This window comes from Scyliorhinus canicula, chromosome 12 (genome assembly GCF_902713615.1).
Source record: "Scyliorhinus canicula chromosome 12, sScyCan1.1, whole genome shotgun sequence".
NCBI classification, from domain to species: Eukaryota; Metazoa; Chordata; class Chondrichthyes; order Carcharhiniformes; family Scyliorhinidae; genus Scyliorhinus; species Scyliorhinus canicula.
Genome location: NC_052157.1, coordinates 73207312 through 73279400, shown reverse-complemented (window position 1 = coordinate 73279400; position 72089 = coordinate 73207312). Strand labels below are relative to the sequence as shown.

The following is a 72089-nucleotide window of genomic DNA, read 5'->3' as shown; positions in this document are numbered from 1 at the left end:
TCCCTTGACGAAACCATGCTGACTCAATCCTATTTTATCATGCACTTCCAAGTACTCCGCAATCTCATCTTTAATAATGGTCTCTAAAATCTTGCTGTGGTGATCCACCACTGTATATATATATGTGTGTGTCTGTATTAGGGGATGTACAGCAGTACCTGCTATTACAGGTTTGCAGGTAAGTCCCTGCCGGCTAGCTCCACCCACAGGGAGCAGTATAAATATTCATGAGTTCTCCTGAGCTGCCATCCTACAGCTGCAGTCGAAGGAATAACATCTCACGGTGATAAAGCCTCTCTTGTACCGATTCGAGTCTTTGTGTGCAATTGTTAGCGCAACAATTTATTACCGTGAGATTTTCCACATCATGGACATCAGAATTAAACCCGACCGCTTGCAGATGGATCCGCAATCGCCAAACGCCAGAAAAGACTTTAACCACTGGCTGGCTTGCTTCGAGGCCTACATCACCTCAGCGGACCCTTCACCATCGGAAGCTCAGAAAATGTAACTCCTCTACTCAAGGTTGAGCTCCAGCGTGTTCCCGCTGATACAGGACGCGCCGAACTACGCCCACGCCATGGAACTTCTCAAAGAAAATTACGTCCAATCGACGAACACTCTGTTTGCGAGGCATGTACTCTCCACTCGCGTCCAGCAACCGGGTGAGTCAATTGAGGACTTCTGGCGGGCCCTTATCCCTCTAGTACGGGACTGAGAGTGCCAGGCCATCACGGCCACGGAACATTCCAATCTCCTCAGAGAGATGCCTTTGTGACGGGTATTGCATCGGACCCCATCCGGCAACGACTGCTGGAAGGGGCCGCGCTCGATCTAGCGGCGACAAAGACTTTAGCGCTCTCTATGATGGTCGCTTCCCGTAACGTACAATCCTACCCCGCCCGCCGCGCGGCCCACCCATCCTACCCCTCGTGGACCCCGCAACCGACCCCCCCGACTGGGGCCGCGCCTGCACTGCTCACCACACCGCGCACCCTGGGGGTCCCCGCTGCTACTTCTGCGGCCAGCAGAAGCACCCCCGCCAACGCTGCCCGGCCCGCGCCGCGACCTATGGCAAGAAAGGCCACTTTGCAGCAGTTTGTCAGGCCCGCGCAGTTGCCGCTATCACACTCGACCTCTCCCCCTTCCCTCAGCCGATCGCGCAATGGGCCCCACCGTCCGCTGCCCCCGGGGCCACGTGCGACCAGTGGGCGCCGCCATCTTTCGCTGCCCCCGCAATGTGCGCACCATGGGCACCGCCATCTTCCTCTGTGCGACACTTTTACTGGGCCTGGATTTCCAATGTAACCTCCAGAGCCTCACCTTCAAATTCGGCTGGCCCCTACCCCCACTCACTGTTTGCGGCCTCACAACCCTCAAGGTTGACCCTCCCTCCCTCTTTGCCAATCTGACTGCGGATTGCAAGCCCGTCGCCACCAGGAGCAGATGGTACAGCACCCAGGACAAGACCTTCATCAGGTCCGAAGTCCAGCGGCTGCTTCGGGAGGGTATCATTGAGGCCAGTAACAGCCCCTGGAGAGCCCAGGTGGTAGTGGTTAAAACTGGGGAGAAACACAGGATTCTCATGGACTACATGTACGCAGCTCGACGCGTACCCCCTCCCTCGCATATCTGATATGGCCAATCAGATTGCACAGTACCGGGTCTTCTCAACAGTAGACCTCAAATCCGCCTTCCACCAGCCCCCCATTCATAAATCGGACCGTCCCTACACTGCCCTTGAGGCGGACGGTCGACTCTATCAATTTCTTAGGGACCCTCCATGCCTTGCACGAGAGCCTTTGCCATCCGGGGGTCACTCGGTTGTACCACCTTGTCTCGGTATTTCAACGAGAAATGGACCGAATGGTTGACCGGTACGGGCTGTGGGCCACATTTCCGTACTTAGACAATGTCACCATCTGTGGCCATGACCAGCAGGACCATGATGCCAACCTTGCCAAATTTCTCCACACCGCATCTCTCCTCAACCTAACTTATAACAAGGAGAAGTGCGTATTCAGCACAGACTGCTTAGCCATCCTCGGCTACATAGTCCAAACGGACTACTGGGGCCCGATCCCGACTGCATGCACCCCCTCATGGAGCTTCCCCTCCCCCACTGCCCCAAGGCTCTCAAACAATGCCTAGGGTCTTTTCTTACTACGCCCAGTGGGTCCCACAATACGCGGACAAGGCCCGCCCACTGATCCAGTCCACGCAATTTCCCCTCACGGCCGAGGCACAACAGGCCTTCGCCCGTATTCGATCTGACATAGCCAAGGCCGGGATGCACGCAGTAGACGAGACACTGCCCTTTCAAGTAGAGAGCGACGCTTCAGATGTCGTCCTTGCCGCCACTCTAAACCAGGCAGGCAGACCCGTGGCATTCTTTTCCCGCACCCTTTATGCCTCAGAAATACGACATTCCTCTGTTGAAAAGGAGGCCCAAGCTATCGTTGATGCGGTGCGGCACTGGAGGCATTACCTGGCCAGCAGGAGGTTCACCCTCCTCACTGACCAACGGTCGGTAGCCTTCATGTTTAACAACACGCAGCAGGGCAAGATCAAAAACGGCAAATCTTGCGGTGGAGAATCGAGCTCTCCACCTATAATTATGAGATCTTGTATCGCCCCGGCAAACTCAACAAGGCCCCAGACGCCCACTCCCGAGGTACATGTGCCAGCGCACAAGTGAACCAGCTCCGTGCCTTGCACGAGAGCCTTTGCCATCCGGGGGTCACTCGGTTGTACCACCTAGTCAAAGCCCGCAATCTGCCCTACTCCGTCGAGGAAGTACGGACAGTCACCAGAGACTGCCAGGTCTGTGCGGAGTGCAAGCCGCACTTCTACCAGCCAGACCGCGCGCGCCTGGTGAAAGCGTCCCGCCCCTTTGAACACCTCAGCGTGGACTTCAAAGGGCCCCTTCCCTCCACCGACCGCAACACCTACATCCTTAGTGTGGTCGATAAATTCTCTAGGTTCCCCTTCGCCATCCCATGCCTGGATATGACGTCTGCCACCGTCATCAAGGTCCTCGATTCAATATTCGCTCTGTTCGGTTTCCCCGCCTATATCCACAGTGACAGGGGATCCTTGGTCATGAGTGATGAGCTGCGTCAGTTCCTGCTCAGCAGGGGTATTGCCTCCAGCAGGACGACCAGCTACAACCCCCGGGGAAACGGGCAGGTAGAGAGGGAGAACGGGACGGTATGGAGGGCCGTCCAGTTGGCCCTACGGTCCAGGAACCTCCCAGCCGCTCGCTGGCAGCAGGTCCTCCCTGACGCGCTCCATTCCATTCGGTCACTGCTGTGCACCGCTACTAACAACACATCCCATGAACGTGTTTTTACCTTCTATAGGAAGTCTACATCCAGGGTGTCACTCCCGACTTGGCTCGCAGCTCCAGGGCCGGTCCTACTGCGTAGGCATGTCAGACTCCACAAGGCGGACCCTCTGGTGGACAGGGTATGCCTGCTCCATGCAAACCCCCAGTACGCCTACGTGGAGTTCCCCGACGGCCTTTACAGGCAAAGAGAGAACTGCAGAGAGAGAGACAGAGAGAGGGCACAGCACAGGGTAAGAGAGGTAACAACACAAACAGAGAGAGAGAACATCACAGACACAGGGAGAGAGAGACAAAGAGACACAGAGAAAGAAATCAGCACAGGCAGAGAGAGAGAGGACAGCACAGACAGAGGGAGAGACAGAAAGAGACAGAGAGAGACAGACAAACACAGAGACACAGAGAGGGAGGGAACAGCACAGAGAGAGTGACAGAGAGAGAGAGGGAAAGCACAGACACAGGGAGAAGTAGAGAGAGAGGGAAGGAGGGAGAGAGAGAGAGACAGACAGACAGACAGAGGGGGAGATAGAGATAAAGATGGAATAGCACAGACAGAGAGAGGGAGAGGTACAGAGGAAAAGATAGAGAGAGAGGGAATAACACAGAGAGGGAGAGATAGAGAGGAATGAGAAAGTGAGTGAGACAGAGGGAGAGCGACCTAGGGAGAGCAGCAGAGGGAGAGAGACAGTGACAGAGAGACAGTGGCAGAGAAACACAGGGAAAGTGACAGAAGGAGAGAAAGGGGGAGAGAAAGAGGGAGATAAAAAGAGAGAGACAGACAGATAGAGAGAGAGAGGGAACAACACAGTTAGAGTGACAAAAGCACAGACCAAGAGAGACAGATGTGATGTTATGCATAAGAAATCTTGTATATAATATTGTATATGACCCCCGACCACCAGGTGGCAGTGTAAAACTACCATGTGACTCTGCCTCGGGAAGTTGGGAGTAAGTCGTGTTGGTGGATAGATGTATTTTACAGTAGTTCTTGTATGGTCAGATAGTGTTAATAGTTTGTTATACATTTATTCCTATTATCTTTACCACGCAGTTGTTTCATAATGTATTATTTTAACGAGTCAAGAACTAGATGTTCTGTAGTGCATCATTCATACAGGCCAGTCGACAGAACATGACCTGGTGCCAGGATTGATGATTGACTAAGAACAAGAAGATTCTGCAAAGGTCCGAACAATTAAAGATAACCGAAGAAGAAAGAAACGCATTTTTTCCACTAATCTCGCAAGCTACTCACAACTAGTACTTGACGCAGGGTAAAACATCGAAGCCCAGGATGGAAGGTACCAAGGCACCTCGACAGCTTCAGGTCACCGGTAATGTAGATGGGAATTGGAGGGTGTTTAAGCAGCAGTTCAAACTCTATGTTGCAGCCCTGTGTCTGCAGGTACAGCCCGGTGAGAGACATACCACGTTGCTGCTCACTGAAGCAGGCCCCCAAGCAACTGCAATTTTCAACATGTTTGTCTTCGAAAGCGAGGCGGAGAGTATGAACTTCAAGGAAGTTCTCAAGCCTTTTGATCAGCATTGCTCTCCTAAAAAAAATGAAACCTTCAAGCGCTATATATTTCGCACGTGCACTCTGAAAGCAGGTGAGGCATTTGATAAGTTTCTTACCGACTTGTGGCTGAAGGTACAGTTGTGTAATTTTAGTATCCACCAGTCGTCAATGATCCGCGATCAGTTCGTGTTCGGGATCTCTAACGATAAGGTGAGTGAGAGGCTTCTAAGACAAACAGAGCTTCTGCTCGATAATGCTATCCAAATATGTCACGCTAACGAGCTTGCTGTAAAGCAGGTCAGCACATTGAATCTCAGCCTTTTGCCATGAAGGTAGAAGAGGCGGCCGGCGCCATTAGTGTAGTGACGCACTCAAACTAAAAACGTGCTCCCAGTGCAGGCGGCCATTTTAAGCGGCCAACCTGATCCTCCATTTCATGCCCACGATGTGGCAAACAGTCCTTGCCACGACAATGCCCAGCGTTTGGAAACATATGTTCCAACTGTAACGGTAGAAATTATTTTTCGACAAAGTGCTTTTCCAGGAAAAAAGCGGAACAAACAAAAGTTATCAACACAGTTAATGAAATGTGCCTCAAAGACTCATTGCTTGTCGACATGATTTCTGGTGAAGACAAGGATAGTCAAGTCATGCCAAATGACAATGCTTTCTTGACAATTTGCAGCAACAGTGAATGAAATGCACATACTCCAAAAGACAAATGGACAATGCCATTAATGATTAATGACGCATTAATAACATTCAAACTCCACACAGGTATGAGAACTAACAATAAAACCGCAATAAGACTCCATCCATTGCAGCCAGATGGCACTGTCAGACTGGAAGATTCCAAAGGGAAAGGATGGTCTAAGTATGTGACAAACAGGTCCAAATTCGTATCTCATCATCACGGATAAAGGCGTAGTCTTGAAGAGAAACAGAAGAGCTGTGCTGAAAGATCAGCAACCTTTTATACTGGTACCGCAAGAAGAAGTGGTTAATAGTCCGAAGACAGCTGAAGAAGATGCAGTGCAGCATGTGGAGTCCCAAGAACAAGATACAGGAAGACAACAAGCAGCATCCACAACTACAAAGGAAAGTGAAGTAACGTCACAAGTTCAGCAGCCACTCAGAAGATCAACAAGGCTAAGACGTGAACCTGAGATACTGAATTTGTGACAGACTGCAAATAGTTCAAAGATGTAAATATTTATGCATATCAAATTGAATTGTAAATGATCTGATGAATGTAAATAACTACATTTCCAAAGGAAAGGGGATGTGATGATATGCATAAGCAGTCTTGTATATAATATTGTACATGACCTTTGATCACCAGGTGACAGTTCAAACCTATCATGTGACTCTAATACTCGGGGAGTTGGGAGTAAGTCGCGTTGGTGGATAAACATATTTTGCAGTAGCTTTAGTTTAGTTAGTTAGTGTTAGTAGTTTGTTATATATTTATTCCTGTTATCTTTACCATGCAGTTGTTTCATAATAAATTATTTTAACTAGTCAAGGACTATTGTTCTGCAGTGCATAATTTACACCGGCCAGTCTACAAATCATGACAACAGACAGAGAAAGTCAGAGAGAGACAGAGAGAACAGCACAGACAGAGGGAGAGACAGAAAACAGCATAGACAGAGAGAAACAGACAGAGAAACAGGGATGACAGACATAGAGATAGAGATATAGATAGATAGAGAGAGAACATCAGACAGTAAGAGACAGAGAAACAGAGAGCAGCACAGACAGCGACAGAGAGAAAACCGCACAGAGAGAGAGGGAACGGGACAGACATAGAGAGAGTGAGGGGACAGCACAGACAGAGAGAAGGAGCTAGAGAGAGAGACCGAGGGACAGATAGAGAGAACAACACAGACAGTGAGAATGGGAAAAGCTGATAGAGACAGAGAGAGAACAGCACAGACAGAGGGAGAGACAGAGGGAAAGATAGAGAAAAAGAGGGAACAGCACAGACAGAGAGAGGGAGAGATAGAAAGTGAACAGTGGAAAGCATAGAAAAATCACATCAAAATATTACCAATTCAGAAACTTTAAAACAGATTTCCATCATTCAAAATACTGATGATTGGACGATTCTTTTAACAATAAATAGAACCAATATAAAGATGAAATTGGATACCGGGGCAAGAGTTAATCTCATTAATCAGACAGACATAGCTAGATTAAAAATAAAACCAGTAATTGACGAGAATGATTGTCAACTGCCAGATTATAATGGCAACTTGACAACCACAAGGGGTACCTGCTATTTAACTGTCGAGGTCAAAGAGAAAAAGATTCCGATTAAATTTGGGATTGTTGAACCAATTAGATCATCATTACTTGGTGTTCAGTCATGTGAGATTCTCATGAAAGCATTTACAGCTCAGACAGGATTTCATCCAATTGCAATGTCCAGATTGAGGTGATTATTCAGAAATGTCCTCACGTTTGTCATGGTATGGGAACACTACCATCTGAATACAAAATCCAGTTGAAAGCATATGCCAAACCAGTAATTCATCCAACAAGGAGGGTAGCAGCTCCTTTGAGGGAACGTTTAAAAGTGGAACTTGAGCAAATGCAGTAGTTAGGGATAATCACCAAAGTAGAAGAACCCACTGATTGGGTCAGTTCCATGGTTTGTGTGAAGAAAGCCAACTGTGACCTGAGAATCTGTATCGATCCCAAGGATCTGAAGCAGAATATTAAGGGGGAACACCACCCCATTTCTAAAAGAGAGGAAATTACGGGTGAAATGTCAGGTGCCAAGGTTGTTTACCAAGCTAGATGCAATCAGGGGGTTTTAACAACTAAAGCTAGATGATGCAAGTAAGAAACTCTGCACGTTTAACACACCATAGGGGAGATACTGTTTCAATAGAATGCCTTTCGGGATTATTACAGCTTCCGAATTTTTTCATCGGACTATGGATCAGATGGTCGAAGGTATCACAGGTGGACAAGAGAACGTGGATGACATCATCATTTGGTCATCAAATGAAGAGGAACATAATACACAACTTCTGCTAGTCATGAAGCGAGTTGAAAAGTTTGGTCTCAAACTGAACAGAACCAATGGCCAATTTGGCATCTCCAGACTAACTTTCTTGGGTGATCAACTATCAGCTTGAGCAGTCCAGTCAGAGACTGAAAAGATTGCAGCCATTACCGGAATGTCATGTCCAAAAGACAAGAAGACAGTCCGAAGGATTTCTAGGTGTTGTCAATTTTTGGGGAAAATTTGTACCAAACTTGGCATCACGCACCACGGCACTAAGACAGCTTATCCGAAAGAATGTGACATTCAATTGGTCTGATGAACACAACAGAAAGTGGTCTTATCTGAAAAGAGCACTCACTACAGCACCTGTTGTTCTTCGATCCGAAAAGCAGTACGGTCTCAACACGTCATATGCGCAGTGCTTTTGGAACAGGTAAGTGAATTAGAATTAGAATTAGAACAGTACAGCACAGAACAGGCCCTTCGGCCCTCGATGTTGTGCCGAGCAATGATCACCCTACTCAAGCCCACGTATACCTATCCCAGTAACCCAACAACCCCCATTAACCTTATTTTTTAGGACACTAAGGGCAATTTAGCCTGGCCAATCCACCTAACCCGCACATCTTTGGACTGTGGGAGGAAACCGGAGCACCCGGAGGAAACCCACGCACACACGGGGAGGATGTGCAGAGATAGTGAAGGGCTATGGCAACCAGTTGCATATGCCTCGAGAGCGATGACACCAACCGAACACCACTATGTGCAAATTGAAAAGGTGTGTTTGGGTCTGCTCACAGGAATGGACAAATTCCATAACTACCTGTATGGGTTACTCATGTTCACAGTCAAAACTGCTCATCGTCCTCTTGTTTCAATTAGGAAAAAAGAATTGAAATGACATGTCTCCACGACTACAGAGAATGTCATGAAACTTAAAAGGTATGATTTTGAGTTAGTCTACACGCCAGGAAAGGAGATAGTTGTAGCTGATGCACCATCGCGTGTAACCGATGATCCAGGGATGACAGACATTGGACTGATCATTGAAGCTCAAGCAACCCTCATTGAAGAGAACCTACCTGTGTCTGATAGCAAGCTGAAATTAATCAAAGCAGAAACAAGTAAGGACGAAACAATCCAACGGGTGCTAAAATACATGCAGGACGGTGTTATATTACGTGATAATAATATCTCGTTACTCTTTTGCTTGTTTCAAGAATGGTCTGATGGTTAATGTTCAGTTAAACTATCAGTCTTCAAATTCAGCAAATACTATTTGTTGAATAACAAATTGAAATATCCATGAGTTAGTTCATTCTTCTACAACTATAACTGAAGATTAGGTAAATAAGAATAAGTATATATAATTTTTAACTACACTGGTTAACTAAGCTATATCTCTAACACTCTGCTCACTAGGCACTCCTGATACGAAGCAGCAGGGAATCTTCTCTGAGTGTAGCTTATATACATAGATCTGGTGCTGCCATCTAGTGGTTGTCAAGCCCTATAATACAAATGTTAATCTTTACATACCAGCAGGTATACAGATCACTACATCCCCCTTTTTAAACATATTTTCTGTGCTACAGAGAAAACTATATAACTAGATAAGTATAAACATGAGATGTATATTGTAGCTGGAGCAGACTACCCTCCTTCTGGATTCTTGATCTTGACAAGGTCTTCCTTTGTCAGTGGTTCTAATTGCGCTGTATGTTGGTCATAATACGATCTTTGTTTTGAACGTAGTAGTTCAATCTTCTTCAGAACAGGCAAATGGTGTGGATTCTGCAGTCTGATCGCTGGTAAGGTAGTTCTGAGATCCCTGTTCAATAACATTTCAGCCGGCGAGAGTCCTGAAGAGAGAGGGGTAGTTCTGTCTGACAATAAAACAAGATGGCTGTCTGACATTGAGTCATTTGCTTTACTTACCAACTGTTTGATAATGTGAACACCCTTCTCTACCTTGCCATTGGACTGTCATTTGCTCCATGATCCTGTGGAATATCTCAGATGCTGATATTATACCAAACGGCATACGGTTGAAGCAAATCTGCCAAAGAGCGAGTTGAAAGTACATAATAATCTGCTCGTCGAGTCGCATTTTCCAAATTCCCTGTGAAGCATCTAACTTGTGATTTCTTTGTGCTTTAGTATGGGTTAGTGTTCCCTTCGTATATTCTTATTGAGATCTTTAGGATCAATGCAGATCGAAGATCTCCAGACGGGTTTTTAACGCAAACCAATGAACTGTCCCAGTCAGTCGGTTGTGTGACTTGAGATATAATACCTTGTGTTTGAAGTTGGTCAAGTTCTAGTTTTAACCTTTCTCGCAAAGGAGCAGGGATTCTCCCAGGCGGATGAATAACTGGCTTGGCAACCTTCCTGAGTAAAATTTTATACTGGAACAGTAATGTGCCCATGCCGCTGAGTGCATCAAGGTAGGATTTAAGATTTGATGGATTTCTTCATCCAGACTTGGTGTAAATTGAGTTGTTGTGTATAGTCTTTGTACAAGCTGCAAGTCTTTGCATGCTTGTGCTCCTAAAAGTGAAGATTTATCATTGTTTACTATTTTGAATCTTAATAATTTTTAGATTTGTTTGTTAGAGACTTTCAAATGGCATGATCCCATTGGAGCGATCTGGTTGCCGCTATAGTCCTTCAGCTTGCAAGCAGCTGGGAGTATCTCAGGTTCCTCTTGAATCTTGCTGAGATCCAGTCTTGACAGTAGATTTGCTGAAGCTCCTGTGTCAAGTTTGAACCTAATAGGACAGTTGTTCACTTGAACGACAGAATTCCATTCATTGTTAGTGTTGGTTTTATTGACTTGATGAGGATTGCTTGGCGTTGCTTCAGGTTCCTCACATCTTTCTATGATTCCCACAAAAAATGTATTTTTGAGTGAAAAATTTTCATTGTCTGATGATAAATTCTCTTCGGTGTCTTTTTCTGTTGAGTCCACACTCCGAATGTTGAATTTCCTGTATTTCTGTTTATGAGTTTGAAATTGGAGTGAAGATCTACACTGTGATGCATAATGATTCAGTTTTCCACACTTAGAACATTGTTTACCATGAGCTGCACATTTCCTCTGTTGATGAGCAGTTCCACATCTATAACACGTCATGACGTCGACGTTCTAATGCATGAGACACTTCCGCGCATGCGCAGACCGGTTCTCTTCCGTCTCGCATTTTCCGATGAAGTGTGCATGTGTAGGGTTCGAGTGCGCGCGCGCAAGACGGTTGCCATCCGAAACTGCTTCCTCATCAATAGCGACACCATTTTTACACACTCAACCTCGTGGTGGATTTGCGTGCCTTTTTCATGGGTAAAATATTCATTGTAGTGATTCTTGCTCTGTTCATGTGCTAAGCACTTTTCTATGGCTAATTGTAACATTAGATCTTGCAGCCTTAAAGCCTTTCTCTTAAATTTTCATTATTTATGCCATATACAATTTGATCTCGGATTAATGAGTCATGCAGTGCTGCAAAGTTCCAAGATTGAGCTAGGAGTTTCAGATCTGTGACAAAGCTTGTAAATGATTCCCCTGTTTTCTGCAATCTTTTGTTGAATATGAAACGTTCAAATATTTCATTCATTTGTATTTTGCAGTGGTCAACCAATTTGCTTAGTATTACGCCGAATTTGGTTTTGCCCTGACCTTCAGAGTATTGAAATGAATTATATACTTCAATTGCATGTTGTCCTGCCATTGATAGAAGCAATGCGATTTTTCTAGCATCTGTTGTGGTAGTTAAATCAGTAGCTTCTGGACTTCCGGTGTGGGCCATGGAGAGAGTGGTCACATACAGGGCAGCTCCTGCTCAAAGTCACAGGTGGAATTTTGATGAAAAGATGTCAGTGAATGTCGGAGGAGTAGTTTCCCCCAGGAGTGGTATGTCTGCTGGTTACCAGACCCGGCAGAAAACACTGAAAGATTTGGCTGAAAAGTTGGAACAAACTTGTGCTGCAGCAGCAGCAACAGCCACTTTAAACATGCAGGCAGGGGAAGGGCTGATGCAAGCTGGAAGGCTTCAACTTGACTTGATGGCCTTTATTAAAACTGAATCCCAGCAGCAGGGGGAACAAATGCAGGAAGGTCGCATAAAGGTCATTGAAGAAGCGGTGTGACACCCCTGAAGAGTTCTTTGGAAGGTGTGGAGAAGTGTTTAGAGGTGCAGGGGTCACAGATTCGAGAGATTGAAGGAGTGATCTCGGACCACAGCGATCGTGTGGTGACTCTGGAGGCGGAGGTGGGGCTCCTAGGAGAGCTGTGTAAAACATTGGAGGCAAAGGTGGAGGAGGAGGAGAATGCCTCGAGAAGGCAGAACCTGCAAATAGTGGGTCTGCCTGAAGGAGTGGAAGGTGTGAGCGCCACGAGGTACGTGATGCGCGATCAATGAACACAGAAACAAAGGCGTAGTCATAATCGAAGGCTTTAATCTACAAGAAGTGTGCCCAGCATCATGAGTATAGAAAGAATGATGGCTGCTGGGATACACGGGTTCTTATACTCCGCCTCGTAGACGGAGCTACCTTCCTCTCAACCAATGAGAAAACAACACTTGGGCCAATGGGCAGCGAGCCTTCTACACCAATAGCAACTCACACTCCCAGGTACCGTAGTACCTCTAGTCATACTACCACAGTCCGTCTTGAAGATGCTGGCAGGGCTGATGGCAGAAGGGGCGCTAGATAAGGTGCCTGAAGTGGATCGAGCGCATCGGTCCCTGAGGCACAGTCCTAGAGCTGGGGAGCCGCCACGGGCGGTGATCGTGAGGCTCCACAAATTTGAAGAGAAAGAGAATATTTTGCGGTGGGCCAGGGAGAAGCGTACCTGCGACCAGAAGGGGAATAAGGTCCGAATTTATCAGGACATTGGAGCCATGTTGTCAAAGCGACGGGCAAGCTTCAACAAGGCCAAGGCGGTGCTGAACCGGCGGCAAATCAGGTTTGGGGTGCTCTACCCAGTGAAATTATGGATGACGTTCAGAGGCTGGGAGTATTATTTTGAGACCCCAGAAGCGACCGAAGACTTCATTAACGAGCATAAACTGGGGGAGAACTGAGTGAACAATGCTTGGGAACTGGGGTGCTGCCACTTTATAATGGTTGGGAGCATGTTTGAAGTGGAGGTAGGGATTGGGGAATGTTTATCTTTTTTTTGGGGGGGGGGGAGGGTTTGCTTGTTACTGTTGGGATTGTGAGGGGTGGAAGGTTTATGTGGGGATGGATGTTCGCGTACATCCCCCCTCTTGTTTTCTGGGACTATTTATGTTTAACATTTGTTTGTTTGCTTTTGGTGAAGGCTGACTGGAGTTCAGGAGAAGTCTTTGTTTGGGTGGGGGAGGGTAAGGTCAACAGGGAGTCTTTCTCCTTGAGCTGAGGAGTGAGGGGGGTGATGAGGAGGTCAGTGGTAAGTGCCTTTGGGCAGAGGCTGCTAGGCTAGCAGGTTATGCTGGTGAATGGAAGTGAGAAGGTGGGGGAGAAGGCTGAGGGGGGTGGCAAGTGGAGGGGGGGGGGAGGCTGTTGCGACATGGCAGGGGGTGAGAGTTGACATGGTTATGGGCAGAGCAAGGGGCCATCTGGGATGGGCTACGTACAGGGTGGAATTAAAGGGGTGGGAGTTAAGTGGGAAAGGTGACAGACGGTAGAGGGGGTTGGAGGCAGAAGCCTCTGGTAAGGTTGGTAACGTGGAACGTCTGGGGACTGAATGGGCCGGTTAAAAGGTCACGGGAGGGCAGCACGGTGGCCTAGTGGTTAGCACAGGTCCCAGGTTCGATCCCGGCTCTGGGTCACTGTCCGTGTGGAGTTTGCACATTCTCCCTGTGTCTGCGTGGGTTTTGCCCCCACAACCCAAAAATGTGCAGAGTAGGTGGATTGGCCACGCTAAATTGCCCCTTAATTGGAAAAAATAATTGGGTAATCTAAATTTATTAAAAAAAAGGTCACGGGTGTTCGCGCACCTCAGGAGCTTGAAAGCGGGGGTGGTCTTTCTGCAGGAGACGTGCGTCCGTGTGAAGGACCAGGTTAGGTTAAGGAAGGGTAGGTCGGACTGGTTTATCACTCGGGGTTTGATTCAAACTCAAGGGGAGTGGTGATTTTAATGAGCAAAGAAATGGGATTTGTGAGTGCGAAGGAGGTGAGAAATCCGGATGGGAAATATGTGATTGTGAGTGGGGTATTGGAAGGGGAGCCGGTGGTGTTGGTAAATGTGTATGCCCCAAATTGGGATGATGTGGGTTTTATGAGAGAGTTTCTGGAAACGATTGAGGATTTGGCCACACACCAGTTGATCATAGGAGGTGATTGTAACTGCGTCCTGGAGCTGAGGGTGGATAGGTCGAGCCCCAGGTCGATGGGTAGGGTACGAATGGCAAGGGAGCTAGGGGGGTTTATGGAGAGGACGGGTATGGTGGATCCATGGCGCTTTCAGAACCCAGGGGGAAGGGAGTATTCCTTTTCACACGTCTATAAGGTGTTTTCGAGGACTGATTAGTTTGTAGTGAGTCGGGAGATTTTGGTTGGGGTGGAGGGGGCAGAGCATGCGGGGATAGTTATCTCAGACCATGCACCCCACTGGCTGGAGATTCAGTTTCGATCGGGACGAGAGTAGAGGCTGGGGTGCAGGTTTAACTCGAGGTTGTTGACGGATGGAGGTTTTTGTGATAAGGTGCGGGGGGCGATTAAGGAGTATGTGGAGTTGAATCAGAATGGGGAGGTGTTGGCAGCCATTTTTTGGGAAGCACTAAAGGCAGTGGTCCGGGGGGGGGGGGAGAATTATTTCATTTAAAGCCCGTGCGGATAGGGAAAGGAGGGAGGAACATGACCATCTCGTGAGGAAGATAGTGGAGGTGGACAGGGAATATTCGAGGGTGCCCACCGTGGAGGGATTGGTGAGGAGGAAAAAGGTTGCAGGGGCAATTTGACAGGCTGACAACGGGGAGGGCGGTAGGGCAACTGCGTAGGGCAAGGCGGGTACAATATGAGTATGGGGAGAAGGCGAGCCGCATGCTGGCGCACCAGCTGCAGAAACAGGCTGCGTCCAGGGAAATGTTGAAGATAGGGACTGGGGCTGGGGATGTGGTGTCAGAGGCAGGGAAGATAAAGGAGGCGTTTAGGGTGTACTACTCGGGACTTTCCGAGGTGGACCCTGGTGGGGAGGAGGGGGACATGGGGCGGTTTCTGGATGAGCTGGAATTTCCCCAGGTGGAGGAAGCAAAGAGGCAAGTGTTGGAGGAGTCCCTGGGGCTGAGGGAGGTGCTGGATGGTATCAGGGGTATGAAGTCGGGGAAGGCCCCTGGGCCGGATGGGTACCCGGCAGAATTTTATAAGGAATTTGCGACGGACCTGGCACCACATCTGTTGGGGGCGTTTAATGAAGCATTGGAGAAGGGGGAGTTGCCAGAGACGATGACGCAGGCAGTAATCACACTAATCCTGAAAAAGGGAAGGACTCGGTGGAATGTGGGTCGTATAGACCCATATCACTGTTGAACACGGATGTGAAAGTATTGGCTAAGTTGTTGGCGGGCAGGATTGAGGATTGTGTCCCGGGGATGGATGCAGAAGATCAAACAGGCTTCGTGAAGGGCAGGTAGCTCGGGAGTAATATAAGACGGCTGCTGAATGTGGTGTTGAATCCGCCGGGGGCTCTGGTACCGGAGGTGGTGGTTTCCATGGACGCGGAGAAGGCAGTTGACCTGGTGGAGTGGCGGTACTTGTTCGCGGTTTTGGGAAGGTTTGAGTTTGGGCCAAGGTTTGTGGCATGGGTGCGGTTGCTGTATGTGGCACCAAGAGCGAGGGTGAGGACGAATGATATGAGCTCACGAAGCTGTCACCATTGCTGTTTGCACTGGCCATAGAGCCATTGGCGATGGCTCTCAGGGGGTCGGCAGAGTGGCGGGGGATAATGAGGGGACAGAGGGAGCATTGGATGTCGCTCCATGCCGATGACCACTTGCTTTATGTTTTGGATCGTTGGAGAGTATGGGAAGGATTATGGGCCTATTGGGGAGGTTTGGAGGGTTCTCGGGATACAAACTGAATGTAGGGAAAAGCGAGGTATTCCCGGTCAGTGAGCTGGCACAGCTGGCTAATTTAGGAGGGATGCCATATACGGTAGCGAGGGATACGTTTAGGTATTTGGGGATTCAGGTAGCGAGGGAATGGACGGGGCTCCATAAGTGGAACTTAACAAAGCTGGTGGAGGAGGCAAGGGAGGATCTTAAGACGTGGGATACACTGAACTTAACGTTGGCGGGGTGGGTCCAAGTGGTGAAAATAAATATTCTGCCGAGGTTCTTGTTTATCTTTCAGGCTCTCCTGATCTTTATACCAAAGGCCTTTTTTCGGAAAGTGGACACAATCATCTCGGACTTTGTATGGGCGGGGAAGGTGCCGAAGGTGGGGAGGACCCTGCGACAGAGGCAGAGGCAGCAGGGGGGGGGGGTTGGCATTGCCAAACATGCTTCATTATTATTGGGCATCGAATGTGGACAAGGTGCGGCGGTGGTGGGAAGGAGAAGGGGTAGAGTGGGTTAGGATGGAGGAGGAATCTTGTAAGGGGTTTAGTTTGAGGGCTATGGTGACGGCAGCATTGCCAATGGCATTGAGTAGGTATTCAGGGAGCCCAGTGGTGCAGTCCACGGTGAAGATATGGAATCAGCTGAGGAGGCATTTTAGGGTGGAAGGGATGTCGGTGCTAACGCCGCTGTGCAAGAATCATGGGTTTGAGCCGGGGGAGGATGGTTAGTGTAGACAGGAGGTGGAGGGAAGTGGGGCTGGTCAAGGTGAGAGATCTGTATTTGGAGGAAGGGTTCACCAGTCTGGAGGAGCTAAGGGAGAGGGTAGAGCTGCTGAAGGGGAGTGAGTTGAGGTATCTGCAGGTTAGGGACTTTGCAGGAAAGGTCTGGAAGGGGCTCCCAGGTTGCCGGGATACACCCTGCTGGAGCGACTGCTGCTCCCGGATGTGAAAGGGGAGGGAAGAATTGGGGATATATACAAGTGGCTGGGGGAGCAGGGAGGCGAGCCGGTGGTGAAGATCAAGGAGAAGTGGGAAGCGGAGTTGGGAGGGGAGATCAATTGTGGAGTATAGAGTGAGGCACTGCGAAGGGTAAACGGGACCTCCTCTTGTGCAAGGCTGGGCCTGATACAGTTTAAGGTGGTGCATAGGGTGCATTTGACTCGGGCGAGAATGAGTGGGTTCTTTCAGGGGATAGCAGAATAATGTGAGAGATGTGGGTTGGGGCCAGTGAATCATGTGTGCACGTGTTTTGGGGTTATGATAAATTGGGAAGATTCTGAGCAGGAGTGTTCGCGGTCTTAGCCAGGATAGTGGAAGAGGGAGTGGACGCTATTGGTGACGCTATTTGGGGTTTTGGAGAAGTCGGAGCTCATGGAGAGGTGGAAGGCCGATGTTGTGGCCTTCGCCTCTCTGATTGCACGGCAGCGAATTTTGCTGGAGTTGCGGTTGGCATCGCCACCGGGGGTAGCGGCTTGGTCGGGTGACCTGTACAACTTCCTGCGATTATAGACGATAAAGTATGAGTTAAGGGGCTCTTCAGGGGGGTTTGAGGAACGGTGGGGGATGTTTGTGACCGTGTTTGAGGGGCTGTTCGTCGCGGGGGAGGGGGGGGTGAAAAAGGGGGAAAATCTGAACAGACTGTATAGTTGATTGCTGGGAAATATCTTTCCCGGGGTGTTTATTCGCTGTAATCTGTTTTGCTGCATGTTTGTAATAAAATACATTAAAAAAAACAGCAGCTTCTAAGTGGATTTGAAATTGTTGCTTAAACAGTTTCCAATTCGAGTTTACATTACCGGTTGTTTTGCGGTGATGTGGAGCTTGTGTGTGGTCCAGCGAGATGGTTTTCTGCGAAGGATGCTTTTGCTGTAACCCTTCCCCAGTTAAATAGCTGCTACTAATTTCTTCTTTTCTTTATCTTCCTTAATCTATCTAGCTAGTTTTTTTGAAGCAAAAACCTGGTACCATGTTATATTACGCGATAGTAATATCTCGTTACTCTTTTGCTTGCTTCCAGAATGATCCGATGGTTGATGTTCAGTAAAACTCTCAGTCTTCAAATTAAGCAAATCCTGTTTATTGAGTAACGATTATAAATTAACGATGAGTTTGTTCATTTTTCTACAACTATAACGGAAGATTAGATAAATAAGATTAAGTATATATATTGTTTAGCTACACCTGCTCACTAAGCTATATCTCTAACACTGTGCTCACTAGTCACCCCTTATACGAAGAGGCGGGAATCTCTTCTGAGTGTAGCTTACATACATACATGTGGTGCTGCCACCTAGTGGTTGCATAGCACTATAATACAGATGTTAACCATTACATACCAGCAGATAGACAAATCACTACAGATAGTTGGCCCAAAGGAACTTGTTCCAACTACCGAAACATACAAACAGAACTAAGTAGTGTCAATCGGTTCCTGTTCAGGCAAAATCGTATCGTAATTCCGATTTGTTTACGACAAATGATCCTCAGCAAGGTGCATCAAGGTCATCTGGGGATGGAGAAGTGTAAAAGGAGAGCTTGTGAGTCCGTGTACTGGTCAGGAATCAACAGCGACATTAGCAACCTAGTTGCACAATGTGAAATGTGTCAGAAATACCAGTCCCATCAGCAGAAGGACACTGACAAAGCACAAAATCATCATGTTGTACCTGTAAAACCTTATTCAAAGCTTGTACTGAGGGTGTCTTTATTTACCAGGAAACAAACCACAGGTACAAGTTCAAAATTCATCATGGGTAATGTGGGTAACTCCTATATTACCCACATTAAACAAGAGGATGCCTCAAATTCAAGTATACTATTCGGAAAGATGGCTTGGTAGGTTGTGGATCTGATCACTGAAATTACTCTGGCCCGTCTTCACAAAGGTGTTTCTCGCTGACGGTCCCTTCCTTGCTTCCTTCCTTCCTTCTGGTCTGGTCAAGGTGACCTCACACACCAAGTCTTTGCTGCTGATGTGTCTGAGATGTGTAATTTATCGTCCTCTCTCCCCGCCTTTCCAGAAACGTCTCTAGCTTCCGGCCAATGAGGTCTCGGGTGGGGGTGCTTGCAGCCAATGGTCCGGTTGATGACCATTTGACAGGCCACCTGAGCCAGCCCCAGGTGTCCCATCTCAGTGGTGTGGCTGCACATGACCTGTTCCCATATAAGGTAACAGTCTCAGGGCAGCACAGTGGCGCAGTAGTTAGCACTGCTGCCTCACAGCACCTAGGTACCAGTTCAATCCCAGCTCTTGGGTCGATGTGGATTTTCCACATTCTCCCCGTGTTTGTGTGGGTTTCACCCCCACAATCCAAAAGATGTGCAGGGTAGGTGGATTGGCCACACTAAATTGCCCCCGAATTGGAAACAATGAATTGGGTACTCTAAATTTCTTTTTTTTTAAAGATAACAGTCGAAACTGTGGGTGATGGATTGTCAGGCTCGTTCTGGGCTATGGATATTAGACCTGTTCAATAGGGTACAATGATTTCCTGCTGGGTCTCAGTAGAGTGCGATGATCTTTGATGGGTGATTGAATAGGGCAGGCCCAGACATGTTCTGGCAGCCTGTCTGTTGGTTGCGTATTTGACTTTGGTCAAGTCTGAATTCCAACAGTCTTCCTGAGGATTAGAACATAAGAACATAAGAACTAGGAGCAGGAGTAGGCCATCTGGCCCCTCGAGCCTGCTCCGCCATTCAATGAGATCATGGCTGATCTTTTGTGGACTCAGCTCCACTTTCCGGCCCGAACACCATAACCCTTAATCCCTTTATTCTTCAAAAAACTATCTATCTTTACCTTAAAAACATGTAATGAAGGAGCCTCAACTGCTTCACTGGGCAAGGAATTCCATAGATTCACAACCCTTTGGGTGAAGAAGTTCCTCCTAAACTCAGTTCTAAATCTACTTCCCCTTATTTTGAGGCTATGCCCCCTAGTTCTGCTGTCACCCGCCAGTGGAAACAACCTGCCCGCATCTATCCTATCTATTCCCTTCATAATTTTAAATGTTTCTATAAGATCCCCCCTCATCCTTCTAAATTCCAACGAGTACAGTCCCAGTCTACTCAACCTCTCCTCATAATCCAACCCTTCAGCTCTGGGATTAACCTAGTGAATCTCCTCTGCACACCCTCCAGCGCCAGTACGTCCTTTCTCAAGTAAGGAGACCAAAACTGAACACAATACTCCAGGTGTGGCCGCACTAACACCTTATACAATTGCAACATAACCTCCCTAGTCTTAAACTCCATCCCTCTAGCAATGAAGGACAAAATTCCATTTGCCTTCTTAATCACCTGTTGCACTTGAAAACCAACCTTCTGTGACTCATGCACTAGCACACCCAAGTCTCTCTGAACAGCGGCATGCTTTAATATTTTATCGTTTAAATAATAATCCCGTTTGCTGTTATTCCTACCAAAATGGATAACCTCACATTTGTCAACATTGTATTCCATCTGCCAGACCCGAGCCCATTCACTTAACCTATCCAAATCCCTCTGCAGACTTCCAGTATCCTCTGCACTTTTCGCTTTACCACTCATCTTAGTGTCATCTGCAAACTTGGACACATTGCCCTTGGTCCCCAACTCCAAATCATCAATGTAAATTGTGAACAATTGTGGGCCCAACACGGATCCCTGAGGGACACCACTAGCTACTGATTGCCAACCAGAGAAACACCCATTTATCCCATATTGAGTGCAATATGATTTGAAAATGCCCAATTCTTTAATTTTGGCGATCCAATTTAATCGGGCCCAAATCTAGGCCTTGCTCGGTTACTACTATTATGGGCCAGGGTTTAGAGAACCCCAAAGTATACCATGTAGTTCACCTGACCTGCAACTTTGAATAGATTTTGGTTATGGGGAGCACAAGGGCCCACTTTACAGGTGTGATGCACCAGAGAGCTAAAAGTATTTCTAAACAAAAACAATGTTTATTCTATGAACCCAGTTAACAGTTTATAAACACACAGTAAACATCCTATCAAATACCAACACACGTAACCCCACAGGTGCAATATTTTATAGGTGACCCTTGATACCTTCCCTAGCAACATCCATAGGTTAAACCTTTTAAAATAAAGACAGCAGGTTTAAATTCTCTACAGAAACAGGGACAAATGTGAGGTAATGTATTTTGGAAGGTCTAATGCAGGTAGGGAATATACAGTGAATGGTAGAGCCCTCAAGAGTATTGACAGTCAGAGAGATCTAGGTGTACAGGTCCACAGGTCACTGAAAGGGGCAACACAGGTGGAGAAGGTAGTGAAGAAGGCATACGGCATGCTAGCCTTCATTGGCCGGGGCATTGAGTATAAGAATTGACAAGTCATGTTGCAGCTGTATAGAACCTTAGTTCGGCCACACTTGGAGTATAGTGTTCAATTCTAGTCACCACACTACCATAAGGATGTGGAGGCTTTGGAGAGGGTGCAGAAGAGATTTACCAGGATGTTGCTTGGTATGGAGGGCATTAACTATGAGGAGCGGTTGAATAAACTCAGTTTGTTCTCACTGGAAAGACGGAGGTTGAGGAGCGACCTGATAGAGGTCTACAAAATTATGAGGGGCATAGACAGAGTGGATAGTCAGAGACTTTTTCCCAGGGTAGAGGCGTCAGTTACTTGGGGGCATAGGTTTAAGGTGCGAGGGGCAAGGTTTAGAGTAGATGTACGAGACAAGTTGTTTTACACAGAGGGTAGTGGGTGCCTGGAACTCGCTGCCGGAGGAGGTAGTGAAAGCAGAGATGATAGTGACGTTTAAGGGGCATCTTGACAAATACATGATTAGGATGGGAATAGAAGGATACGGACCCTGGAAGTGCAGAAGATTTTAGTTTAGACGGGCAGCATGGTCGGCGCGGGCTTGGAGGGCCGAAGGGCCTGTTCCTGTGCTGTACTTTTCTTTGTTCTTTGAGCTGAAGACATTCTTTAGCTTGGAGAAAAAAAGATAATTTTACATATATCTGCTTCCTTTGAATACAGCTCTCCAACTCTGAAAACAAAACTAAAAACACACTGCAGCTCCCAGCTCAAAACAAAAGTGAAAGACAAACGGCCCAGCTCCACCCACACACTGATATCATTGCAGCTATTTGATAAACACCTATTTCTTAAAGATACACTGTCCCCCAAGAAAAGAAATAAACCATCAACTTTAAGATGGTTTCATTTTCACCTTTTCATTTTCTTCTAGAAATATTGACAATGAACATGAGTTTTTTTTAACAAAACAAAATACACAAACATTTATAATAATATAGTCCATTTTTGTTCTTCTTCCTCCAACTGGAATCCTTCTTGATTGACAGTCTCTTCGGACAAGAAGAACTCTGCACGATCCTTCCATTTCTCTACGCCTCGGCATTTCTCTTTAAAGTCAGATACTTTAGTTCAATGCGATCACAGAGTCCCTTGCAATTCTCCAACACAGGGGCATTGGTTATCACAGCTTTCAGGCAGTCAAATGTCTGTTGAAATTCCGCTGTCCACGGAAATTTGCGACGTTTCTTCAGCAAGTCCATCAGTGGAGCAATCACGCTACAAACATTTGGCACAAATGTTCGATCAAATTCATTCATGCCAAGAAATCGCATTATTTCCCTTTGTGCTAAGGGTATCGGAAACTCCCCAATAACTTTTGTTTTCACATCCCATGGGACCATTCGACCCTGTCCGATTGTCTGGCCAAGGAAAGTGACTTGGTCTTTTCCAAATTCACTTTTGGCTAGGTTTATCACCAAACCCGCCTCTTGAAGTCGATCAATAACTCCCTCAGATGCTTTAAATGTTCTTTCCATGTCTGACTGAAAATTACCAGATCGTCGATGTATACCGCACAATTGCGCAATCCTGAAACGACTTTGTTCGTTAACTGTTGAAATGTGGCTGGGGCGTTTTTCATGCCAAATAGCATAACTTTGAATTGGTATATACCATCTGGAGTCACAAAAGCTGAAATCTCCTTCACCCTTTCAAATAAAGGTACCTGCCAGTAACCTTTAAGTAAATCCAGTTTGGAAATAAAAGCTGATTGTCCCATCTTCTCACTGCAATCCTCCAAACGTGGGATAGGATAAGAGTCTGTTCTTGTAACTGCAATAACCTTTCTGTAGTCCAGACACAACCATTGAGTACCATCCGGTTTAGGTACCATCACTATGGGTGAGCTCCATTGGCTGCAACCCACTTAAATTATGCCATTTTTAAGCATACTCTCAATCTCTTTGTTAACCTGTGCCAATTTTAAAGGGTTAAGTCAATATGGATGTTGTTTGATTGGAACAGCATTTCCCACATCTACATCATGTATAGCCATTGTAATACTTCCCAATTTATCTCCACAAACTTGCCCATGTCATATCAATAATTCTTTCAGGTCCGTTCGTTTTTCCTCTGGAAGGTAACTCAACAATTTATCCCAATTTTTAAGAACATCCTCGTTTTCCAATTTAATTTGAGTGATGTCAAATTCACAGTGATCTGGATTTGGCTCTTCACTTTGAGTTAGAATCATTAAAACCTCCTTTTTCTCTCCTTCCCTTTAAAAGTACCTTTTAAGCATATTCACATGACACACTCGGTGAGTCTTCCTTCTATCTGGCGTTCTTACCACATAATTCACCTCACTTAATTTCCTTTCAATCTGATACGGTCCACAAAACATTGCTTTTAAAGGCTCACCTACCACTGGCAACAATACGAAAACTTTATCTCCACTGGCAAAACTACAAACTTTTGCTTTCTTGTCCACTACCCGTTTCATCGCATGTTGTGCAACCTTTAAATGTTGTCTCATCAATTCCCCTGCTCTATTTAATCGTTCCCTAAAATTTGACACGTAATCCAATAATGTAAGTTCCGACTACTCACCCACCAATTTTTCCTTAATCAATTTAAGTGGTCCTCTTACCTCATGACCAAAAATTAGTTCAAAAGGACTAAATTTGGTTGACTCATAAGGTGCATCCCTAATTGCAAACAGTACAAATTGAATTCCCTTATCCCAATCCTCTGGCTAGTCTTGACAATAAGCCCTCAACATTGTCTTTAATGTCTGATGCCACCTTTCTAACGCTCCCTGCGATTCTGGATGGTGCGCCGTTGATTTAATGTCTTTGAATAACCTGGAGGTAAAATTTCATCCTTGATCCGATTGTATTTCTGTGGGTAGTCCATATCTAGTAAAGAATTTAAGTAACTCCTCCCCAATGTTTTTAGCTGTAATTTTACGTACTGGAATGGCCTCTGGAAACCTAGTAGACACATCCATTATAGTCAAAAGATATTGATTCCCACTTTTCATTTTAGGAAGTGGTCCTACGCAATCAATTAAGACCCTTGTAAAAAGTTCCTCAAATTCTGGAATGGGTTTTAAGGGTGCTGGTTTCACCTCTTGAGGTTTCCCTATCACTTGACATGTGTGACATGATTGACAAAATTTACCTACATCTTTATGTACTCCAGGCCAATAAAAATGTTTTTGGATTTTAGCTTGAGTTTTCCTTATTCCCAAATGACCTCCCACTGGTACCTCATGTGCAACTCGCAACACCTCATTTCTATACCCTACCGGCAATACTACTGGATGAACTTATGCCCACTTCTCATCCACCTGCATACGTAAATGTCTCCATTTTCTTATCAAAACATCATTTTTACGGTAATAACATTTTGGTATACACTCAGATTCCTCTTCCGTGTATGCTTTCTGATAGATCCATTTTATTTCTATATCTTTCTGTTGTAACTCCGCCAATTTTCCTGAACTAAAAATATCTGCCTCATCCTCCAGCCGTTCTTGTTCTTTTCCAAGCATCTGATCAAAAATCGTTTCTGATAATTGAATTTCAACTTTAACTTCACTCTTTGATTTCTCCTCTTGTCTTAACCTGTGACTTTGCGACCTCGTTACTACACAATCTGGAAAAATCCCAGGAGATTCTTCCTTCAACACTTCAGTTGTCTGATTTTCCACTGGCTTATCAACCACAGTCGGCATCACTCCCACCTGTGATCCAGCTATATCATTACCCAAGATAAACTGTACTCCTGTACAAGATAGTTTCTCTATTACTCCTACTACCACTTCACCACTCTTCACTGGCCTTTCCAACCTTACCTTATATAATGGAACATTACTCCTCTCACCCTCAATTCCACATATTACCACCTTTTCTGGCAATATTCTTCCCAAACTACAGAACGCCTCACCTCTTACCATCAAAGATTGACTAGCTCCCATATCTCTTAAAATTGTGACTTCTTTACCTGCTCCTCCTGATACACGAGTAAACTTTACCCACACAAGTAAATTCTTTAAAGAGATCTGGCACCTTCTTATCAATCACCTCTTGATCAGGCTGTACAATCTTTTGCACCTCCTTCGCTTCACTTGGGCTTTCCTTTACCACTTTAACAAACCCCACTGTCTTATCCTGTTTTACCACATCAGCCTTCCCAGTGCTTTTCTTCAACCACCAACACTGACTTTACATGGCCTAGTTTATTACAGTGAAAACATTTGAAAGTTTTCATTTATCTTCGACCCTCCTGGATTTCTTTTTTTAATCTGAGGTACACTCTCTTTATTGTCTCCCATCAGATCACCTTGACTTTTGTCACTTGAGTATTTCTCTTTTCCCCAGTTTCTATCCCTCACAGATTGAAAATGATGTTGGAAACCAACATCATTATGATCTAATTCGTAATTATCTGCCATTTCTGCTGCTAATCTCGCAGTTTTAACCCTCTGTTCTTCCACGAGTTCTCACTACATCAGGAATTGAATTTTTAAACTCCTCCAAAATTACAATTTCTCTGAGAGCTTCATACATTTGGTATGTTTTCAAAAAGTCCTTATCCATCTATCAAAATTACTCTGTTTGATCCTTTCAAACTCCATGTATGTTTGACCAGGTTTTCCCCCCTAACTTTCTAAACCTTTGTCTGCAGGCTTCAGGCACTAGTTCATTTTCACCAAAGATGGATTTTATTCACCTCCTCATAGGTTCCAGATACCTCATCCGGTAGTGATGCAAACACTTCACAAGCTCTACCTACCAGCTTTGTTTGAATCAGTAATACCCACATGTCCTGTGGCCATTTCATTTGTTTAGCCACCTTCTCAAATGAAATGAAAAAGGCTTCTACCTCTTTCTCATCAAACCTTCGTAATGCTTGGACATATTTAAATAAATTACCACCAAGCCTTCGACTATGACGCTCTTTCTCTTTATTCTCATCTCTGTCCTGAAATTGTACGTTTCCCTTTACCTCCGCCAATTTTAACTGACTGTCATGTTTCGTGGCCATTTTCCGAAGTTCAAACTCTCTCTCTTTTTCTCTTTCCTCTCTCTCTGTTTCTTTTTATTCGGCTAGGAATATTCTTTCTTTTTCCCTCATTTCGTATTCAAGCTGCTTCAATCTTTTTCATGTCCCAGTTCTTTAGTCCGTAACTGAATTTTTGCCATTCCTAATAAGTTAGACTGTATATTAGGCAATTTTAAATGCACAGCTACCGCCGTAAGTATCTCATCTTTTTGTGTGCCATCAGGTAACGTTAACCGCAATGTCTTTGCCAAATAGGAAAGCCTTTTTTTAGTCTCTGTCCATAAGGTACTGCGTGTAACCTTCTCCACCCCCCCCCCCCCAAAACACACTCCCTACCTAAACTAGAATACCACGTCTGAAAAGCAAACACAAATATGCTCACCCCTCACTGTCTTTAATTTCACTTAGCCAACTCAATCACGAAAGATAGACTTTTATCCCACGAGCCCCCAATTTATTCGGGCCAAGGTTTAGAGAACACCAAAGTATATCATGGAGTTCACCTGACCCACAACTTTTAATAGATTTTGGTTATGGGGAGCACAAGGGCCCACTTTACAGGTGTGATGCAACAGAGATCTAAACAGAGAGTATTTTGAAACAAAAACAATGTTTATTCTATGAACCCAGTTAACATTTTATAAACACACAGTAAACAGTTTATCAACTACCAACACAAGTAACCCCACAGATACAATACTCTCTAGGTAACCCTTGATACCTTTCCTTGCAACATCCATAAGTTAAACCCTTTTTAAATAAAGACAGCAGGTTTAAATTCTCTCCGGAAACAGGTATTACTTTGAAATCATCAATGAGCTGAAGACATTCTTTAGCTTGTAGAGTGAGAGAGCATTATACAGCTGATTGCTTTGAATGCAGCTCTCCAACTCTGAAAACGAAACTAAACACACTGCAGCTGCCAGCTCAAAACGAAAGTGAAAGACAGACAGCCCAGCTCTGACATCACTGCAGCTATTTGATAAACACCCATTTCTGAAAGATACACTCCCATGACACGACAGTCACAACTCCATAGTCAAAACTAGGCATTGCTCTAATTTTCTTTCAAAGCAATGAATATGTGATAGTCATTGATCATTTGTCGAATTATTCTGAGATAATGAAGACACCCAACTCAAGTTGAAAGGCAGTCATAGGCATGGCATCCCATTCACTGTAATGAGTGACAATGTCTCTCTGTCTCTCCCTGTGCTGTTCTCTCTGTGTGTGTCTCTCTCTCTCTGTCTGTATCTCTCAGTCTGTGCTTTTCCCACTCTCTCTGCTGTTCTCTCTATCTGTCCCTCTGTCTCCCTCTCTCCTCCTCTCTTTCTCTCCCTCTTTCTCGCCATCTGTCACTTTCCTTCTGTCTCTCTGCCACTGTCTCTCTCCTCGTGTCACTCTCTCTGTCTGTCCCACTTGTGATATTCTTTGCATTCTGAATGAGGATGGCTTCAAAGTGTAGTGTCACACTCAGAACATCAAGCTAAATTTTGAACAAAGCTAATTTATTTACACTACATCTAAATAGATTTGACTTGCTTGCTAAAATCAAAGGTTACAGATTCACTAAAACTATGATTCTAATTACAGAGTTTCTGATAACACGGCTATTCTTAACCTCGCCGAACAACCTACTCCCCGAATCAAGAGTATATCATATATAAGTGTTTGATCACCATCTAGTGGTTGGATGCAGTTACAGTAAATTATTAACCCTTCATTATTCTTACAATATACATATTGTCACATCCCCCTTTCTTTGAAGTTGTTTGGATATGCATTCAAACATATTTACAGTCGATGATGCTTGTTAAAGCTGTACATGGTTTCACTATGTAATCGTCCAGTAAGTAATAATTTTTGTTTGTTTTTCACAAATTAAGTCTGTTTGGTGTTTTTTCTGAGATCTTCTTAGTTGTGTTTGTTGCAATGCTGCTGTCATTGTGTTTGCTGCTGGAACGACATCTTCATGACATACTGGGCTGATTCTCCGCAGCCCCGCGGCAAAATTGCGTTTGGCACGGGGGCGGAGACTCGACGGTCCCAACCGAATCGTGCCTGGCACCGCTCGGCAATTCTCTGGGCCCCGGATTATGGCACGCGGCTGGGGGGGACTTTGCCAAAGACCCTCCCAGCGATACTCCACTCCCGATCGGCCGAGTTCCCGATGGCGCGGAACTAATGTGGTATGGCCGATCGGGACTCTCGCGCGGCGCTGCGGCTCAGTCCGCAGCCGCCCTGGTGGTGGGGGGGTGGGGGAATCGAGTACCGGGGGGGGGCACCCTATGGGCGGCCGGGGCAGCGATCGAGCCGGTCCAATTCAATGGCCGATCGGGGGGGGGGGGGGCTTACATTGTGCGAGTTGGTCCGCGGTCCGAGTCTGTCATGGTACCGGGCACAGCCACTGGAGGGGCTGCCATAGTACCGGGCACAGCCACTGGAGGCCGCTGCCATGGTACCGGGCACAGCCACTGGAGGGGCTGCCATGGTACCAGGCACAGCCACTGGAGGGGCTGCCATGGTACCGGGCACAGCCACTGGAGGGGCTGCCATGGTACCGGGCACGGCCACTGGAGGCCGCTGCCATAGTACCGGGCACAGCCACTGGAGGGGCTGCCATGGTACTGGGCACAGCCACTGGAGGGGCTGCCATGGTACTGGGCACAGCCACTGGAGGGGCTGCCATGGTACCGGGCACGGCCACTGGAGGGGCTGCCATGGTACCGGGCACAGCCACTGGAGGGGCTGCCATGGTACCGGGCACAGCCACTGGAGGGGCTGCCATGGTACCGGGCACAGCCACTGGAGGGGCTGCCATGGTACTGGGCACAGCCACTGGAGGGTCTGCCATGGTACCGGGCACAGCCACTGGAGGGGCTGCCATGGTACCGGGCACAGCCACTGGAGGGGCTGCCATGGTACCGGGCACAGCCACTGGAGGCCGCTACCATGCACATGCACGGACTCGGAACCGGACGTGCGGGGCCCGTATCCGCAGTCAAAGCTGCGTGAAGCTTCCTGGATCCCTGCTAGCCCCCTGCAGGGCAATGAATAGCCTTTTATTTATTTATTTTTTTATAAATTTAGATTACCCAATTATTTTTTCCAATTAAGGGGCAATTTAGTGTGGCCAATCCACCTACTCTGCACTTCTTTGGGTTGTGGGGGCAAAACCCACGCAGACACGGGGAGAATGTGCAAACTCCACACAGACAGTGACCCAGAGCCGAGATCGAACCTGGGACCTCAGCGTCGTGAGGCAGTTGTGCTAACCACTAGGCCACCGTGCTGCCCAAGCCTTTTATTTTTTGCAGGAAACTGGGGAGTGAAATGCCAGCGTTTTTACCCCTGCGTGGGGAATTATCTCCCATTTTGGGAGAATCCAGCCCACTGTTGGAGTTGCTTTGAGTAGCTCTGTATCTATTGTGATGTTTGGAAATGTGGGTTCAGTCATCTTCACCTTGAGAAGTGCTCTGTGGTTTCTCCTTAAGACAGAACCCTCTTCCGTTATTACTACACCGGAATGTGGAGCTGCCTGGCGTATGCCATGCTTGACATCCCTCTGGAAGTTGTGCTCTGACAGAATCACCTTGTTCTAGCGGTGATAGATTTTATGCTGTTCTATCATAGCACTGTTGTTGTTTCCGTTTGTTCTGTTTGATTTTTTTCGATTGCGACTTCATTCTCCGGATTCGTTGTAGTAAGTCGCAGTAACGTGTTACGTATCTTTCGAGTCATCAGTAACTGGGCTGGTGAGTATCCGGTTGCAAGTGGTGTCGCTCTGTAGCTTAACAAAGCTAAGTTTGGGTCGCTGTCGGAATCCTAAGCTTTGTTAAGTAACTTCTTGGCAATATGCACTCCCTTCTCAGCCTTTCCATTTGACTCTGGATAATATGGGCTGGAAGTTACATGACGGAAGTTGTTCGGTCTGGAAAACGCAGACCATTCGCTGCTATCAAAACAGGGTCTTGCTATTTCTGCGGTCAGAACCAGCACCCCAGGCAGCGTTGCCCAGCTCGGAACGCGACCTGCAGCGACTGTGGCAAGAAAGAACATTTTGCCAAAGTCTGCTTGGCCCGACCCAAAGTTCCAAAATCACAGACCCGACTCACAGACACACAGGCCCGCAGACCCCGCAGCGCGGCTGTGTGCCTGTTGGTGCCGACCCCTCTGCCTCGTGCTATCCATGGGGGCCGCTATCTTGGCCACCATCTTCAACGCCACCCAACACGTGCGAACGACGGGGGCCACCACCTTGGGACCACCTCGCTACCACCGACCACGCTGTCTACCTGCAGCTTGGCGCTGTCACTCTCGACCAGTCACGGCCCAAGCACCTCAAGAACTCCATGATGACCGTCCGGGTCAATGGGCACGAAACGCCCTGCCTGTTTCACTCTGGGAGCACGGAGAGCTTCATCCATCCGGACACGGTAAGGCGCTGTTCCCTCCATATCTCCCCTGTGATGCACGATCAATTGCACAAAGACAAGAGTTGAATACAACTGAGGCTTTATTACACTAAGATGTGTGGCCTCCTGCAGCAGCTGGCAAAATGGCTGCTGTACGGGGAGAACACATATTTATACTCCGCCTACTGGGCGGAGCCAGCAGGCAGGGACTACCCCCATACCTGTAGTACAGGGCCTCACCACACCTCTCCTAATACATACAACAGTGGTGATTACCACACCCCGCATCCGAAACAATCTCCCTTGTTTCCGGATCACATTCAGTGCAGATCCGGGGGTTACTGTGTCGCGAACCTTGCGATACAGGGCGCCGAGTATACCGATTTTAAACTCTATGTCCTCCCCCATCTCTGCGCTCCTCTCTTGTTAGGACTGGATTTCCAGTGCAACCTCAGGAGCCTGACCCTGAAGTTCGGCGGGCCCCTACCCCCTCTCACTGTATGTAGCCTCGCGACCCTTAAGGTCGCCCCTCCCTCGCTCTTTGCGAACCTCACCTCCGACTGTTAACCCGTCGCCACCAGGAGCAGGTGGTACAGTGCCCAGAACAGCATTTTTATCAAGTCGGAGGTCCAGTGGTTCTTGAGGGAGGGGATCATCGAGGCCAGTAATAGCCCCTGGAGAGCCCAGGTGGTGGTCGCCAGGACCGGGGAGAAGAACCGGATGGTTATAGATTGCAGCCAAACCATAAACCGGTACACGCACCTCGATGTGTACCCCCTTCCCCGGATAGAGTACATGGTGAATCAGATCGCACACTACCGGGTGTTCTCCACGGTGGATCTGAAGTCTGCATACCACCAGCTCCCAATCCGCCCGGAGGACCGTCACTACACGGCCTTTGAGGCAGACGGCCGCCTCTTCCACTTCCTCCGGGTCCCCTTCGGCATCACCAACGGGGTCTCGGTCTTCCAAAGAACGATGGACCGAATGGTGGACCAGTACGGGCTGCGTTCCTGTACTTGGACAACGTCACCATCTGCGGCCATGATCAGCACAACGCTAACCTTCAGAAGTTCCTCCAAACCACCCAAGCCCTCAACCTCACCTACAACATGGAGAAATGCATTTTCCGCACAACCAGACTAGCCATCCTCGGCTATGTCGTGGAAAATGGGGTTCTGGGGCCCGACCCCGACCGTATGCGCCCCCTCCTTCAACTCCCCCTTCCCCAAGGCCCTGAAAAGGTGCCTCGGGTTCTTTTCCTATTACGCCCAACTTTGCGGACAAAGCCCGCCCACTTAACAAAGCCACCATCTTCCCCCTGACGACTGAGGCCCGCCAGGCCTTCAGCTGCATCAAGGCAGATATTACCAAGGCCGCGATGCACGAGATGGACGAGTCCATCCCCATCCAGGTGGAGAGCGACGAGTCAGAGGTCGCCCTCGCCGCTGCCCTTAACCAGGCGGGCAGGCCAGTAGCATTTTTCTCCCGTATCATCAGCGCCTCCGAGATTTGACACTCCTCAGTCGAAAAAGAAGCCCAAGCCATTGTGGAAGCTGTGCGGCATTGGAGGCACTACCTCGCTGGTAGGAGGTTCACCCTCGTCACCGACCAACGATCGGTAGCCTTCATGTTCGACAATACACAGCGGGGCAAGATCAAGAATGATAAAATCTTGAGGTGGAGAATCGAACTCTCCACCTATAATTACGATATAGTATATCGTCCTGGGAAGCTCAACGAGCCCCCAGATTCCCTGTCCCATGGCACATGTGCCAGCGTGCTAGATGACAGACTCCGGGCCATTCACAGCGGCCCCCGTCACCCGGGGGTCACCCGGCTTCTCCATTTCACCAAGGCCCGCAACCTGCCCTACTCCACCAAGGAGGTCAGGGCCATGACCAGGGACTGCCAAATCTGCGCGGAGTGTAAGCCGCACTTCTATCGACCAGATAAGGCCCACCTGGTGAAGGCATCCCGGCCCTTTGAGCGCCTCAGCGTCGATTTCAAATGGCCCCTCCCCTCTACTGACCACAACGTGTATTTTCTTAACGTCATTAACGAGTAGTCCCATTTCCCCTTTGCAATCCTTTGCCCCGACATGACTGCGGCCACCGTCATTAAGGCCGTGCATAGTATCTTCACCCTGTTCGGTTTCCCCACTTACATCCACAGTGACCGGGGCTCCTCATTTATGAGCGACGAACTGCGCCAGTACCTGCTCGGTAAGGACATTGCCTCGAGCAGGACTACCAGTTCCAACCCCCGGGGAAACGGACAGGTGGAGAGGGAGAAGGCGACGGTATGGAAGGCCGTCCTTCTGGCCCTACGGTCTAGGAATCTCCCAGTTTCCCGCTGGCAGGAGGTCCTCCCCGACGCACTCCGCTCCATTAGGTCTCCTTTGCACAGCCACGAACGAGACCCCTCATGACCGCCTATTTGTCTTCCCCAGGAAATCCACCTCCGGGGTCTCGCTTCTGTCGTGGCTGACGACACCGGGGCTTGTCCTCCTCCGGGAGCACGTGAGGAGCCATAAGCCTGACCCCCCTGGTCGAGAGGCTCCAGCTCCTACACGCCAACCCCCAATATGCCTACGTGGTGCACCACGCCGGCCGACAAGATACAGTCTCCCTCCGGGATCTGGCACCCACTGGTTCCCGAGCGACTATCACCTATGGCCCCCCCTACATCGAACACTGTCCCCGCCCCTATACGGCCTACACCCCCTCTCCCCCCATCGGCAACCCACCGTGATGAAGCTGCAGACGGCACACTCCCGGAGTCAACGAGCCCAACACCCGTGCCCGCAGCGACGAGTTCAACACCCGTGCCCACAGTGAAGCCGGAGCTGAGGCGATCACAGAGAACGATCAAGGCGCTGGACAGACTCAACCTGTGAGCCCACTTCACCCCCGCTGGACTTCAATATTTAACAGGGGGTAATGTGGTGAACGTATTGCTACTACAATTCACCACTGTATTGTATTATGTTGATGCTCTCGTGGGCTCTGCCTGTGGCTCCGCCCCCTCGGGGGAGGTATATAGATCTGCTGCCTGTAGGCGGCACTCAGTACAGAGCAGTCGCAGGCAGGCACGATTCTAGCTGATTAAAACCACTGTTCACTTCAACTCTCCGTCTCGTGTGAATTGATGGTCATATCAGAGATAGACAGAGAGAGACACACAGAGAGACACAGAGAGAGAGGGGGGGGGGCAGCACAGACAGACAGAGAGGGAACAGCACAGACCAGGAGAGAGAGATAGAGAGAGATAGAGAGAGAGAGAACAGCACAGACACAGAGAGAAGCAGAGAGAGAGAGAGAGAGACAGAGAAGAAACTACACAGACCGAGAGAGAGAGACAGAGACAGAGAGAGAGCAGAACAGCACAGACAGAGAGGGGGAACAGCACAGACAGATAAGTAGAGAGAGACGGAGTGGGAGAGAGAGCGAAAGCGGTGGGGGTGGGGGGGGGGGGGAGAGAGATAGTGAAAAAGATGGAACAGGCAGAGAGAGGAATGTGAGAGAGGGAGGCAGAGGAAGGGAGGGAGAGAGACTGATGAAGGGAGGGAGACAGACAGATGAAGGGAGACAGAGGTAGAGAAACAGAGGTAGAGAGAAAGGAGGAGAGAAAGGGAGAGAGAAAGAGGGAGAGAAAGAGGGAGAGAAAGAGAGGGAGAGAGGGAGAAGTGCAGAGAGTGGGAAAAGCACAGTCAGAGAGGCACAGAGAGAGAACAGAACAGACAGAAAGAACGGACAGAGGAACAGCGAGAGAGATAGAGAAAAGCACAGGTGGAGAGGTAGAGAGAGGAAGAGAGACAGAAAACATCACAGACAGAGAGACAGAGACAGAACAGCACCGACAGAGAGGGGGGGGGGGGGGGGGGGGGGGGGGGGGGGGGGGAGAGAGAGAGAGAGAGAGAACGGCAGAGAAAGAGGAAGACAGAGAGAGAGAGAGAGAGAGGGAGAGAAGGAACAGCTAGAGAGAGAGACAGAAAGGGAGAGAGGGAACAGCACAGACAGAGAGAGAGAGAGCGAGAAAGACAGCGAGACATACAGAGAGAGAACAACACAGGCACAAAGTGGTAGAGGGAACAGCACAGACAGACAGAGAGACAAAGAGAGAGAGAAAAGCACAGACAGTGAGAGAGAGAGACAGAGAGATAGAACAGCACAGACAAAAAGAGACTGAGAGACAAAAAGAGAGATTAGTACAGAGAGAGAGAGACAGAGAGAGAGAGAGAAAGACACACATAGAGAGAGAGGGAGATAGATAGATAGAGGGAACAGCACAGAGAGAGTGAGACAGAAAGGAAACATTGCAGACAGATAGAGAGACACAGATAGAGGGAAGAGCACAGACAAAAGGGGGAACAGCACTGACCGAGAGAGAGACACACAGAGAATAGCAGAGAAAGAGAGACGCAGAGAGAGAGCACAGCACACAGAGAGAGGGTGGAATGTTTTTGTCGGATGGGCTGATTTATATTACAAGAACATTTGTAGCTAAAGCTATAAACAATTTATTAACAATATCTGTGGGTAAACAAGAAGGAAAACAACCGACGAACAGTGAGAACAAGCACAAGCAACCTCTCTCCAGCTTCCTCCAGCCAGTCTGCGGGGGTCACCTGACTCTAACATTCACTTATATACTAATGAGACTCCTAGTGGCCAGTCAGTGAATTACAACATAACCATGAGATCATGACAGAGGGAACTGCACAGGCTGAGACAGAGAGAGACAGGGAGAGAGGGAACAGCACAGAGAGAGAGAGAGATCAGCACACAGAATCAAACAGAGAGATAGAGCGAGGCACACACACACACAGACAGAGAGGGAACAGCACAGAGTGAGACAGAAAGGAAACATCGCAGGCAGATGGACGAGCACAGACAAAGAGGGGGAACAGCACAGACCGAGAGAAAGACACACAGAGAATAGCAGAGAAAGAGAGACGCAGAGAGAGAGGACAGCACACAGAGAGAGCAAGACAGAGAGTTCTTGTTGGATGGCCTGATTTATATTATAAGAACATTTGTAGCTAAAGCTACCAAAGAAATATCAACATTAACTGTGGGTAAACTATATACAAAACAACTGATGAACAACAGTAAGATCACGCACTAGCAACCTCTCTCTCCAGCCCACTCCAGCCAGCCACCATAACCCCAGCCAAGCTCATATCAAAGCTCCAAAATCTAGGACTTGGCTCCTCACTCTGCAACTGGATCCTCGGCTTTCTGACCCACAGACCACAGTCAGTAAGAATAAACACCAACACCTCCTCCACAATAGTCCTCAATACCGGGGCCCCTACTCCACTCCCTGTACACACATGACTGCGTGGCAAGATTTGATTCTTTGATCTACAAGTTTGCTGACGATACGACCATAGTGGGCCAGATCTCGAATAACGACGAGTCAGATTATAGGAGAGAGATTGAGAACCTAGTGGAGTGGTGCAGCGACAACAATCTGTCCCTCAATGCCAGCAAAACTAAAGAGCTGGTCATTGACTGCACACATATAGAACATACAGTGCAGAAGGAGGCCATTCGGCCCATCAAGTCTGCACTGACCCTCTTAAGCCCTCACTTCCACCCTATCCCCGTAACCCAATAACCCCTCCTAACCTTTTTTGGTCACTAAGGGCAATTTATCATAGCCAATCCTCCTAACCTGCACATCTTTGGACTGTGGGAGGAAACCGGAGCACCCGGAGGAAACCTACGCAGACACGGGGAGAATGTGCAGACTCCGCACAGACAGTGACCCAGCAGGGAATCGAACCTGGGACCCTGGCGCTGTGAAGCCACAGTGCTAATCACTTGTGCTACCGTGCTGCTCACTGTCAGCATCAACGGGGTCGAGGTCAGCGCCGGCCCTAGGGTTGCTGGCGCCCCGGGCAAGCTGAACTTCAGTGCCCTTTGGGGGGGGGGGGGGGGGCCGAGGGGGGGGGGGCGAGGCGGGGGGGGGGGCCGAGGCGGGGGGGGGGGGCGAGGGGGGGGGCGAGGCAGGGGCAGGGCCGAAGCGGGGGGGCGGGGCCGAGGCGGGGGGGGGCCGAGGTGGGGGGCGGGGCCGGAGGGGCGGACGGAGGGGGGGGGCGGCCGGAGGGGGGGGGGGGGGACGGAGGGGGCTGCCCTGGGGGAGGGCGGCCACCGCTCATGCGCTGGTTGGCACCGGCCCAACTGCGCATGCGCGGGACCCGAGTCTCTGGCGCCCCCTAGCACATGGCGCCCCGGGCGACTGCCCGAGTTGCCGGTACCTTGGGTCGGCCGTGGTCGAGGTGGAGATGGTTAGCAGCTTCAAATTCCTAGGGGTGCATATCTCCAAAAATCTGTCCTGGTCCACCCACGTCGACGCTATCACCAAGAAAGCACAACAGCGCCTATACTTCCTCAGGAAACTAAGGAATTCAGCATGTCCACATTAACTCTTACACATGATAATAAACAAAGTCCGATCCTGAGGGGGTCACCTAACTCTAACATTCACTTATATACTAATGAGACTCCTAGTGGCCAGTCAGTGAATTAAAACATAACCATGAGATCATGACAGAGGGAACTGCACAGGCTGAGACAGAGAGAGACAGAGAGAGAAAGACCAGCACAGAGAGAGAGAGAGAGAGGGAGAGAAAGACCAGCACAGAGAGAGAGAGAGAGAAAGACCAGCACAGAGAGAGAGAGAGAGGGAGAGAAAGACCAGCATAGAGAGAGTGACCAGCACAGAGAGAGAGAGACCAGCACAGAGAGAGAGAGAGAGAGACCAGCACAGAGAGAGCGAGAGACCAGCACAGAGAGAGCGAGAGACCAGCACAGAGAGAGAGACCAGCACAGAGAGAGAGAGAGAGAGAGAGACCAGCACAGAGAGAGAAAGACCAGCACAGAGAGAGAGAGAGAGGGAGAGAAAGACCAGCACAGAGAGAGTGACCAGCACAGAGAGAGAGAGAGAGAGAGAGAGACCAGCACAGAGAGAGAGACCAGCACAGAGAGAGAAAGACCAGCAGAGAGAGCGAGAGAGACCAGCACAGAGAGAGAGAGAGAGACCAGCACAGAGAGAGAAAGACCAGCACAGAGAGAGAGAGAGAGAGAGAGACCAGCACAGAGAGAGAGAGAGACCAGCACAGAGAGAGAGACCAGCACAGAGAGAGAAAGACCAGCACAGAGAGAGAGAGAGAGAAGACCAGCACAGAGAGAGAGACCAGCACAGAGAGAGAGAGAGACCAGCACAGAGAGAGAGACCAGCACAGAGAGAGAGCGAGACCAGCACAGAGAGAGAGACCAGCACAGAGAGAGAGAGAGAGAGGGAGAGAAAGACCAGCACAGAGAGAGAGAGAGAGAGAGAGACAGCACAGAGAGAGAGACCAGCACAGAGAGAGAGAGAGAGAGAGAGACCAGCACAGAGAGAGAGAGAGAGACCAGCACAGAGAGAGAGAGAAAGACCAGCGCAGAGAGAGAGACCAGCACAGAGAGAGAGAGAGAGAGACCAGCACAGAGAGAGAGACCAGCACAGAGAGAGAGAGACCAGCGCAGAGAGAGAGAGAAAGACCAGCACAGAGAGAGAGAGACCAGCGCAGAGAGAGAGAGAAAGACCAGCACAGAGAGAGAGAGAGACCAGCACAGAGAGAGAGAGAGAGAGCAGCACAGAGACAGAGAGAGAAAGACCAGCACACAGAGAGAGAGAGAGAGACCAGCAGAGAGAGAGAGAGAGAGAGCAGCACAGAGAGAGAGAGAGAGGGAGAGAAAGACCAGCACAGAGAGAGAGACCAGCGCAGAGAGAGAGAGAAAGACCAGCACAGAGAGAGAGACCAGCGAGAGAGAGAGAGAAAGACCAGCACAGAGAGAGAGAGAGAGCAGCACAGAGAGAGAGAGAGAGGGAGAGAAAGACCAGCACAGAGAGAGAGAGAGAGAGAGACCAGCACAGAGAGAGAGAGAGAGCAGCACAGAGAGAGAGAGAGAGGGAGAGAAAGACCAGCACAGAGAGAGAGAGAGAGCAGCACAGAGAGAGAGAGAGAGGGAGAGAAAGACCAGCACAGAGAGAGAGAGAGAGGGAGAGAAAGACCAGCACAGAGAGAGAGAGAGAGAGACCAGCACAGAGAGAGAGAGACCAGCACAGAGAGAGAGAGAGAGAGAGACCAGCACAGAGAGAGAGACCAGCAGAGAGAGAGAGAGACCAGCACAGAGAGAGAGAGAGAGACCAGCACAGAGAGAGAGAGAGACCAGCACAGAGAGAGAGAGACCAGCACAGGGAGAGAGAAAGACCAGCGCAGAGAGAGAGAGAGAGAGAGACCAGCACAGAGAGAGCGAGAGAGACCATCACAGAGAGAGAGAGAGAGACCAGCACAGAGAGAGAAAGACAGCACAGAGAGAGAGACCAGCACAGAGAGAGAGAGAGACCAGCACAGAGAGAGAGACCAGCACAGAGAGAGAGAGAGACCAGCACAGAGAGAGAGAGAGAGAGGGAGAGAAAGACCAGCACAGAGAGAGAGAGAGAGAGAGAAAACCACACACGAGAGAGAGAGAGAGAGAAAGACCAGCACAGAGAGAGAGAGAGAGAAAGACCACACAGAGAGAGAGAGAGGGAGAGAAAGACCAGCACAGAGAGAGAGAGAGAGGGAGAGAAAGACCACACAGAGAGAGAGAGAGAGAGAGAGAAAGACCAGCACAGAGAGAGAGAGAGGGAGAGAAAGACCAGCACAGAGAGAGAGAGAGAGAAACGCTCACAGAGAGATAGAGAGACCAGCACAGAGAGAGCGAGAGAGACCAGCACAGAGAGAGAGAGACCAGCACAGAGAGAGAAAGACCAGCACAGAGACAGAGAGAGAAAGACCAGCACAGAGAGAGAGAGGAGAGAGACCATACAGATAGAGAGACCATCAGCAGAGAAGAAGAGACCCAGCACAGAGAGAAGAGACCAGCATAGAGAGAGAGACCAACACAGACAGAGAAGAGAGATATACAGAGAGAGAGAGAGACCAGCACAGAGAGAGTGACCAGCGCAGAGAGAGAGAGAGAGACCGGCAGAGAGAGAGAGTGACCAGCACAGAGAGAGAGAGAGACCGGCAGAGAGAGAGAGCCAGCACAGAGAGAGAGAGAGAGAGAGAGACCAGCACAGAGAGAGAGAGAGACCAGCACAGAGAGAGAGAGAGACCAGCACAGAGAGAGAGAGAGAGACCAGCACAGAGAGAGAGAGACCAGCACAGAGAGAGAGAGACCGGCAGAGAGAGAGAGTGACCAGCACAGAGAGAGAGAGAGAGAGAGACCAGCACAGAGAGAGAGAGAGAGAACCAGCACAGAGAGAGAGAGACACCAGCACAGAGAGAGAGAGAGAGAGAGAGACCAGCACAGAGAGAGAGAGACACCAGCACAGAGAGAGAGAGAGAGAGAGAGACCGACAGAGAGAGAGAGAGAGAGACCAGCACAGAGAGAGAGACACCAGCACAGAGAGAGAGAGAGAGAGAGACCAGTACAGAGAGAGAGAGAGAGAGAGACCAGTACAGAGAGAGAGAGTGACCGACAGAGAGAGAGAGACCAGCACAGAGAGAGAGAGAGAGAGAGACCGACAGAGAGAGAGAGAGAGAGACCAGTACAGAGAGAGAGAGTGACCGACAGAGAGAGAGAGACCAGCACAGAGAGAGAGAGAGAGAGAGACCGACAGAGAGAGAGAGAGAGACCAGCACAGAGAGGGAGACGAGCAGAGAGAGAGACCAGCAGAGAGAGAGAGACCAGCACAGATGACCGAGTATGGGCTATCCACGATGACCTCTGCCACCCGGGGGGTCACCCGGCCTATCCACTATATCAAGGCCCGCAACCTGCCCTACTCCACAGAGGAGGTCAGAGCAATGACCAGAGACTGCCAAATCTGTGCGGAGTGTAAACCAAACTTCTTTCAACATGATAAGGCCCACCTGGGAAAGGCATCCCGGCCCTTTGAGCGCCTCAGTATTGATTTCAAAGGGCCCCTCCACTCCAATAACCGCAATACATATTTCCTCAATATTATTGATGAGTTCTCCCGCTTCCCCTTTGCAATCCCTTGCCCCGACATCATCATAGAATTTACACATGCAGAAGGAGGCCATTCGGCCCTATTGAGTCTGCACCGGCTCTTGGAAAGAGCACCCTACCCAAGGTCAACACCACCACCCTATCGCCATAACCCAGTAACCCCACCCAACACGAAGGGCAATTTTGGACACTAAGGGCAATTTATCATGGCCAATCCACCTAACCTGCACATCTTTGGACTGTGGGAGGAAACCGGAGCACCCGGAGGAAACCCACGCACACACGGGGAGGATGTGCAGACTCCACACAGACAGTGACCCAGCCGGGAATCGAACCTGGGACCCTGGAGCTGTGAAGATATTGTGCTATCCACAAGGCTACTGTGCTTTGTCCACCGTCATTAAAGCCCTACATAGTGTCTTCACCCTGTTTGGTTTCCCCAATTATGTCCACAGTGACCGGGGCTCGTCGTTCATGAGCGACGAACTGCGTCAATACCTGCTCAGTAAGGGCATTGCCTCGAGCAGGACTATCAGTTATTACCCCAGGGGAAACGCAGGAGGAGAGGGAGAACGCGACGGTCTGGTAGACCGTCCTACTGACCCTGCGGTCCAGGAATCTCCCAGTTTCCTCACTGGCAGGAGGTCCTCCCCGATGCGCTGCACTCCATTAGGTCCCTACTTTGCACGGCCACAAACGAGACCCCTCATGACCGCCTATTTGTTTTCCCTATGAGATCCACCTCAGGGGTCTCGCTTCCGTCCTGGCTGAAGACACCGGGGCCGGTCCTACTCAGAAAGCACGTCAGGAGCCATAAGTCCGATCCTCTGGTAGAGAGGGTCCAGCTCCAACACTCCAACGCCCAGTACGCTTATATCGAACACCCCGAACGGCAACAGGATACAGTCTCCCTCCGGGACCTGCCGCTCACCGGTTCCACCACCACCACCACCGCCCCTCCACCATATCCCACCCAACCTACCATGACCAGGGGCCCCTGCCCCTATATCGCTCCCGCGCTCCCGCCCGCCATCCCCCATTCACCAATCCACAGGAATGAAGCTCCAGAAGAGATGCTCCCGGAGTCCACGTCTGTGCCCGCACCGGCGCCCTCTCTGCCGATGCCAGCACGAACGGGTTTGACACCCGGGCCAGCAACAACGCCAGAGCTTCGGCGATCACACCGCACAATCCGTGCGCTGGACAGGCTGAACTTATGAACCCGTCACCCCTGCTGGACTTCATCTTTTAAACAGGGGGTGAATGTGGTGAACGTATTATACCAATAATCCACCATTGTATTTGTATCTGTGCTATGCTGTTGCCCTTGTGGGCTTCTCCTATGGGCCATTGTATGGCATTGTCCATAGGGAACATGTTGGGGCATGTATGGGCTCTGCCCATGGCTCCTCCCCTTGAAGGGAGGTATAAAGAGCAGTCGACTTCTAGGCGGTTCTCAGTATTGGATCAGTCACAGGCAGGCACTGTTCTAAGTTGATTAAAGCCACGGTTTACTTCTACTCCCGTCTCGCGTGAATTGATGGTCGCATCATAGAGAGAGAGAGAGAGATGAGCACAGAGTGAGAGAGAAAGAGAGAGACCAGCACAGAGAGAGAGCGAGACAGAGACCAGCAGAGAGAGAGAGCGAGACCAGCACAGAGAGAGAGAGAGAGAAACAGGAGGAGGGAAGAATACAGACAGAGAGAGACAGCACAGAGAGCGAGAGAGAGACCAGCAGAGAGAGAGAGACCAGCACAGAGCGAGAGACCAGCAGAAAGAGAGAGAAAGACCAGTAGGGAGAGAGAGAGAGAGAGAGAGAGAGAGAGAGAGAGAGAGAGAGAGACCAGCAGAAAGAGAGAGAAAGACCAGTAGAGAGAGAGAGAGAGACCAGCACTGAGAGAAAGAGAGAGAGAGAGAGAGAGAGAGAGAGAGAGAGACCAGCAGAAAGAGAGAGAAAGACCAGTAGAGAGAGAGAGCGAGACCAGCACTGAGAGAAAGAGAGAGAGAGAGAGAGACCAGCAGAGAGAGAGAGAGCACGAGAGACCAGCACTGAGAGAAAAAGAGTGAGAGAGAGAGACCAGCAGAGAGAGACTGTGACATTATACAAATGTACAGCATGTGAAGAGTTAATGTTGTTAAGCCTAGCCACTAGAGGGAGCTAAGGGACAGTAGTATATATTGCACTCATTCTTGGACTTCTAAGGGAGAGTGGAGTGCCCCCACGGTGGCCTGGCCCTCGATCAGGGCCCACCAATTGGCGGGCGGGCCTGTGCCGTGGGGGCACTCTTTTTCTTCTGCCTTCGCCATTGTCTTCACCATGGCGGAGGCGGAAGAGACCCCCTCCCCTGCGCATGCGCCGGTATGACGTCAGCAGCCGCTGACGCTCCGGCGCATGCGCAGACCTACGCCGGCCGAAGTCCTTTTGGCCACAGCTGGCGTGGCGCCAAAGGCCGTTCACGCCAGCCGGCGGAGCGGGAACCACTCCGGCGCGGGCCTAGCCCCTCAATGGGAGGGCTTGGCCCCTAAAGGTGCAGACCCCCCCCCCCGCCGAGCTTGGTAGGGGAGAATCCCAGCCCAGTTCGCACATGCGGACTTTGAAAAATGAAGCGAACCAGAAGTCGGCCGTTCTGCGCATGTGCTGAGAGGGTTGCCTGAATGTCACAAGCGTGATGACGTTTCAATGCTGTAGCCACGCCCACTTAAAGCAACAATGCCCAGCATTTGGAAAAAGATGTTTAACATGTATCAATCTTAATCATTTTGCTGCACAATGCCAATTTAATACAGCGAGGCAGCAGAATAATTTTTAAAAGATGTGTCAACCAAACAAAAGTTTACAGCGTACAAAATAATAAGGATGAAGAAAACATTTCAAAGTCAGAAATTAATTCCATTATGCTTTCTTCATTGGACACCTTTATTATTGAATCCATGACTAAAGTTGATACCTTAGATACTGCTGATGAATAAATTATACAACTGCCCAATGTGAAAAAGGATTGGATTGAGACATTAATTGTAAGTGGATCAGATGGGCAGCTCAAATTAGACACAGGTGCACACGCTAATCTGATAAAGGAATCAGATTTAAGAAAAGTAGAAACTCTTCCACAACTTAAAAGATCAGCTTGTAAGCTAACTGATTCCAATGGTAATGCAATAGCGACAAAAGGTTCCTGCTGCCTGATGGTGCAGAGTGGTGACATTAAGATTCCCCTTGACTTTGAGATAGAGAATGCCACAAAATCATCACTCATTGGGGCAGAGGCATGCTTTCAATTAAATTTGGTGAAATTAACTAAGCAGGTCAAACCATCTCAGCATGAGGATGCAGAGAGAGAATTAGCCCTTGCGGATACGTTATCCAGAGCCACAATGCACAACGATAACAAAGCTGGTGATGTTGTACTAAGTGTCGAAGCACAAGCAAACTTCATCCCAGAAATGCTACCTGTAACAGATGCTAAAGTACAAATGATCAAGGCAGAAACTCTACTAGTTCAAACACGTGATACAATGAGGAAAATGTGCAAACTTTTGCAACATTAAAGATGACCTGACAATTATAGACGGCTTTCTGCTGAAAAGGGACCGCATGTAATTCCAGCGTGCCTCAGACAAAATATTCTCGCACAAATCCATGAGGGACATCGAGGCATTGAGAAATGTAGACTAGCACGGCAACGGGTGTATTGGCCGGGAATCAACACATATTTAGACAATTATATTCAACAGTGTTGGGCGTGCCAAATGCACCAACCGGCACAATGTAAGCAAATCTTGGTTGAGAGAGACCTAATCACTCAACCTTGGGCAAAAGTCGCCATGGATCTATTTTATTTTTGAGGACGTGATTATTTAATTATCATTGACTATTATTCTAATTTTCCAGAGGTTATCACGTTAACCGACTCAACAACACATTCAGTTGACAGGGCAACAAAAAATGTATTTGCCAGACATGTCAGACCAGTTATTGTTGTCACAGACAATGGACCGTGTTTAACAGCCCGGAGTGGTTACAATTTGCTAACAAACACAACGTCACACATGTCACTTCTAGCCCACCGTACCCACAGGCAAAGGGGAAAGCTGAAAAAGGGGTGGGAATTGTGAAGTAGCTTCTCAACAAAGCAATGGAGGACAAGAAGGACTTAGCTCCGTTAGCATACAAGGCTACACCATGGTCATTGGGGCTCTCTCCACCACAACTATTGATGGGAAGGGGAATAAGTACAACATTACCAAACTTAGTTGTTCCAAATGAGGGTGAACAAGTCGTACATCAGAAAATGCAGCAACTAAAGAACAAGCAAAAGAAATATTACAACGAAAATTCCAAACCATTGTCTCCACTCAGAGAAGGTGATGTTGTACGCATTTGCAATCCTGATGGTGGACGGATGGACATTGCAAAGGTACTCAATTAAATCACACCAAGATCATACGTAATCAGAACAGAATCTGGAAAGATTTTTTGTAGAACTAGAAAAACTCTACTTAAACTTAACAACCTGTTACATTTACAGAATCTACTATTACAAGTCAGGAACTTATATTTCCTACCAGTGCCTTTTCCAAATTCTTCATTGTCAAATGTAGCAGACAATTCAAATGACAATGTTGTAACATTGAGAAGATCTAAAAGGCATAAGAAACCTCTGAATAGGTTGAATCTTTAAATAAATATGTCAAATCCAGCATTATTTCTATCATTATTGACATGCTGTATTATAATTTCAATCAGAAAATATATAGATATTCAACCTTGTATGTAAAAGAAATTAACTTTCTTTTCCAAAGAAAGGGGGATGTGACATTATATAAATGTGCAGAGTGGAGTTAATGTTATGTTAAGCCTAGCCATTAGAGGAAGATACAAGGAAGGCGAAGGATGTCAAAAGATTAAGAAAAACAGCCGTGAAGAAGGGAGGGAGGGAGTGTTCACCATCGAGTGAGAGGGCCAGCCAGGGAGCTAGCAAAATGGCAGAGGCTGAGTTACTGGGTGGGGCCGCACTGTTCACAGCAGAGAGGATGACTGAGGTGATGTCCTTGGAGTGGGAGAAGCAGTTTACGAAGCGCATGGGGCGTTGAGGAAGGAGATGGCGGTGGCTTTGAAGACGGTGAAAGAGGCAGTCGCCCCGGTGAGAGTAGCTGTGGCGAAGACATCGGCCAAGGTGACGGAGCAGAGTGAGAAGATGAAGGGAGTGGAGGAGGCCATGTCGCAGCACAGTGACCAGCTTACCTCGATGGGGGATGAGCTGCGGAGGGTGGTCGAGGCCAATAAGGGGCTTTGAGCAAAGCTGGAGGACCTGGAGAAGCTCTTGAGGCGGCAATATTGGAGGATTCTGGGCTTGCCGGCGGGGATGGAAGGCTCGAGGCCGACGGAGTACTTCACCAAGATGTTGGCGGAATTGATGGGGGAGGATGAGGAGCTCACCCAGTATGAACTGGACCGAGCCCATCGGTCGCTGAGGCCGAAGCCAAAGTTAAATGAGCTGCCAAGGGCAGTGATCATCTGCTTCCACATGTACAACATGAAGGAGAAGGTGTTGAACTAGGCGAAGCAGAAGCGGGAGGTGCAGTGGATGGTGCTGGAGTTTGCATTTATGTCCTCGTATCATGCCATTGAGCCTGTGCATGTTCTTCAGACTGTTAACCAGTGAAATGCTCATCAGCAGTTCCATCCCCTTGTCTGGTTTCTCATCTTCCACTAGGATTTCTTCTGAATCCTCACTCATCATGCACACTGTAATGCCTTGTAGTGATTCACAGTGCTCAGGTGACCAGCCATCTTCTAGGATACATAGCCACTCGACTAGATTCAGCGATTCACACGATTTGAACCCAAATATGGAGTCCACATCCATGACTACAATGTGAAAGAGTATTGTGTGCTTCATCCCTGCCACTGAAAACATCAAAGGTCTCCAGAGTTCTTGTTATGAAGTCTACTATCAGCCCTGGCCGATCAGGGAAGTGCCGCTGCACGTTTAGCTTTTGCAAAGCATGTCGATTCGCAAGGTTGGCTGTTGCTTCAGGGTCAAAGTCACATCGTATGAAAGAATTATTCAGCATCACCATTTATTTTAATATGGACATAAAAGTTTTCAGACCGCTCTTATTATCTTCACTGTTTTAAGATTTTGTTTTCGTCTTTCGAGAGATAGACATTGATGAGGGAAGGGCTGTAGATGTCATATACATGGACTTCAGTAAGGCGTTTGATAAGGTTTCCCATGGCAGGTTGATGGAAAAGGTGAAGGCGCATGGGGTTCAGGGTGTACTAGCTAGATGGATAAAGAACTGGCTGGGCAACAGGAGACAGAGAATAGTGGTGGAAGGGAGTGTCTCAAAATGGAAAAAGGTGACTAGTGGTGTTCCACAGGGATCCGTGCTCGGACCACTGTTGTTTGTGATATACATAAATGATCTGGACAAAGATATAAGTGGTCTGATGAGCAAGTTTGCAGATGATACTAAGATTGGTGGAGTTGCAGATAGGACTGTCAGAGAATACAGCAAAATATAGATAGATTGGAGAGTTGGGCAGAGAAATGGCAGATGGAGTTCAATCCAGGCAAATGCGAGGTGATGCATTTTGGAAGATCTATCTCAAAAGCAGACTATATGGTCAATGGAAGAGTCTTTGGGAAAATTGATGTACAGAGAGATCTGGGGGTTCAGGTCCATTGTACCCTGAAGGTAGCAACGCAGGTCGATCGAGTGGTCAAGAAGACATACAGCATGCTTGCCGTCATCGGACGGGGTATTGAGTACAAGAGTTGGCAGGTCATGTTACAGTTGTATAGGACTTTGGTTCGGCCACATTTGGAATACTGCGTGCAGTTCTGGTTACCAGAAGGATGTGGATGCCTTGGAGAGGGTGCAGAGGAGGTTCACCAGGATGTTGCCTGGTATGGAGGGTGCTAGCTACGAAGAAAGGTTGAGTAGATTAGGATTGTTTCCGTTGGAAAGACGAAGGTTGAGGGGGGACCTGATTGAGGTCGACAAAATTATGAGAGGTATGGACAGGGTGGATAGCAACAAGCTTTTTCCAAGAGTGGGGGTGTCAGTTACAAGGGGTCACGATTTCAAGGTGAGAGGGGGAAATTTTAAGGGAGATGTGGGTGGAAAGTTTTTTACGCAGAGGGTGGTGGGTGCTTGGAACGCTTTGCCAGCGGAGGTGGTAGAGGCGGGCACGATAGCGTCATTTAAGATGCATCTGGACAGAAATATGAACGGGCGGGAAACAGAGGGAAGTAGACCTTGGAAAATAGGCAACAGGTTTAGATAAAGGATCTGGATCGGCGCAGGCTGGGAGGGCCGAAGGGCCTGTTCCTGTGCTGTCATTTTCTTTGTTCTTTGTTCTTGTCTTTGTTGTTCGGACTCTTCTGATTCCTCGCTGCGATGACATTGATGAAAATCTGTTCTGTGTTTATCTTATCAAATACATGCACCGTTCATACATTGTCCATGGTAGAACACGCAAAACATTGTTTTGCAAAGTGTCCACCAACACAGCCGCACCTGGAACAAACTTTTCCAAAGGTGTTCCAGCACCAATTCTACCTGCCACAATAATATCGCCTGAAGCTTATCATCAGCTATACCAAAGACAATTTTGTCGCGGATTAACGAAGATTTCAGGCCGCTGAAGTTGAATGACTGGGCCTTCAGTCTCAAGTTCATGACAAAACTATCAAATGTTTTGCTCGGTCTTTGGGTATGCATACGGAACATACAGCGCTCAAATGAATCATTCTTCTTAGTGGAACAATGTTTATCAAAGTGCCTCATCACTTCATCAAATTTCTTGTGATCCTCCTCATTATCAAACACAAACGGCTTCTACAGTTCACGCACTTGTGGACCTGTCACCGTTAGCAGCACTACCACAACAGGGAGAGGAAACAGCACAGACAGACAGAGAGGGAGAGAGAGAGAGACATTGAGAGGCACAGAGAGACCCATGCAGAGAGAGAGAGAGAGACCAGCACAGAGAGAGAGAGAGAGACCAGCACAGAGAGAGAGAGAGAGAGAGAGAGAGAGAGACCAGCACAGAGAGAGAGAGAGAGAGAGAGAGAGACCAGCACAGAGAGAGAGAGAGAGAGAGAGAGAGAGACCAGCACAGAGAGAGAGAGAGAGAGAGAGACCAGCACAGAGAGAGAGAGAGACCAGCACAGAGAGAGAGAGAGAGAGAGACCAGTGTGGTGAATTCTAGACCTACTAATTCACACTGTGTTGTATTATATGTATTGTGTCCTTGTGGGCTCTGTATACGAGCCGTTGCGCGGCTCTGCCCAGAGGGGGAGATGAGGAGTTTGTACTGGGCTCCACCCTTGGCTCTGCCCATGGCTCCGCCCATGGCTCCTCCCAGTAACCGGAAGTATAAAGCTTTGCAGTCGTGAGCTTGCGTGCCAGTTCATCTTGTCGCAGGCAGGCTCTGTTGTAAGATTATTAAAACCACTGTTCACTTCCAATCTCGTGTCTTGTGAATTGATGATCACATCAATTTAATAATCTTAGGAAATTTGAAGAAAACTACTATGGAATCAGCCCTCAAACCTGATCGACTAGAACTCGACCCGCAGGCTGCAGAGGCAAAAGAAATCTTTCTGCACTGGCTCAGATGTTTCAAGGCCTACCTGGCTGAATCAAGCACTTCAGAAACTACGGAGGAGCTGAAACTCAGTCTACTGCACGCAAGGGTGAGCCACTGTATCTCTAGTCAACTTAACAGTTCTACCTCGTATACAAAGGCCCTGGTCATGCTCGATCGAATGTACGTGAGGCCCATCAATGAGGTCTACGCGCGGCACATTTTTACGACCCTCCGCCAGCGCCCCGTGGAGTTGCTGGAAGAATTCCTGCGCCATTTAAGAGCCTTAGCTCGGGACTGTAATTATCAAGCTGTATCAGCTGCCCAGCACATGGAGCTCGCTGTCTGAGATGTGTATGTGGCAGGGCTCAGGTCAAACTATGTGCGCCAGCGGTTGCTTGAAAAAGGGGCCCAGAACTTGGAGGACACGGTAGAGTTAGCTACAACTATGGAGGTCTCGTTCCGCAGCCTCACCTCGTTCCCCGCGGACCAAGCGACCCCATCCTGGGCCCCCGACCAGCGACTGCCCCAGGCCTGCGCCGCGCGGCCACCCACCCACTACACAGCCCCGGTGTGCCATTTGTGTGGGCAGCCCCAACACCCACGGCAGCACTGCCCGGCCCACAACGCGACCTGCAGCAGCTGCGGTCGCAAAGGACACTATGCCCGGATCTGCCTGGCGAAGAAATCCCCCTCTCCAAACTCTCACGCAGCCCAGAGCACTCGCTTCCAAAACTCGCAGGCCTGCAGGCCCCGAAATGCTGGGGCCTGTATGCCGACTCCTCCCCCACCTGACATGTGCGACTCATGGGGGCCGCCATCTTGGCAAACCTCTTCCACGCAGCCGGCCCCGTGCGACTCATGGGGGCCGCCATCTTGGACGTCATATTCCTCGTCGCCCGCCACGTGCGATCCACGGGGGCGGCCATCTTGGGATCCATCCTCTTCAAACTCTGAAACTCACCTCGAAGACTACGACCTCAGCGGACAGTCATCACGGGGCCACTCCACTGCACAGTATCTTCACCCTGTTTGGGTTCCCTAGCTACGTACACAGCGACAGGGGTTTGTCCTTTATGTGCGACGAGCTGCGTCAGTACCTGCTCGACAAGGGCATCGCCTCGAGCAGGACTACCAGCTACAACCCCAGGGGGAACGGGCAGGTGGAGAGGGAGAACGCGACGGTCTGGAAGACCATCCTACTGACCCTCCAGTCCAGGAATCTCCTGACCTCCCATTGGCAGGAGGTCCTCCCCGACGCGCTCCATGCTATTAGGACCCTCCTATGTACAGCCACCAACCAGACCCCTCACGATCGGCTATTTGTTTTTTCTAGGGGCACTACCACGGGGGTTTCACTCCCAGCTTGGTTGAAGACACCAGGCCCGGTTCTCCTCCAGAAGCACGTCCGGGCACACAAAACAGACCCACTCGTAGAAAGAGTGCTCCTACTCCACTCCAACCCTCAATACGCTTTCCTCGAATACCCTGATGGCCGTCAGGACACTGTTTCCCTCCGGGACCTGGCGCCTGCAGGATCCAATCTCACCACTACTACCGCCGAGGTACCCCTCACACTACACCCCGCACAACACTCCGCGCCCTGCGCCCCAACAAGTTCACTGCCCGTGCTCCGCGCCCCCGTGCCTATAGGTTTCCAGCGCTCCCCGTCGCCAGTCGAACCAGTTGGGTACGAAGCTCGGACTGAATCACCCCCGGAGTCCACTATCATACACTCGCCGACCACCCCCACCCAGCCACCAGAAGAGGCTGCAACCCCGGTGCTCCGCTAATCCCAAAGGACGACTCCGCCACCGGACTTGATTTTTTACAGGGGGTGAATGTGGTGAATTATAGACCTAGTAATTCACACTGTGTTCCAGTATATGTATTGTGTCCTTGTGGGCTCTGTATACGAGCCGTTGCGCAGCTCTGCCCAGAGGGGGAGATGAGGAGTTTATACTGGGCTCCACCCTTGGTTCTGCCCATGGCTCCGCCCATGGCTCCTCCCAGTAACTGGAAGTATAAAGCTTTGCAGTCGCGAGCCTGCCTGCCAGTTCATCTTGTCGCAGGCAGGCTCTGTTGTAAGATTATTAAAACCACTGTTCACTTCCAATCTCGTGTCTTGTGAATTGATGGTCACATCAACTAGCACACAGAGAGAGAGAGAGAGACCAGCACAGAGAGAGAGAGAGAGACCAGCATACAGAGAGGGAGAGAGAGAGAGAGAGACCAGCACAGAGAGAGAGAGAGAGAGAGGGACCAGCGCAGAGAGAGAGAGAGACCAGCACAGAGAGAGAGAGAGACCAGCGCAGAGAGGGAGAGACCGGCACGGAGAGAGAGAGTCCAGCACGGAGAGAGAGAGAGAGACCATCACAGAGAGAGAGAGAGAGAGAGAGACCAGCACATAGAGAGAGAGAGAGAGAGAAAGAGACCAGCGCAGAGAGAGAGAGACCAGCACGGAGAGAGAGAGAGAGAGAGAGAAAGAGACCAGCGCAGAGAGAGAGAGACCAGCACGGAGAGAGAGAGAGAGAGAGAGACCAGCACACAGAGAGAGAGAGAGACCAGCACAGAGAGAGAGAGACCAGCACAGAGAGAGAGAGAGACCAGCACAGAGAGAGAGAGAGACCGGCACAGAGAGAGAGAGAGAGAAGACCAGCACAGAGAGAGAGAGAGAGAGACCAGCACAGAGAGAGAGAGAGAGAGAGACCAGCACAGAGAGAGAGAGAGAGAGAGAGACCAGCACAGAGAGAGAGAGAGAGAGAGAGACCAGCACAGAGAGAGAGAGAGGGAGGGAGACCAGCACAGAGAGAGAGAGACCAGCACAGAGAGAGAGACCAGCACAGAGAGGGAGAGAGAGAGAGACCAGCACAGAGAGAGAGAGAGAGAGAGAGACCAGCACAGAGAGAGAGAGACCAGCAGAGAGAGAGACCACACGAGAGAGAGACCAGTACAGAGAGAGAGAGAGAGAGAGAGAGACCAGCACAGAGAGAGAGAGACCAGTACATAGAGAGAGAGACCAGCACAGAGAGAGAGAGAGAGAGAGAGACCAGCACAGAGACAGAGAGACCAGCACAGAGAGAGAGAGAGAGAGAGAGACCAGCACACAGAGAGAGAGAGCAGCACAGAGAGAGAGAGAGAGACCAGCACAGAGACAGAGAGACCAGCACAGAGAGAGAGAGAGAGAGACCAGCACAGAGAGACCAGCACAGAGAGAGAGAGAGACCAGCACAGAGAGAGAGAGAGAGAGAGAGACCAGCACAGAGAGAGAGAGAGAGACCAGCACAGAGAGAGAGAGAGAGAGACCAGCACAGAGAGAGAGAGAGAGAGAGAGACCAGCACAGAGAGAGAGAGAGAGAGACCAGCACAGAGAGAGAGAGAGACCAGCACAGAGAGAGAGAGAGAGAGAGAGACCAGCACAGAGAGAGAGAGAGAGAGACCAGCACAGAGAGAGAGAGAGAGAGAGACCAGCACAGAGAGAGAGAGAGACCAGCACAGAGAGAGAGAGAGAGACAGACATTAAGAGAGACAGAGAGAGAGAGAGAGAGAGACTAGCAGAGAGAGAGAGAGAGAGAACGAGAGAGGCCAGCACAGAGAGAGACAGAGAGAATGAGCACCACAGAGAGAGGGGGGGGGGGGGGGGGAGACCAGCAGAGAAAGAGAGATTTGACGTTCTGGTGCTTGGCCGGTCGGAATGAGTGCATTGCAGAACGTCTTGTTCGTGACCCGTTAAATGTTTTATTGTTCAACATTAATGTCGGTGACATAACCGGAAGAAACTTATCAAAATCTACTCACTACTATAAATTATCTAACAGCTACTACAAATTGTGACTATCCACTACGAAGACAATCCCTACATTCTGAGGTCATATGCTTGTTCTCTACTGCCTCCTGCTGGTTGGAGGTCTTCTCTATTACTATATACATGGTTTCTTATGCAAATCATCACATCCCATTTCCTTTGGAAATATATTGTATTTACATATATTATTTCAATTTACTATCTAATATACATGATATGCATGATGAGTCTATTATTTCCATGTTTAAAGTCCATCAGATATTCCATCTTCTGTGTCTTGTCGTCCTTCGAAGCATGGGTTGAACTTGGGAGTTTGCTTGATTTTTCACCTGTTGAAGATGGTTCTTGCTGTTTTCCTTGGTTTTGTACAGTTTCAGCTTGTCTGGTTCTGTGTGCTGAGGTAACGTTTGTTCAGTTGTCCTTATATTGCTGACATCATCATTTTGTGGTTCTGAAATATGGGGTTGCTGAACCTTGAGCAGGACTCTCCTGTGTCATAAAATCATAAGAACTAGGAGCAGGAGTAGGCCATCTGGCCCCTCGAGCCTGCTCTGCCATTCAATTAGATCATGGCTGATCTTTTGTGGACTCAGCTCCACTTTCCCACCCAAACACCATAACCCTTAATCCCTTTATTCTTCAAAAAACTATCTATCTTTACCTTAAAAACATGTAATGAAGGAGCCTCAACTGCTTCACTGGGCAAGGAATTCCATAGATTCACAACCCTTTGGGTGAAGAAGTTCCTCCTAAACTCAGTCCTAAATCTACTTCCCCTTATTTTGAGGCTATGTCCCCTAGTTCTGCTTTCTCCCACCCACATCCTTCTAAATTCCAACGAGTACAGCCCCAGTCTACTCACCCTCTCCTCGTAATCCAACCCCTTCAGCTCTGGGATCAACCTAGTGAATCTCTTCTGCACACCCTCCAGCGCCAGTACGTCCTTTCTCAGGTAAGGAGACCAAAACTGAACACAATACTCCAGGTGTGGCCTCACTAACACCTTATACAATTGCAGCATTACCTCCCTAGTCTTAAACTCCATCCCTCTAGTAATGAAGGACAAAACTCCATTTGCCTTCTTATTCACCTGTAAACCAACTTTTTGGACTCATGCACTCGGACACCCAGGTCTCTCTGCACAGCAGTATGTTTTAACATTTTATCGTTTAAATAATAATCCCTTTTGCTGTTATTCCTACGAAAAATGGATAACCTCACATTTGTCAACATTGTATTCCATCTGCCCATTCACTTAAACTATCCAAATCCCTTTGCAGACTTCCAGTATCCTCTGCACTTTTTGCTTTACCACACATCTTAGTGTCATCTGCAAACTTGGACACGTTGCCCTTGGCCCCCAACTCCAAATCATCTATGTAAATTGTGAACAATTGTGGGCCCAACACTGATCCCCGAGGGACACTACTAGCTACTGATTGCCAACCAGAGAAACACCCATTTATCCCAACTCTTTGCTTTCTATGAATTAACCAATCCTCTCTTAATGCCATGCATCTTTATCTTATGCAGTAACCTTTTGTGTGGCACCTTGTCAAAAGCTTTCTGGAAATCCAGATATACCACATCCATTGGCTCCCCTTTGTCTACTGCACTGGTAATGTCCTCAAAAAATTCCACTAAATTAGTTTGGCACGACCTGCCCTTTGTGAACCCATGCTGCGTCTGCCCAATGGGACAATTTCTATCCAGATGCCTCGCTATTTCTTACTTGATGATAGATTCCAGCATTTTCCCTACTACCGAAGTTAAGCTCACTGACCTATAATTACCCACTTTCTGCCTACCTCCTTTTTTAAACAGTGCTGTCACGTTTGCTAATTTCCAATCCACCGGGACCACCCCAGAGTCTAGTGAATTTTGGTAAATTATCACTAGTGCATTTGCAATTTTCCTAGCCATCTCTTTCAGCACTCTGGGATGCATTCCATCAGGGCCAGGAGACTTGTCTACCTTTAGCCCCATTAGCTTGCCCATCACCACCTCCTTAGTGATAACAATCCTCTCAAGGTCCTCACCTGTCATAGCCTCATTTCTATCAGTCGCTGGCATGTTATTTGTGTCTTCCACTGTGAAGACCGACCCAAAAAACCTGTTCAGTTCCTCAGCCATTTCCTCATCTCCCATTATTAAATCTGCCTTTTCATCCTCTAAAGGACCAATATTTACCTTAGCCACTCTGTTTTATATTTTTGGAGAAACTTTTACTGTCTGTTTTTATATTCTGAGCAAGTTTACTCTCATAATCTATCATATTCTTCTTTATAGATTTTTTAGGAGCCCTGTTACCACCTAAAGATTTCCCAGTCCTCTAATCTCCCAGCAATCTTTGCCACTTTGTGTACTTTTTCCTTCAATTTGATACTTTCCCTTATTTCCTTAGATATCCACGGTCGATTTTCCCTCTTTCTACAGTCCTTCCTTTTTGTTGGTATCTGTGAAAAATCGCTTGGAAGGTTCTCCACTGTTCCTCAACTGTTTCACCATAAAGTCTTCGCTCCCGTCTTAGAACACACAGCAGCAATCACCATAGGGTTGCTAAGCGTAAATAGCATGTGGGATCCGTCCAAAGGGACCTCTGTAGAAGAGTGAAGAAGAGGATGAGTTGTGACCTCAGTCACTGAATACATTTTTCATCCCACAACCAAACGGTGGGGCGTGGAGCAACGGTTCTGGTCTGAGACCTGCCCGAGTGTTTGGTACTGTAAGTAGCCATTCCAGATAGTGAGGGTTGGAGGGAAGGAGGGGTTAGTGGTGAGAGAGGTGCGTATGATGCACGGCAGGCGAAGAATGTGCGGGATCCCCGGATAGGGCGGGTGAAATGCCGTTACTCCACTACCCAACAGTTGAAGAACAGAACGAGTGTGTATCCTTAGGAAGGGGCTACTTCCTAGGTCTGAACTGACCGGTGGGTTTGAACCTCAAGGAACAGATATGGTGATATGTTGGGTATCCAAGGACTGATGACAGGACGAGGGTGTATCCCTAGGAAGGGGCTACTTACTAGGTCTCGATAGACTGGTGGATTAGAACTGCCAGGAATGCGTTGATGATATGTTGGGTGTCCAAGGACTGATGACAGGGCGAGGGTGTGTGATTGGTGAGGGACCACCCCCTATTCTGTGGAAGGTGCGGTGATCCCCACGCACAGCAATGATGAAGATTGGATTCTGATCGTGGAGGAGGGGGGAAAGAGATGGCCAGGGAGTGAATCTAACAATTTCTGAGTAGTGGGGGTTAATGGTGGTGTTGTGTGGCAGGCACACAATGCAGTATGGATAGAGATAGAGAAATAGAGAAATACAGCACAGAACAGGCCCTTCGGCCCACGATGTTGTGCCGAACTTTTGTCCTAGGTTAATCATAGAATTGTGGACACTAAGGGCAATTTATCATGGCCAATCCACCCAACCTGCACATCTTTGGACTGTGGGAGGAAACCGGAGCACCCGGAGGAAACCCACGCACACACGGGGAGGATGTGCAGACTCCACACAGACAGTGACCCAAGTCGAAATCAAACCTGGGACCCTGGAGCTGTGAAGCAATTGTGCTATCCACAATGCTACCGTGCTGCCCTTAAGAAGAAATTAATCTACACTCCATTATTCTACCCTAATCCATGTACCTATCCAATAGCCACTTGAAGGTCCCTAACGTTTCCGATTTAACTACTACCACAGGCAGTGCATTCCATGCCCCCACTACTTTCTGGGTAAGGAGCCTACCTCTGACATCCCCTCTATATCTTCCTCCATTTACCTTAAATTTATGTCCCCTTGTAATGGTGTGTTCCACCCGGGGAAAAAGTCTCTGACTGTCTACTCTATCTATTCCCCTGATCATCTTATAAACCTCTATCAAGTCGCCCCTCATCCTTCTCCATTCTAATGAGAAAAGGCCTAGTACCCTCAACCTTGCCTCGTAAGACCTACTCTCCATTCCAGGCAACATCCTGGTAAATCTCCTTTGCACCTTTTCCAAAGCTTCCACATCCTTCCTAAAATGAGGCGACCAGAACTGCACACAGTACTCCAAATGTGGCCTGACCAAGGTTTTGTGCAGCTGCATCATCACCTCACGGCTCTTAAATTCAATCCCTCTGCTAATGAACACTAGCACACCATAGGCCTTCTTCACAGCTCTATCCACCCGAGTGGCAACTTTCAAAGATCTATGAACATAGACCCCAAGATCTCTCTGCTCCTCCACATTGCCAAGAACCCTACCGTTAACCCTGTATTCCGCATTCATATTTGTCCTTCCAAAATGGACAACCTCACACTTGTCAGGGTTAAACTCCATCTGCCACTTCTCAGCCCAGCTCTGCATCCTATCTATGTCTCTTTGAAGCCGACAACAGCCTTCCTCACTATCCACAACTCCACCAATCTTCGTATCATCTGCAAATTTACTGACCCACCCTTCAACTCCCTCATCCAAATCACAAACAGCAGAGGACCCAGAACTGATCCCTGCGGTACGCCACTGGTAACTGGGCTCCAGGCTGAATATTTGCCATCCACCACCACTCTCTGTCTTCTATCGGTTAGCCAGTTTGTTATCCAACTGGCCAAATTTCCCACTATCCCATGCCTCCTTACTTTCTGCACAAGCCTACCATGGGGAACCTTATCATCAAATGCCTTACTAAAATCCATGTACACTACATCCACTGCTTTACCTTCATCCACATGCTTGCTCACCTCCTCAAAGAAGTCAATAAGACTTGTAAGGCAAGACCAACGCCTCACAAATCCGTGCTGACTATCCCTAATCAAGCAGTGTCTTTCCTTTTTTTTTTTTTTTTTTTTTTTTTTTTTTTTTTTTTTTTTTAATTTTTTTATTGGAATTTTTTGCAGAAAATATAACAAAAAGTATAGCAAAAAGCAGTAATATGCAACTAACAGCCCCATAACACCCACAATTCCCCCCCATACCGTAACATCACATGTATCACATTCCCCCACCCCCCCCCCCCAAACAAGAGAACTTAACCATAAATTAAAATTAGATAAATCAAATTTAAATAAAATAAGCTAACATAATCAACGCCCCCCCCCCCCCCACCCCCCGGGTTGCTGCTGCTACTGTCCCAGTACCCTATCGTTGAGCCAGGAAGTCGAGGAAAGGTTGCCACCGTTTAAAGAACCCTTGCACCGATCCTCTCAGGGCGAATTTAACCTTCTCAAGCTTAATAAAGCCCGCCATGTCATTGATCCAGGTCTCCACGCTTGGGGGCCTCGCGTCCTTCCACTGTAGCAAAATCCTTCGCCGGGCTACTAGGGACGCAAAGGCCAGCACACCGGCCTCTTTCGCCTCCTGCACTCCCGGCTCTACCCCAACCCCAAAGATCGCGAGTCCCTATCCTGGCTTGACCCTGGATCCCACCACCCTTGACACCGTCCTCGCCACCCCCTTCCAGAACTCCTCCAATGCCGGGCATGCCCAGAACATATGGGCATGGTTCGCTGGACTCCCCGAGCACCTGGCACACCTATCTTCACCCCCAAAGAACCTATTCATCCTCGTCCCAGTCATGTGGGCCCTATGCAGCACCTTGAATTGGATGAGGCTAAGCCGTGCACACGAGGAGGAAGAATTTACCCTCTCCAGGGCATCAGCCCATGTCCCGTCTTCGATCTGTTCCCCCAGTTCCCCCTCCCACTTCGTTTTCAGCTCCTCTACTGACGCCTCTTCCTTCTCCTGCATAAGCTTGTAGATATCGGATATCTTCCCCTCCCCGACCCAGACCCCCGAGAGCACCCTGTCACTCACCCCCTTCGCGGGGAGCGCAGGGAATCCCTCCACCTGCCGTCTAGCAAATGCCTTTACCTGCAGATATCTAAACATGTTTCCCGGCGGGAGCCCAAATTTCTCTTCCAACTCCCCCAGGCTCGCAAACCTTCCGTCGATAAACAGGTCCTTCAGCTGTCTAATGCCCGCTCTATACCATCCCCGAAATCCCCCATCCATGTTCCCCGGGACAAACCTATGGTTCCCCCTTAACGGAGCCTCCATCGAGCCCCCCACTTCTCCCCTATGTCGCCTCCACTGCCCCCAAATCTTGAGGGTAGCTGCCACCACCGGACTCGTGGTATACCTCGTGGGAGGGAGCGGCCACGGCGCCGTTACCAGGGCCCCCAGGCTTGTATCCCCACAGGACGCTCTCTCCATCCGTTTCCATGCTGCCCCCTCCCCCTCCATCACCCACTTACGCACCATCGACACGTTGGCCGCCCAGTAATACCCCGAGAGGTTGGGCAACGCCAGCCCCCCCCCATCCCTACTCCGCTCCAAGAAGACCCTCTTCACCCTCGGGGTGCCATGCGCCCAAACAAATCCCATGATGCTGCTGGTCACCCTTTTAAAAAAGGCCCTAGGGATAAAGATGGGCAAGCACTGGAAGAGGAACAAGAACCTCGGGAGAACCGTCATTTTGACGGATTGCACTCTGCCCGCCAGCGATAGCGGCACCATGTGCAGTGTCTTTCCAGATGCTCAGAAATCCTATCCCTCAGTACCCTTTCCATTACTTTGCCTACCACCGAAGTAAGACTAACTGGCCTGTAATTCCCAGGGTTATCCCTATTCCCTTTTTTGAACAGGGGCACAACATTCGCCACTCTCCAATCCTCTGGTACCACCCCTGTTGACAGCGAGGACGAAAAGATCATTGCCAACGGCTCTGCAATTTCATTTCTTGCTTCCCATAGAATCCTTGGATATATCCCGTCAGGCCCGGGAGACTTGTCTATCTCAAGTTTTTCAAAACGCCCAACACATCTTCCTTCCTAACAAGTATCTCCTCGAGCTTATCAGTCTGTTTCACACTGTCCTCTCCAACAATATGGCCCCTCTCGTTTGTAAATACAGAAGAAGAATACTTGTTCAAGACCTCACCTATCTCTTCAGACTCAATACACAATCTCCCGCTACTGTCCTTGATCGGACCTACCCTCGCTCTAGTCATTCTCATATTCCTCACATATGTGTAAAAGGCCTTGGGGTTTTCCTTGATCCTACCCGCCAAAGATTTTTCATGCCCTCTCTTAGCTCTCCTAATCCTTTTCTTCAGTTCCCTCCTGGCTATCTTGTATCCCTCCAACGCCCTGTCTGAACCTTGTTTCTTCAGCCTTACATAAGTCTCCTTCTTCCTCCTAACAAGACATTCAACCTCTCTTGTCAACCATGGTTCCCTCACTCGACCATCTCTTCCCTGCCTGACAGGGACATACATATCAAAGACACGCAGTACCTGTTCCTTGAACAAGTTCCACATTTCACTTGTGTCCTTCCCTGACAGCGTATGTTCCCAACTTCTGCACTTCAATTCTTGTCTGACAGCATTGTATTTACCCTTCCCCCAATTATAAACCTTGCCCTGTTGCTCGCACCTATCCCTCTCCATTACTAAAGTGAAAGTCACAGAATTGTGGTCACTACCTCCAAAACGCTCCCCCACTAACAAATCTATCACTTGCCCTGGTTCATTACCAAGTACCAAATCCAATATGGCCTCCCCTCTGGTCGGACAATCTACATATAGAAAAGCTTCCTGGACACACTGCACAAACACTACCCCATCCAAACTATTTGATCTAAAGAGTTTCCACTCAATATTTGGGAAGTTGAAGTCACCCATGACTATTACCCTGTGACTTCTGCACCTTTCCAAAATCTGTTTCCCAATCTGTTCCTCCACATCTCTGCCGCTATTGGGGGGCCTATAGAAAACTCCCAACAAGGTGACTGCTCCTTTCCTATTTCTAACTTCAACCCATATTACCTCAGTAGGCAGATGCCCCTCGAACTACCTTTCTGCAGCTGTTATACTATCTCTAATTAACAATGCCACCCCACCCCCCCCCCCCCCCCCCCCCCCCCCCCACCTCTTTCACCATCCTCCCTAATCTTGTTGAAATATCTATAGCCAGGGACCTCCAACAACCATTTCTGCCCCTCTTCTATCCAAGTTTCCGTGATGGCCACCACATCGTAGTCACAAGTACATATCCATGCCTTAAGCTCACCCACCTTATTCCTGATGCTTCTTGCATTAACGTATACACACTTCAACCCATCTCCTTGCCTGCAAGTACTCTCCTTTGTCAGTGTTACCTTCCCCACTGCATCACTACGTGCTTTGGCGTCCTGACTATCGTCTACCTTAGTTGCTGGACTACAAATCCGGTTCCCATTCCCCTGCCAAATTAGTTTAAACCCTCCCGAAGAGTACTAGAAAACCTCCCCCCAGGATATTGGTGCCCCTCTGGTTCAAATGCAACCAATCCTGCTGGTACAGGTCCCACCTTCCCCAGAATGCGTTCCAATTATCCAAATACCTGAAGCCCTCCCTCCTACACCATTCCTGCAGCCACGTGTTCAACTGCACTCTCTCCCTATTCCTAGCCTCGCTATCACGTGGCACCGGCAACAAACCAGAGATGACAACTCTGTCTGTCCTGGCCTTTAACTTCCAGCCTAACTCCCTAAACTTGTTTATTACCTCCAAACCCTTTTTCCTACCTATGTCATTGGTACCAATGTGCACCACGACTTCTGGCTGCTCACCCTCCCCCTTCAGGATCCTGAAGACACGATCAGAGACATCCCTGGCCCTGGCACCCGGGAGGCAACATACCTTTCGGGAGTTTCGCTCTATCTATTCCCCTAACCATTGAATCTCCTATTACTATTGCTTTTCTATGCCCCCCCCTTCCCTTCTGAGCCCCAGAGCCAGACTCAGTGCCAGAGACCTGGCCGCTGGGGCCTTCCCCCTGGTAGGTCATCCCCCCCAACAGCATCCAAAAGAGTATACTTGTTTTGAAGGGGAACGGCCACGAGGGATCCCTGCACTGTCTGCCTGTTAGTTTTCTTTCCCCTGACTGTAACCCAGCTACTCTTGTCCAGTACCTTGGGTGTGGCAACCTCCCTGTAACTCTTGGTGCCCGGAACTACAGGAGGATGTCACTCACTACATTGAGGACTGCCTCATTTACGCCCAGAATATTCCCGACGCCAGGAGGAGACATATAGAACTCCCCCATCCTGTGATGGTCCCTGGATGAATCTCCATATGCGGATTACATCGGCCCACCTACACAGATGGGTTGGTGATCTGTTATCAGTGGGTGGAAAGACGGCTCAGTGTGAGTGCTGATGATGAAGGTGCTCTCAGAGTCCGATCAGTGAGACCTGAGGGACAGTTCGAATTGCAAATAGCATGGAGGGAGGAGAAAAAGCGATGGGGAGACGAGGGTGAAACAACGCACGTGCGTGCGTGGGGCACCCATGAAGGGGCAGGTTCCATCAGAAACCGTGTGCCATGCTTATTGGGAGGCATCCGATTGTCATCATCTGGACACCTCAATGTAGGTGCTCCACACACCTCAGAACACTGCGCTCCGCAGTTGTTTGTATAGTACCCCCATGGGAGGTTCTTCCATGGAATAATCTACCTCCCCTGATCGCCAGACCCGTGTCTGCTGGCTGCTTGTGTACATTGGGTTCAGGGTTACCGTGTCCTGGTCCTCGAATCGTTCGGCTACTCTGACCAACCGTCCGGCATGGCCCCATGTCCAATAGGGAGACTGGGGAGTCTGAATGGTTGTGGGGGGGGGGGGGGGGGGGGTTGCATTGCGGGTGGGAACTGCTTCGTGAAGGTGTCAGTGATAACCAGTACATCCTTAAATCTGTTTCTGCATGGTGGGGGTGGGCCGATGTACTCCGTATATGGAGATTCATCCAGGGACCATCACAGGATGGGGGAGTTCTATAGTCTCCTCCTGGTGTCGGGAATATTCTGGGCGCAAATGAGGCAGTCCTCAATGTAGTGAGTGACATCCTCCTGTAGTTCCGGGCACCAACATAATGGTGGTCCGTAGTGGTCTCCGTGCCCTGGTGTCCATGTCCATCATGGGATTGATATACGAGTTAGTTTCAGTCCTGGGTAGGGACCGCATCTTCCCGCCCTTTAAACAAACCTGTCGTGTATGGTCAGCTAGGGCGTCAGCCGTGCAGTTGCCGGGTGGGACTGCGGGGATGGCTCTTCACCCCAATGATGCTGTTGGTGCGGCAAGTGGCTACCTAAAGTTCGGCGGATGTTTCCCGTGCGCTGTGCTCATGTCCTCCCACCAAGTGTGCCCTGCCGCTCCGGGGCCTGACCACATGTGCCAACCTCTCCCTTTGATATATCCCCGTACTACCCTCTCCCATCTGGGAACGTCTCTGGTCCTGTATTCCGCACCTCTACATCTTTACCTGTTGTCCGAGCTGCCATATTGATGTTAGGGGGTAGATGGTCAATTGGACAGCGGGTCCGGCTTGTGGTTGTGTTCAGCCCCTAATCCCGCAGAGGCTGCGCGCAAATCTGCCGGGTTGACCCTATCCTCCCTTGTTAGGTCCGCATGCAGTTAGTAAACACTTGCGAAATCCGGTGATTTGCCATGATACGGAATTCCCACCTGTGGTTTATGTTTGATCTGTGAATAATCCTCACGGGACCTTAGTATTCCGTTTCGATGAACTTGGGTTACTGGCCGTTACGTGGGTCGATTGCCTACCTAAGTCGGGCTCATGCGGAATCTCCAAGACTGTCCTGTGGGATCTTTCGGAGCAACAATTGTAACTCCCAGCCGAATAGCACCAGGGTTGCCAGATTTGTTGTACCTCCTGAACCACAGTGTCTCTCCAACCCGTATATGGTGGACAAATGACTGCAGAAGCTGCATGCAATAATATTAGTTCAATACACACACACACACACACACACACACGCACACACACTCACTCACTCACACAGAGGATATTAGTCAATCAGACACACAGGCAGGTTGGACTCTAAACTAACACACAAGAAAGACCAACTTAACTTCCAGGTGACTGGTATGTGCAGAGCAGATATGTCCTCATCTGGAATCTGCTGTCTGGCAGAGCTGGATGTCTGTTGCTGGTCAGTGTCCCCGGCTCTGGTCCCTCAGAGGTGCCATCACCCTGATTGACCTCAACCTGTTGGTGGTGGACACCTCGATGGTGGGGCAGGTCCCAGTCAGCCATGGCCATTAGTGCTAAATAAGGAAACTGGCGCCACCAAGTCTGCCACATATTGTTACTTTCTACCAGCAGCCCATTGTCCCAGGATGTCCTTTCAACGGTTTTCTCCCTGTGTTAGTTTCTGCAAGGTCCGGGCTGCAGCCTTTGTATATTTGGAAGCTGCAGATTGTCTGTGTCTCTGCGTTGACCATCGGTCTGTGCAGGTGGCCATTTTGGATGCCCACACCCCTCACCCCCCCCCCCCCCCCACTGTTATCCACCGTTGCCCCCGGTCCTGGCGCCCGACCCTGCTGCCCGAAGACGGCCACTTTCGGGCATGGTTTCAACTTCATCCCCAACACTTTGCACATTGCCTCGAAGAAGACTGTCCAATACCCGGCAAGTCTGGGGCAAGCCCAGAACATGTGGGCGTGGTTGGCCGGGCCTCCTTGGCACCGTTCACATCTATCCTCCACCTCAGGGAAGAACCTGCTTATTCGGATTCTGGTCAAGTGAGCTCTATGTACCACTTTTAATTGTGTTAGGTTGAGCCTTGCGCATGTGGAGATGGAGTTGACCCTGTGCAGGGCTTTGCTCCAGAGTCCCCACCTTATTTCAAGCCCCAGGTCTTCCTCCCATTCTTCCTTATTGCGTCCAGTTTGGCATCGGCCCTCTATCAGTTGTCCGTACATGTTGCTACAGTTCCCTCTGCCTAAGATGTCTGCACCCAGTAGTTCTTCTAGTAGTGACTGTCGCGGCGGTTGTGGGTATGTCCTTGTTTCCTTCCATAGGAAGCTTCTGAGCAGCAGGTAGCTGAACTCTTTGGTCCTTGTTAGTTGAAATCTTTCTGTCAGTTCGCCCAGTGTTGTGACCCCACTATCTGTGTACAGATCCCTAACTGTCAGTGTCCCCCTGTCTTGCCTCCACCTTTTAAAGGAGGCGTCTGTGAGCGCCGGCGTGAACCTGTGTGGGGTTGTTGCAGATGGGTCCCTTATCAGACATTTTGGTTAGGCCGAAATGTTGTCGCAGTTGGTTCCACGACTGGAGTGTTGCCACCACCACTGGGCTGTTTGAGTACTTCTTGGTGGTGATGGGAGTGCCACCATGGCTAGGGCCTGGAGGGAAGTCCCCTTGAAGGTTTCCTTCGCCACGAGCAGCCACGTGGCTTCTCTATCCACCCCATTATTCTTTCCGCTGTACACGCGCACACACCATTGAAAAAGGCCTTTGGGATATAGATCGGGTTGGATCGGAGTAGGAAGAGGTACCTGGACTCTTCCCGCCACGGAGAGTGGGAATGTGTTCCATATCTGCAGGTCCTTTTTAACTTTCTCTGTCAGACTGGTCAGGCTCCATTTGTGGACCCCCGCCCAGACATGGCCGATTTGCATTCCCTGGTAGTGGAATTTGCGCCAGGCCTGTTTAAATGGGCAGCACAATAGCATAATGGTTAGCACAGTTGCTTCACAGCTCCCGGGTCCCACGTTCGATTCCCAGATTGGGTCACTGTCTGTGCGGAGTCTGCACGTTCTCCCCGTGTGTGCGTGGGTTTCCTCCGGGTGCTTCAGTTTCCTCCCACAGCCCAAAGATGTGTAGGTTAGGGGGATTGGCCATGCTAAATTGCCCTTCGCGTTCAAAAAAGGTTTGGTGGGGTTACAGGGATAGGATGGAGGTGTGGGGATAGGATGGAGGTATGGGCTTAGGTAGGGTGCTCTTTCCGAAGGCTGGTGCAGACTCGATGGGCCGAATGGTCTCCTTCGACGGTGTGAATTCTATGAAATCCATGAAATGGCAGCCCCACCAGCTCTGCCCCTCCTGCTTGCAGGTTTCACCGGGAAGATCTCGTCTTTGCTCATGTTACATTTATAGCCCGAGAAGGCTCTGAACTCTTTCAGGATTGCTGCTTTCTGGGTCTGAGATGTAGAGGAGCAGGTTATCCTCAGAGCGAGACTCGGTGCTCTCTGTCTCCATCTACAGATCCCCTTCTGGTTTGTTGCTGTTCTGAGCGCGATCGCTCGTTGTTCAATCGCCAGGGCGAACAGCAGTGGGGATAACGGGCATCCCTGCCTGGTGCCCCTGTGCAGCTGGAGGTACTGGGAGCTGGCCATGGGAGCATTGTACAGGAGGCGAACCCTGATCCGAGCCCAAACTGCTCCAGTACCTCTATGAGATACCTCCACTCGACTCTTTCAAAGTTCCTTTCTGCGTCCAGGGAGATGATCACCTCAGATGTTCTCTCCCCGGATGGGGCGTGATCACGTTGAGCAGGTGCCTGATATTTAGTGTTTAGCTGTCTACCTTTGACAAAGCCTGTTTGATCCTCTGCGACCACCCCTGATATGCAGTCCTCCAGCCTTTTGGCTAGGATCTTGGCCAATACTTTGGCATCTACGTTTAGTAGTGAGATGGGTCTGTAGGAACTGCATTGATTGGGACTTTGTCCTTTTTTAGGTATTGGCGAGATTGAGGCTCGTGCCATCGTAGGTACAAGCGCGTGCCCCTCACCAGCGAGTCTGTGAACATCTCTCGCAGGTGCGAGGCCAGATCTCTCTCAGTCCTAGGGTGCTTCCAAGCCCCGCCTACTATCTCCCCCCCCCCCCCCCCCACTAGACTGGCATGTCCAGTTCATCAAGGAACTGAATACTGTGTGCTCAGATGACATTTACAGAAGACAGAAGAGTCCTTGGATCATTTCATCACTGATTTAAAGTTAAAAGCTAAAAGCTGTAATTTTCCTGCGGCGGAATCTTCCATGATTCAGGACCAAATTGTGTTTGGTGTGAATGAAAATAAGCTGAGGGAACGGTTGCTGAGGGAATCGGAGCTGTCTCTGGAACAAACAGTTAAGATTTGTCAGGCTCACACACTAACAGCGCAGCATTCTGAAATGTTTCTCAGTAATGGCGGTATCACTTCCGGTGGTGGCGATGACGTAGGAAGCCGCACATTTGGGAGCTCCCGTTTCAAACGGACTTTTCAGCTCTTTTTAGAGCCCAAAACGGAATTTTTTCAATGTCTCCCAGTGGGAGAAGGTGTGCTGATCGACTTTCCCCGCATTTCATGACTCGAACTCGGAGTGGAAAGGGGGAAAAAACAGCAGCAGCTCCCCAGAAAAAACGGGGGAAGGAATCCAAGATGGCGGCCGGTGGAGCTCCAGAGGAGTGGAAGCAGTGGGCCCTGGAGCAACAAGTTGCCTTCCTGCGTTGTTTTGCAGACTTCAAGGCTGGGGTACTGAGCTCTCTGCAGGAAATGAACAAAAGGCTCTCGGAGATTCAGACGACCCAGGGTGCTGCCATCAAGGAGTTGCAGATGCAGGTCACTGAACGAGGGGAGGAGGCCGGGATCCTCGTGATTAAGGTGGAGGGACACGAGGCACTGCACAAGAAGTGGCAGGAACGCTTCGAGGAGCTTGATCACCGTTTGAGGCGGAAAAATCTGAGGATCTTGGGCCTTGCGGAGGGGCTGGAGGGGTCGGACCTGACAACCTACGTGGCTATGATACTGAACTCGCTAGTGGGGGCCGGGCCTGTCCATCTGCCCTTGGAGCTGGAGGGAGCACACAGAGTACTGGCCAGGAGGCCCAAGGAGAATGAACCCCGCGTGCGTGCGGTGCGGTTCCACCGGTTCAGTGATCGGGAGTGTGTGCTGCGCTGGGCCAAGAAGGTGAAGAGCAGCAACTGGGAGAATGGGGTAGTACGGATCTACCAGGATTGGAGTGCGGAGGTGGCTAAGCGGCGGTCCGGGTTTAATCGGACGAAAGAGGTGCTCTACAAGAAGAAGATAAAGTTCGGAATGTTGCAGCCTGCGCGCCTGTGGGTAACTTATTCGGACCGGCATTATTATTTTGATTCCCCGGAGGAGGCGTGGGCCTTCGTGCGGACGGATAAACTGGACTCGAACTAGGGGTTGGGGGTTGCGGGGTCGGTTGTAATACTTTATTGCTGGATTCTGCTGTTGCTGTGTTCTCTTTTTCTGTACTTTTGTAATTTTGATATGGTTATTTATTGGGGTGTTGTTCTGTTTTTTGTTGTGGGGCATTGTTTGAGTTGTGTATCTTGCAGGGAGGGTTGGGGGGGTTTGTTGTATTCCAAACCGAGTTGACGGTATGGAGTGGGGCTGGTATTTGGGAGCTGCGTCAGAAGGGTGTGGTGGGGCAGTGCGAAAACACGGGTTTTCCTCTGGTTTCCCGCATTGCACACAGCAGAGAGCATCGCGAGAGGACACCACAGAGCAACAGAGGCAGAGACCATCGTTTGAGGACACAGCAGAGCAGCAGCTGCAGAGAGCATCGTGAAATCACACAGCAGAGAGGACGGCGAGAGCACACAGCAGAGCAGCAACTGCAGAGAGCATCGTGAGATCACACAGCAGAGAGGACGGCGAGAGCACACAGCAGAGCAGCAGCTGCAGAGAGCATCGTGAGATCACACAGCAGAGAGGACGGCGAGAGCACACAGCAGAGAGCACGGCGAGAGCACACTACAGAGAGGACAGTGAGAGCACACAGCAGAGAGCACGGCGAGAGCACACAGCAGAGAGGACAGCAAGAGCACACAGCAGAGAGGACGGTGAGAGCACACTGCAGAGAGGACAGCGAGAGCACACAGCAGAGAGGACAGCGAGAGCACACAGCACAGAGCACCGTGAGAGCGCACAGCAGAGAGCATCGCGAGGGCACACAGCAGAGAGCACGGTGAGAGCACACAGCAGAGAGCACCATGTGAGCACACAGCACAGAGCACCGTGAGAGCACACAGCAGAGAGCATGGCAAGAGCACACAGCAGAGAACACCGTGTGAGCACACAGCACAGAGCACCGTTAGAGCGCACAGCAGAGAGCATCGCGAGAGCACACAGCAGGGAGCACGGCAAGGGCACACAGCAGAGAGCATGGCGAGAGCACACAGCAGAGAGCACACAGCAGAGAGCACCATGAGAGCACACAGCAGAGAGCATCGCGAGAGCACACAGCAGAGAGCATCGCGAGAGCACACAGCAGAGAGCATCGCGAGAGCACACAGCAGAGAGCACGGCGAGAGCACACAGCAGAGAGCACACAGCGGGAGCATCGCGAGAGCACACAGCAGAGAGCATCGCGAGAGCACACAGCAGAGAGCACACAGCGGGAGCATCGCGAGAGCACACAGCAGAGAGCATCGCGAGAGCACACAGCAGAGAGCATCGCGAGAGAACACAGCAGAGCATCGCAAGAGCACACAGCAGGGAGCATCGCGAGAGCACACAGCAGAGAGCATCGCGAGAGCACACAGCAGAGAGCATCGTAAGAGCTCACAGCAGAGAGCATCGCGAGAGCACACAGCAGAGAGCACGGCGAGAGCACACAGCAGAGAGCACGGCGAGAGCACACAGCAGAGAGCACACAGCAGAGAGCACACAGCAGAGAGCTCGGCGAGAGCACACAGCAGAGAGCACACAGCAGAGAGCACGGCAAGAGCACACAGCAGGGAGCATTGCGAGAGAACACAGCAGAGAGCATCGCGAGAGCACACAGCAGAGAGCACGGCGAGAGCACACAGCAGAGAGCACGGCGAGAGCACACAGCAGAGAGCACACAGCAGAGAGCACACAGCAGAGAGCACGGCGAGAGCACACAGCAGAGAGCACACAGCAGAGAGCACGGCAAGAGCACACAGCAGGGAGCATTGCGAGAGAACACAGCAGAGAGCATCGCGAGAGCACACAGCAGGGAGCATTGCGAGAGAACACAGCAGAGAGCACGGCGAGAGCACACAGCAGAGAGCATCGCGAGAGCACACAGCAGAGAGCATCGCGAGAGCACACAGCAGAGAGCACACAGCAGAGAGCACACAGCAGAGAGCACACAGCAGAGAGCACACAGCAGAGAGCATCGCGAGGGCACACAGCAGAGAGCACGGCGAGAGCACACAGCAGAGCAGCAGCTGCAGAGAGCATCGTGAGATCACACAGCAGAGAGGACGGCGAGAGCACACAGCAGAGAGGACGGCGAGAGCACACTGCAGAGAGGACGGCGAGAGCACACAGCAGAGAGGACGGCGAGAGCACACAGCAGAGAGGACGGCGAGAGCACACAGCAGACAGCATCGCGAGAGGACACAGCAAAGAGCATCGTGAGAGCACACAGCCGAGAGCACGTTGAGAGCACACTGCAGAGAGCATCGTGAGAGCACACAGCAGAGAGCATCGCGAGAGAACACAGCAGAGAGCATCGCGAGAGCACACAGCAGGGAGCATCGCGAGAGCACACAGCAGGGAGCATCGCGAGAGCACACAGCAGAGAGCACGGCGAGAGCACACAGCAGAGAGCACGGCGAGAGCACACAGCAGAGAGCACGGCGAGAGCACACAGCAGAGAGCATCGCGAGAGCACACAGCAGAGAGCATCGCGAGAGCACACAGCAGGGAGCATTGCGAGAGCACACAGCAGAGAGCCACGGCAAGAGAACACAGCAGGGAGCATCGTGAGAGCACACAGCAGAGAGCACACAGCAGAGAGCACGGCGAGAGCACACAGCAGAGAGCACACAGCAGAGAGCACGGCGAGAGCACACAGCAGAGAGCACGGCGAGAGCACACAGCAGAGAGCACACAGCAGAGAGCACGGCGAGAGCACACAGCAGAGAGCACGGCGAGAGCACACTGCAGAGAGCATGGCAAGAGCACACAGCAGAGAACACCATGTGAGCACACAGCACAGAGCACCGTGAGAGCGCACAGCAGAGAGCATTGCGAGAGCACACAGCAGAGAGCATGGCGAGAGCACACAGCAGAGAGCATGGCGAGAGCACACAGCAGAGAGCACCATGAGAGCACACAGCAGAGAGCATCGCGAGAGCACACAGCAGAGAGGACAGCGAGAGCACACAGCAGAGAGCATCGCGAGAGCACACAGCAGAGAGCACGGCGAGAGCACACAGTAGAGAGCATCGTGAGAGCACACAGCAGAGAGCTTCGCGAGAGCACACAGCAGAGAGCATCGCGAGAGCACACAGCAGAGAGCACAGCGAGAGCACACAGCAGAGAGCACGGCGAGAGAACACAGCAGAGAGCATCGCGAGAGCACACAGCAGAGAGCATGGCAAGAGCACACAGCAGAGAACACCGTGTGAGCACACAGCACAGAACACCGTTAGAGCGCACAGCAGAGAGCATCGCGAGAGGACACAGCACAGAGCACCGTGAGAGCGCACAGCAGAGAGCATCGCGAGGGCACACAGCAGAGAGCATGGCGAGAGCACACAGCAGAGAGCACCATGAGAGCACACAGCAGAGAGCATCGCGAGAGCACACAGCAGAGAGCATCGCGAGAGCACACAGCAGAGAGCACGGCGAGAGCACACAGCAGAGAGCACGGCGAGAGCACACAGCAGAGAGCACGGCGAGAGCACACAGCAGAGAGCACACAGCAGAGAGCACACAGCAGAGAGCACGGCGAGAGCACACAGCAGAGAGCACACAGCAGGGAGCATCGCGAGAGCACACAGCAGAGAGCATCGCGAGAGCACACAGCAGAGAGCATCGCGAGAGAACACAGCAGAGAGCATCGCGAGAGCACACAGCAGGGAGCATCGCAAGAGCACACAGCAGGGAGCATCGCGAGAGCACACAGCAGGGAGCATCGCGAGAGCACACAGCAGGGAGCATCGCGAGAGCACACAGCAGAGAGCATCGCGAGAGCACACAGCAGAGAGCACGGCGAGAGCACACAGCAGAGAGCACACAGCAGAGAGCACACAGCAGAGAGCTCTGCGAGAGCACACAGCAGAGAGCACACAGCAGAGAGCACGGCAAGAGCACACAGCAGGGAGCATTGCGAGAGAACACAGCAGAGAGCATCGCGAGAGCACACAGCAGAGAGCACGGCGAGAGCACACAGCAGAGAGCACGGCGAGAGCACACAGCAGAGAGCACACAGCAGAGAGCACACA

General features: G+C 49.8%; 1 protein-coding gene across 1 annotated transcript; it reads right to left on the bottom strand.

Annotated features, from left to right (window-relative positions):
* Positions 1-28654: 28654 nt before the first annotated feature.
* Positions 28655-29188, bottom strand: LOC119974289 (U1 small nuclear ribonucleoprotein C-like). The gene has a single exon (XM_038813060.1). The coding sequence runs from the start codon at positions 29186-29188 to the stop codon at positions 28655-28657; it is 534 nt and encodes a 177-aa protein (XP_038668988.1).
* Between the last annotated feature and the right edge of the window lie 42901 nt (positions 29189-72089).

Excerpts from the sequence above, each read along its gene's own strand:
- LOC119974289 (XM_038813060.1), bottom strand. The coding sequence starts at position 29,188 with ATGGCAGCCCCTCCAGTGGCTGTGCCCGGTACCATGGCAGCCCCTCCA.